The 72,089-nt window shown below is 33.1% G+C and overlaps 2 protein-coding genes across 4 annotated transcripts; both read left to right on the forward strand.

Moving 5' to 3' along the window:
* The first annotated feature begins 18,851 nt into the window (after positions 1–18,851).
* On the forward strand, positions 18,852–39,615 carry LOC125071406 (chitinase A-like). Of its 3 annotated transcripts, none has more exons than XM_047681636.1 (2): positions 18,852–18,922; positions 37,834–39,615. In XM_047681636.1, exon 2 carries the CDS (start codon positions 37,842–37,844, stop codon positions 39,510–39,512), a length of 1,671 nt encoding a protein of 556 aa, XP_047537592.1. In that variant the 5' UTR covers positions 18,852–18,922; positions 37,834–37,841; the 3' UTR covers positions 39,513–39,615. The 3 variants fall into 3 exon arrangements, with proteins under 3 accessions (XP_047537592.1, XP_047537593.1, XP_047537594.1); XM_047681637.1 differs by having other exon boundaries at positions 18,887–18,981; XM_047681638.1 differs by lacking the exon at positions 18,852–18,922 and adding an exon at positions 18,990–19,099.
* A 14,362-nt stretch (positions 39,616–53,977) lies between these two features.
* LOC125071495 lies at positions 53,978–61,604 on the forward strand. The gene is made up of 2 exons (XM_047681765.1): positions 53,978–54,138; positions 61,346–61,604. Exons 1-2 carry the CDS (start codon positions 54,039–54,041, stop codon positions 61,546–61,548), a joined length of 303 nt encoding a protein of 100 aa, XP_047537721.1. The 5' UTR covers positions 53,978–54,038; the 3' UTR covers positions 61,549–61,604.
* Positions 61,605–72,089: the final 10,485 nt, after the last annotated feature.

A 72,089-nucleotide genomic window follows, 5' to 3' on the forward strand; every position in this document is an offset into this window, starting at 1 on the left:
TTCGGTAGAGAAGATTAAAGCCGACTAATGTCCATTGTCTATATTTAATTAATCTTTATTTTACATTAAAAACCGATCGTTTTTGAATTCGGAATATCGAACTATTGAAGACGTTCAAATACGTCATACGCACGCGACTTCTAAATTTAAACGTTTATTATACGGATGCTTTTTGTTTTTTGTCTCGTTAAAAATTCTACTGTAAGTGAAGTTATAAGTGTGAAGCCCGTACTATCGAGCACATGCTGTGCCTCAACCAACTCTGTAAACCAGTAACCAACCTTCCAGCAAGCGTATTCTCAAGGCGGTTAGGCAGGCGGCCAACCGTAAAACTCTGCCAAGTTCGAAAGATACTTGTATCCTGAGGGGAAACAGGGTTATGTGAAACTTTCATATTTGTGCTTCTTTGACTAGCTCTTCACGTGTGTTTGTTTCTCTCTTTCATTTCACGTGTATCTGTGTGAGTGTTATAAAGTGTAATCGACTTATTATATTTTGAACTTGGCTTTTATTTGTCTACAACAACAATTACAACAAGTAAAATATGCTATTGTCATTCATCAGATAATATAATACCGTCAAACAACAATATGTAGTATTGGTGTATTTCTGTTTGAAGGTTGAGTGAGCCAGTGTAACTACATGCCCAAAATGCATAAGTTTAATTACCAACTTTGGTAGCGTATTGGCGTTGGAATTGTAATTATTTCGTACAGCACCAATGCGATGGTGACCATACCATCAATTTATGTCATAAAAAAAAACTACTTACAAATTTAACATATCCTCGTTTTGTACTCATATATATATGTATAAAGAAAATCATTTATAACAAATATGTACACATTTAAAATTCAGTCTTAAAATAGTATTAGCTACGTGCTTTATGTCCCGTACATATTACATAATATAATGTACATACATAACAATACGATATAGTGTATAATGGTATACCGTAAAGCAAAGCTAATAGCGTTAGATTCTATGATACAATTATACATAATTTGTGTTCACATTGCCTGCTATTTACCGTATATATGCAAAGTCTATTGTAACCAAATATTCATTCATAAATTACCAAGAAACCCGAATAACGCGTACACGAAATATGTGCTCATGAAACATTATTTACGATTATAATGAAATTTCATGACACTACAACAGTTTTAAGAATTGTTCAATTATAATATTTTAGTCGGAGTTATGCGTAAATTAGAAGATATTTTAATCATCATCTTCCTCCTGCCCTTATCCCAATTTTACTTGGGGTCGGCGCAGCATGTCTTCTTTTTCCATACTTCTCCGTCGGACGTCATCTCACAAGTAACATTCTTTCTAACCATATCGTCTTTCACACAATCCATCCATCGTTTCTTGGGTCGTCCCCTACCCCTGTATCCATCCACATCCATTCTCAAAACCTTTCTCACAACATGGTCCTCATTCCTCCGCATAACATGCTCATACCAAGACAGTCGGTTTCCAGATAGCTTCTCGGTTACCGGTGCCACTTTCAAACTTCCTCTTATGTACTCATTCCTTACTCTATCCATTCGCGTAACACCACACATTCCTCTCAGCATTCTCATCTCCGCCACATGCAATTGTCTTTCAGTCATCCCTTTTATAGCCCAACACTCTGATCCATATAGAAAAGCAGGTCTGACCATGGTCTTATAGATCTTCCCCTCAAGTTTAAGGGGAATACGGGGGTCACAAATTTTTCCCGTAACCTGCCGCCATTTCATCCAACCTGTATTAATCCTGTGCTTCAACGTTCGATCTATTTCGCCATCGCCTTAAATGAGTGAACATATTTTAATGTATAAGTAAAATATTAAAAAAAAAGTAAAACGTCTGTGAATAGCCCTCTTCTGGACTATCGCCTCATATCCTTTTTGGGGAGAGTGTTTGGACGATGGTATACATGGCAGAGGATCCGTTTACCTTCAGCACCGAACACTAGATCATCATTACATAGTATAAAAAAAGTCGCTTACCGCTGCCTGTCCCTTTGTATCTTTTAAATTACGCAACGGATTTTGATGCGGTTTTTTTTAGTAGATAGAGTGATTCGAGAGGAAGATTTTTGTGTATAATATATGAACATTATAGAATAGAAAAACTGATAATTTTAGAAGTTTCTAATGTGATGTCGTAAATAAAAGCATTTTTTGCGCTTTCATTGCAAACGCTGGCTAAGCCCTACGAGATAGATCAAAATAATGTACAACAGTGTTGTACATCTTAAAAAGGTCTTTAAAAAAGTCCGTAATGGTATATGTCTATCTCTTAGAGATAACCCACAATAACCATTTTTTATCCTTTACTTTTTGCAAGAAATAATGATTTATTTTTGAAGCGATTTATAGCAATACAGCATTAATCCAATGAAGTACCTAAATACATCAAAATTACCCTTTACGGTATGTAATTTAAATGGATATTTTCGAAGATATTACAGATTTAAAACGCAGTGACATAGCGGTTTGTATTGTCTAATAATTGAAAAACGGTGAACGTTGTAAGACATTCTGTAGTCTGTATATTTAGTATTGCACCCGTGTGAAGCCGGGGCGGGTAGCTATTAAATAATAAACACTAATTAAGCACATGAAAATTCAGTGGTGTTCAGATTTTAAGTCAGAATCATCAGTTAAAATCGCGTCTTCTAACCACAGGGCCATGTGCCTATCTACTGTAATACCAGTTATTTTTAACTTTGCCTTTAAAAAATAAATCAGTTAAGGCTTATCTCAAAAAAACATTAATAAATAGGCATATTATTCAATACAAGATTATATTAAATATAAAAAGCGGGGGCTTAGTATTTGTTGATTTCTAGGGAGAGTATATAATCTGTTAATAAAATATTGAAAAAGATTACTGAGTTTCTTGTTGGTTTTTCTCGGTAAAATCTACTTCGATACCGATGGCAGCTTTAAATTTAATTCAAAACTTTGACAAGACGATTCAAAAGTGCTTTTATGAGCCTAGTTTGAATTAAGAATATTTTTATTTTTATTTTGAATTTGATTGTTTCAAATCCACGAATGGAATGATTTTTGATTCTTTCTTTTTTACTTTATCTATATGTACACATAGTTTAGTACCTCCTCTCCTCTTATTGAAAACCAAAACTATTGACGAATATCAAAACAGCGTGTAAATGTCACACTGCTGGGCTATGGACTCCTCTCCCTTTGAAGAGTCAAAAAAATCAAGAGATTTGATGTCCTTGGCTTTTCTCTGGCACAATATGAATGTTATGTACACATAACCCTTTCTCTTGAATCACTTTTTTATGTATAAAGTGCGTATTAAAATCCGGTGCGTTGTTTAAAAGATCTATGTGTACAGTGGGCGTGATGCGACTATGTTTTTAAATTGAGCATGTTTAAATTTGTGTATATTTTGGTACTGATAAAAAAAGGATTTTACATTTGTCACAATCACATTAATAATTTTATTATTAATGTGTACATATATTATTTCATTGTGATTAATTATTATTTGTATAAAATCAAAAAGCAAATTTTTATTACGCCGAAGAAGTAGGATAGTATATCTATTACATACTTATACAGAGCCGAGATGGCCCAGTGGTTAGAACGCGTGCATCTTAACCGATGATTTTGGGTTCAAACCCAGGCGAGCACCACTGAATTTTCATGTGCTTAATTTGTGTTTATAATTCATCTCGTGCTCGGTGGTGAAGGAATACACCGTGAGAAAACCTGCATGTGCCTAATTTCAACAATATTCTACCACATGTGTATAAACCAATCAGCCTTGGAGCAACGTGGTGGAATATGCTCTAAACCTTCTCCTCAAAAGGAGAGGAGGCCTTAAGCCCAGCAGTGGGAAATTTATAGGCTGCTAATGTAAAAATGTAATGCATACATATACATTTTTTTTAAATGTAAACTACGTATAGATCACAGAACTGTAATAAAATGTTTTTTTTTTTTTTATTTTAATTAAGAGATAAAACCCGTTTTCTTTATTATCATCACATAATGGCAACATCGGGATGCTACAGCAGTGCTGATAAAAAGTGGTACGATGTGTTTCCAGGGTTGTCATGATGTTTATATGAAGATATATCAAGATTTTAGAAACATATTATGGTATAAGAGCAACAGAAAAAGAAATCACGGATTTTCATTGAGAGAATTTATTATTAAAGAAAAATAATAAATAAAAACAGAGTTTAATTGATTAGCTTAAACTATTTTTCTTGTTATGGACCGTTCTAACCCCAAGGCGCATCAATAGACTTTTCACCGCAAAATAGTACCCTGAGGCGGTCTTATCGTTTATAGCGATCTCTTACAGGCGACCTTTAGTGGTTAAGAAGTTATTCGAGAGAAGAGATAAGTTCAGTCAAATTAGTAGGTCTTATAATAGTATTAGTAAATAAATACCTTTTATTTCGGACCATACGAATTAAAAAGATGTAGTAATAAAAAATAAAAATCTCCGTCTGGGTAGATACCACCCACTCATCAGATATTCTACCGCCAAATAGAAGTACTCAGTATTGTTGTGTTCCGGTTTGAAGGGTGAGTGAGCCAGTGTAACTACAGGCACAAGGGACGTAACATCTTAGTTCCCAAAGTTGGTGGCACAGTGGTGATGTAAGGAATGGTTAATATTTCTTACAACGCCATTGTCTATGGGCGGTGGTGACCACTTACCATCAGGTGGCCCATTTGCTCGTCCGCGTACCGATATCATCAAAAAAAAATCCATTAAAATTAATATGTTATCATATAAAATGTTATTAATTCTTCGCCTGGATTGTGTGTGTATTATCCTAGCACCCCTAGTGACGGTCCAGCTAAACAAGCCCGCCTGGATCCCACCTACACATTATTAATTCAATCCATAAACTTAACTTTGTATTGACGTTCTGGTTTGAAGGGTGAGTGACCTATTACAGGCATAAGAGGACGTCTTTAGCCCCGTTACTGACAGTGCATTGACACAGGATTTTATGTATATATGTATGTGTGTATGTTTGTATGTATCTCAGAGATTAATAAAATTTAATACTGTTTGCCGATCACCATGAACAATTTTTTTTTATTGATGTGTTGATGCATATTGCATTTTTAATTCGCCGCAAGATGGTGCTGAAGTACGTCAACTTCTATATCATTGAAACGATCATCAAAAATAATTATATATTACTATAAACAGACAATACGTACATATACGTAAAGTAATAACGTCCTACAAGTTCTGCTGAAAGATTATATTTTTAATGCCTGTGGATCGTGGTGACTTACCAGGTGATCGAGCCCTCGTTTGCCATCTCTAATTTGACCGAACTTTCTGTCGGTCCAACAAATGTCCGGTCGAATTAGTAACAACTGTCCGTTCGAATAAGTAATTTCGTAGGTTAAGAACCTAGTATAATATACCTAATTAAATTCAAATTAAATGAGAATAATTTCAGAAATAACAAAGTTTGAATAATCAACCAATAAAATCGTAAAATAAAATCTGCTAGATAGAATAGAATATATATCTTGGAAAATAGTGTTAGAAATACTTATTTATGTAGTTACATTTATATTATAATTATATATTTAATAAACTCATATTTTGTTATTGTATCCGATTTCATAAAAGTGTAATCGATTTCAGAACGTCATTCGTATGGCTTTAAAATATAATACAAGATGTTTTCCCGCGCAAAACGATTATTAAAAAAACAAAAGAGAGTCGCGCATGGACTGAGAATAGGAGATTTTTGGGAATGTGGATTTTCAACAGGACAATAATATTTATAAAATAAAATAAGTAATAAATAAATCCCATCAAAAACATAAATGTAAAAATGAGAGCCAAGTTAAATATTATGATATATACCTTGGTGGTTGACTTCAACGACAAAAGAAGTGAGATCTAAATTTGTGCCAAGTTAAATAGTCCTTTCTGAAATTTATTTATAACTACATAAAATATCATTTCTTCTTATAACTTGGGATAATATATTGTTGCCTAAGGTCTATTTATTAATAGATATATGTAATCTTTAGACTGTTTACTTTATTTAGGCACAAGGAAAGTCAATCGACAACCTTAGTTCAACCCCATGTTTTATAGTTTATGCTAATTATGGGAACGGATGAAACATACCCATAAACGATGGACTGATGCTTGATGACCAGTTTAACATCAAACAAAAAATCTTACATGTAATTTCTAAGTAACAAACGCGCTCGTTTTTATAAGTTCCCATGTATGTTGTATTTTAATTTTCTTTATTTTTTAACCATTGTAAAGAGATAGGCTAAAAAAAAAGCTGTGTTGACTCAGCTGTACTTATTTATTTAAAGGCGCAATATAGCCTCCAACTAAATTCGTAATATGGAACATGTAAGCTATTAATAAAACGTATCCTTTACCAAAACAACGTATTACAATATTCCAGAATGTTATTAACAAATATATCGAATCAATATTCTAATAATTAAATAAAATGCAGCAAATTACCGCCATCATGGCGCCGTGGTGACATTCCTTCTTAATCAAAATGGCCGCCTCGCTACCACAGATACAGAGCCCCACTAGGTGTCAGTTAAAAGACACTTTTCATAGACTACGCCGTCGTATCAATATTACCATAAAAAGCAATACTGCTTAAGAAATGTTAAATGTTAAGTCATGTTTAGTTATTGATATTGATTCACAAATCATAAACATAATTTTAAAAATATACCATAAATACTATTGATATTATAAAATCTATTAACTAATCAATTAATTAGCAATCAGTTAAAATCTATCAAATTAACAATCAACCAACAAATTATAAAATCAAATTTAAAATGTGCGCAATTTACTAATATAATTTCAAATAAAAAAAAATTGAATCTATAGCATTTAATCGTAAATAACATATATTAAAAATTTAATAAATTATTTTGTTTTTTTTTTTTACTATTAGTAGTGCCAATGTTTTTTATTGTTTTATAGATGGCATTATAAGTTAACATCAATCTATTCATCGGAGAAAAGATTTCTTGATGTGACCGTGTAGATTTTTTAACAAATGGTATAAAGGAGGATTCTATATATATTTATTAGAGCTAATATATAGTTAACATGGCGGTAAAAGGAATGATTAATATTTTTTACAGCGCTGATTGTTATGGTCAGTGGTGACCATGAGGTGTTACTAATATCGTATTATACGACGTAAAAACTAATCTAACTTGTTGATGATTCAAAATTATACAGTTCTAATTATTAGCGTTTAAAAAGTTTTCTTGGAAAAGAATCGTTCGCCATAGCACTATCATACTTTCGTTATAGCTTTGTATAATTTAAAAATTATAGGCTGAAACCTTACGAGTAGTATCAAAACTCATAAAAAGGAAAAAAGTTTTATCGAGCTGAGCTAAGCTTGAGCTATGATCCATTGGTCCGAAGATTGCGGATGCAAACTCGAGCTCTTAATTTATAATTCATCTTGTGCTTCGTGGTGAAGGAAAACCTGCAAATGTCGGATTAAACCAAATGTATCTAACAACTTGCGTTGAAGCAGCTTTATGGAGTAAGCTCAAAACCTTCTCTTCAAAAAGATAGAGGTCTTAGCCCAGCAGTTGGATATTACTTGCCGTTTATTTATTTTTCTTTTTCTATGATATAGGTAGGCAGCTAGGCAATTGGCCTACCTGATAGTAATTGGTCCCCTTAGACATTGCCGCTGTAAGAAATATTAACCATTCCTTACATCGCCATTGAGCTACCAACCTTGGGAACTAATGTTAATGTACCTTCTGCCAGTAGTTTATTTTGTAGGCTTTGTAATTAATTATATTATCAATTAAAACAGTATTATGGTTGTTCATGACATAATTAAAATCGGCCATACAGTACCACGTACGTCTCGAGGCCATCAGATACGATTGCAAATACGTGACATAGACTTCCTGGGTAACCAAGCGTACTGATTTCTTAGGACTAATGCTCTTCGATATTCTGAATTAGATCTGAAGTATCCGTAATTCATTGTATCCCATGGTACTAGCTTGACTTTAAAATATAAGCTGGACTCAGCATTATATAAAACTAAATACCGGAAATAACGTTTTAAAGCCGCACATATTGTTTGGACGTACAAAAGTTTCATAAACAGAGCGAAAGTAAAAAAAAAAATTGTCATATTAAAAAAAACTTAGCAATCAATATTTCGATATAATATTCTCATTATGGCCGCGCTGCACAACAAGTACAGTTTTGTCAAAATATCTGGTAAAAATAAGAAAAAGTGCAGTCGTGTTACCCAAATATATACGAGAAAATAAAAGTGTTAGAGTACGTGATAATTTATTTGTGAAAAATTGATTTTATATATTATTTAAGAGAAAGAGTAACTATTGAGTTTTATTACATCATTTTAAATGAAGTAAAATTTTAGTATGGCTTCGTACAAGTCCATCTGGCACATATTCTACCGCCAGACAGCAAAACTCAGTATTGTTGTGTACCGGTTCGAAGGGTGTCTAAGCCAGTGTAACTACATGCACAAGGTACTCAACATCTAAGTTACCAAGGTTGGTGACGAATAAATAAACAAATGGCAATCGTGTTATCTTCTAAATTCTTTGGTTGACATGGTTGAAAATTTTAAGCCTTTTTTGTATGCAATGTTTCTGTAATGAACGTGTTCGACTATAATTTTAACCTTTAGTTACGCATTGCAAACTTTTTTCTTTGGTGTTATATTTATCTTAAATACTGCTTATCTAGGAAAACATGCTTTGTTTCCCAAAATCGTTTGGTCAGAGGTAAGCTCATTGTGTTAGTTACTGCAAATTTATTTTACGGGTTTATTTTAGACCACGAAAAAGTGGTTAGAATTTACATATAGAGTAAAATTAAATTGAATATACATTTTCCACTACGTAATAACATTCGGTCTGACTTATAAACTATATTTAACGGATGTGGTTAAACAGGATTCTGTTTTTCTAGATCAAGAGCTGGTAGTCATTTTTGGACAGATATTTCAGGGTCCGTGAAAAATTGTCAAAACATCGTCAAGTGATATGAGTACGAAAATGCAGACCTAGCTGAGGGCGCGACCATTAGTTTTTTAGATAAAATATATATTATTTTTGATTTCTTTAATAAATTAGGATTAAGTCCTTTAAAAATTGTATATTTGTTGCAAGTACTATGTCCGCGCGTGGGAAGTTCTACTTCTTTGTAAATTACATGTCACCCTGTGCGCGCATCATAAAAAATCCATCTCATCAATTTTTCATAACGCGTCTAAAGAAATAATTTCAAATAATCGAAAAAATATATTTTACGTATTAGATATTTTTACAGCAATGTTTTAACATTCGAAAGAAGAATATAACGTATGTGTATGTTAGTCATGTGTTAAACAACTTATGTAAAGGAAGTACATAATTTATTTTTAATTTATTTACAATCTAAAAAAAACGTTTTTTTAAACTATTAAAAAATCGTTTTTTTAAACTATTAAAACGCAAAACGAACCACAAACGCATACAATTTATTCGTTACATAAAAAAATATATATACTCCACAAAAATAATTTCAAATTACGAATCAGTGATCACGACCGCTTTTAGTTACTGGCTACGTATAAAATATTAATAATTCCTTATATTTATCAATGTACCAGCAACCTTGGGAACGAAGATGTTATGTCCCTTGTGCCTGTAGTGATACTGGTTCATTCACCCTTAAAACTGAAATACAGCAATACTGTATATTGCTGTTTAGCGGTAGAATAAGTTATGACTTGTGTGTTACCCATAAACCAACTTCAAGCTCTTAAGCCTGTTATTTAATTACACGACTGTCCAAACGAGAAGTGTATTTATTTCAGGGTTCATATATATATGTGAGTTATTTTATTTATGTATAAGTTTTAAATACCTGAATTGGTTTGGATGTATGGGGTATCGTTAGAATCCTTACATCGTCCTGAGTGACACTAGCTACAAACTAATGTATGCAATCATTCCAAACAGACGTGTTTGTTTTTTTTTTAATTTTTAAAATAAGAATTGATCTTTTTGATGTATATTGCATCCAGTATTCTTATTAGAATAGATAGATATGTTCTGGTTCTGATATGTTCTGGTCAACCTTGTGTAAAATTTCGACTCCGTGTGTTTCCTTCATCGATTATAGTAAAACCTCTTTTATTAAGCTATCTTCGGTATTATAGCTCTATAACTTGGATGTCATATAATCGTACCGTTTTATGTCATATAACATACCCAATACAAACATCTTAAAAGTAATCAAATATGTAACTATTTTCCATAAGGATATGTAAGCTGTTTTAAATGGCCTTGGCGAAAATTTGTATTAAGCCGTGAAATCCTTTTTTTTTTTGTTTTAGCGTATAAGAAAATAAATTATTCAGAATGGTATATTGGGGAGTACTTCGGATGGGGAAGCAAGAGCTTGCTTAACCTTTATAAAGAGAGATATTTTTGAAGATTGTTCTTTGGAAAATGGTTAGTTTAGGAAAAAGTATCATGTTTGTATACAAATTATTATCAACGTAGAATATCATTTGCGTATTTTTTTATATAACCTTTGTTAGATATACGAAGATTAGTGAAGATGAACTTATAACACCAAGTTTCCGACTTCGCAGTCACCAATACAGCCTTTGAAGATGTCGTTCCTATAATTAAATCTCACAGATAATTTTAAATGTCAATGTTAAAAAATCGTTGAATAAATATGGCGTAATATTGTTTACGAGATTATGTCGATGATAAAGAAGCTTGGAAATAGGATTTATATGTAATTGTAAATACATAATATTTAGTTTATTGAATATTATTTTGGAAAATATTTTACAAATATGCTTGTATGAGGCTTAAAAAATAATTTAGTAAAAAATTAAGAAACCGATGAAATGTTATTGTAAATGTAAAAATAAAGAAAAAAAAGAACTTTTTGACAATGCGTTCTGCAGTGGGTTTAAATCTTAAAGTTAACTTAATTATTTACCAAAACGTGTTGACGATGTCCTGACTAATTTCAGAGAACGCCAACAACGAGAGAGACTAAATTTATGTACGCTACATATTATAGAGTCAATGGCAAAAGTATCCTCATAATCCAATGGGACGGGAAATCGGACTAGACTGAGTTCAGGTGCAGCACTAACGACTTCACTTTCTTTCTGAGGAATGTAAAAACTGCTAAGTTGAAGGCTCTGAGCATCTTCTTAATATATCAGGACAGAAGAAAACTTTCTTAGTAATTATTTAGTATTGCGTCAGCACATATAGTCTATTCCATTCGAAAAAATTAAGATAAACAATGGTTAGATTAATTTATCAAATGCGTTTTGCTAATAACTCATTATAAACATATATAAATAAATTTATTTCTAAAACAACATTATTCCACAAAACTATTTATATCCACTTTAATTTTTTTTTAAAGTTTTGTCGACGTTCCAAACGCCATTTTTGCTGAAATCCATAATGTATATCATAGATTATTCAAGCTCGACCAATCATATTGCGTCAAATGAATGTCAAATGTTGTTGTGTTTATTTGAGGTCGAAATAGACTATTAAAGTTTTTTTTATGATTTCCTTATGACTTGCAATCATCGTAACCAGTCATGTCATGCTGGCGTATGATCTTTTTGAGGGTAAAAGTATATATATATTTTTTGATCGCGAAAATTGGACACAAAACTGACTTTATGTAAAATCTTTACGTGCTTACTCCGGTGTAGATATTTTGTTAAAAAAGCTAGTTTTGTCATTTTTGTTGAACAACCTAATTTAAATGTTTTAATTTTCAAAAAAATATAACGCATCTATAAAAATATTTAACCTCAATGTATCTAGTGGTGCGATACCAATTATTAAGCACTTTTATATTATTCCGATCTAGAGTTAGAAGTCAAAATTCTGGAATCTGCGGCCTTATAATCGGGCCACTAGACCAACTGTCAATTATAAATGTATTGATTGTAAAAATCGGTACCTTAAAATGTTTTCCTTTGTCATTCTTTGTAAACAATTATACGGAACAGAGATGAGCACAGTTCCGCGTAATGTTACGCGAGGCGCATGCTAACAGCTGACAGGGCAAGCACCTTATTGCGCGGCTCAATAGTTGTGGCGGAGCTTAAAAAATATTTATATAATAATTTTCTATCAATATTATAAAAATTTTGATCTTTTGTCAGTTTTCGTAAGGTATTTATATTTATGGCTCGTATAATAAAGTGTTAATCAAACGAATTTATTGATTTAGTTTCTTTTTACGGCATTGGTCACCTGATGGTAAGTAATCATTTGGGAAGTAATCATGGTTTTCTATAAATACAGGCGGAGTATTAACTTTTATTAATTTCTTACATCAAATTTGCGCTACTAACCGTGGGAACTGAGATGTTATGTCCCTTGTGCCTTTAAGTACATTAGCTTGTAGTTAAATTATCCTTTATTATAATTTTGATTGTCTATGCGTCAGCTCTACGTATGTATTGAGTGGTATAATAAATGGAAAGTAAATAGTACCTGTATTTAATTGACGCTAGGAACTGTTCAGGATTCAACAACAACATTGCTGGTCTTTGCATTGTGATTGAGGAGTTCCAGAGTAAATAAATTCAGAGGTTTCAAAGCAAATGTGTTTACTACAAACACCATAAATGATTTCGATGGTATTATTTTTATTTATTTGAGTGAGTTCCCGGATGGCGTAGACGGGACCTGGTAGGTTACGCTGCGATCGGGAAGTAAATAAAATTTTTATTTCACTCGGACGATGTTGAGGGCGTTAAGGGTTACTTAAATTTTTTGGGGATTAAATTTTATATATTTTATAAGTATATACAAATATATACTTCATAGTAGGAGACTTTTGTAACAATGGCCATGAGCAGTGGTAACCACTTATCATCAGGTGTCTCCTCTTTCTTTGCCATTTCAACAACCAATATGACAGAATAAAATTAAAAAGAAAAGACTTTGTGCAAGCCCGTTTGGGTAGATATTACCCACTCATCAGTGGGTGGTACTCCATCTACCGGTAACATAAAAAAATAGATGAAAATGCAACGGTGCTTGTCTGGACTTAAATCCGTAACCTCTAATTATATTTCACGATCAAAAGACCATCTCGGTTCATACTATAGCAAACCCATATAAGTAAACCATTAAACAAAAAATTTAATAATATTGTTGACACATGAAATCTCATTAACCGCCTAATAAAAATAACAAAAGTTTTAATATTCATATCAAATTTTGTGAATAGAATAACTATTGTTAAAACCCAGATTTAAACGTCAACACAGCTGAATTGCATTAATATATTAAAGAGAAATAGGTCAAATTATTCCAAAGTTGCCTCAGCTTGAAGTCTAAAGTCTAGACTGTTCAAATAAAACGATCAAATATCGTATTGTGGCTCTTGATCAAATCTTCAACGAAATTATGGTTTTGAATATATGGTATTATTATATTAAACTTTTCAATTATTAATTAACCTAAGTATAATATTAATAGTTAACTATTTAACCACTGGGGACGTTCTTAATAGTACAGCAAACAAAGTGGACGTGCACCTACAAAGGAAAATTCAATTAAAATAAAATTGTAGATTATTTATTTTAAGTTTCCAACATTTGAAATACAAAAGTTATGTCAGTCAAATACAAATTCCACATTTTCTGATCTAATATGGCGAGAAGGAATGCGTTTGGTTTAAATTTAAATTTATATGGACTGGCAAATAGGCCATCTGGTGGTAAGTGGTCAGCACTGCTCGTAGTCATTGGAATTATAAGATACATTAACCACCCTTACATCGCTGATGCTCCACCAACCTCGGGAACTAAGATGTTATGTCCTTCGTATTTGTAGTTATACTGGCTCATTCGCCCTTCAAGCCGGAACACAACGACACTAAGTATTTTTGCTTGGTTGTTGAATACTTGATGAGTGGTACCCAGATGGGATTGCCAGCCCTGTCCTAAAAACTTCCCGTTCCAAACAACTTACGAAAGTTACTAACTTTCTGTTCACATAACTACTGATATACTGAATCCGGACTCCCAGTACCCGGTATTCTATATTAATAGCGATTGAGGTTGTTGAATTGTTACATGTACAAATTTAAAAATTTAAAAATATGATTGTTAGAATTGTTCGTTCCAGATATAATAAATATATTTTAATTAATAACTAAATTGCGGCTTCGGCTGCATGGAATTCAAATTGTGAAGACACTCTTTAAAAAAAAATTAACCCCAACTACGAGACGTAGTTGAGGTTAATTTTTTTTGTGTTTTTATGTTTTTTTTTTATTTTTTGTGTTGATATCACAGAAACTTCAAGTTTATCTATTTGTATCATAAAATATGGTGTGGGTAGAAATATTTTTGTTTGTCGACGTAAATATACATTTATAAATGGCAATGTTATGACAGATTATTAACGCATAGTCGTGTTTATTATAGATCTATTCATTCCCATAGGTGCCTCTCAAAGTTAACTTAAATAAAATAAATTTGAGAAATGTAATGCAATTTGTATTTTTTGCTGTCTTTACTTTTAGTCTCACGCACACTAAGACATTCTATAAGCACAAGCGTCGTTCACTCATGCAAACGCAAGCCGATAGCGATATAGTGGAGGGGCGCGCCTTCTTGAGTGAGTGGATCTATTTAATATAATAAGTTATCATCATTTTGGTTCCCGAGGTTTGTGGCGTATCGATGATGTAAATAAATGTGAATATATATTATAGTTCCAATGTTTATGGAGATAGTGACAATTTCCCATCAGGTGACACAATTGTCTGTCCGCTTATTACCTGAATAACTATATAACATTCTTCGTATTTCAATCGGAATTTGTTAAAAAGGATTTGAATTGATGCATGTAATAAATTTAACATTTACTATAACGATCGTTTTCTGTGATGAGTTTCGAGTTTTGAAAAGATAATTTCTTATGGGAGGGCAAACCGCTTCGTTACGTAACGCGTTACGGTGCCAGTCTGTCTGGCTTCCCTTTCTCATGCGCATACGGCAGCTATTACTTTAAGTTGCCACTTCTGTTGGTCGTTTCCTTGCCTTGCCTAGTATAACTGTTAAATATTATGTTAATAGAATATTCACAGGCTGTTAGTTTTTTTTACTTTTATATTGTTTAATTTCTAAACAAATTTAACAATTATCTAAAATTAATCAAAATTACTGACGTAGGTACTTTCTAAACGCTTTCCAATATGTCATTTATTGTTTAGGCCAGACTAGTAGCAGATGTCCGCGTCGAAGTGTTCCCGCGACACGCATACTAATTCAGTGGACAAAGATTTATATTGTGTCACAAAAGTTGTGGCGAATACATATTATTTAATTAATAATTGATTTATTTGTGTAGTCTGTGATTTTGGTTTCCGGCAGCCGCCTAATTTCAGCTCGAGCGTGACGTGAAAGTTGAATAATTTAAATATTAATTTAATTTATAATTATAATATTGTATAATTTACGATTATTTGTGTCCATAAAAAAAAGATGTCAACTTTTCATTTAAAGGATTAAATCAAAGATAATAATTGATTTACATGTGTTTATCGTCGTTTTTTATTTACAAGTAGTACACGAGGCCACACCAATTTCGCCAACATGATGGTAAGTGGTACCACTCGTATACATTAGGGGTGTAAGAACTATTAATCATTAAAGCCAATGCACCAAAAATGTTATGAATATGTTCCTTATGCCTGTCACCTGGTACACACCCTTCAAAGCGGAACACAGTCAAAAGAAATTATTACTGGAAGTACATGAGGAATAAATGTTTATCGTGTTTTTTTTATACATTTGTGGTAAGTGTAGGATCTATAAATTTCCCAAGTATAGCTGAATCCCTTGTTTGTTTATTTAAATGAACAACTTGGTTAAAACTGCTTAACAATATTTTATAGGTCTCAAATCAAAGGAGTGATATATGTACATACTCGTAACATCTTAGTTCCTAAAGTTGGTGGAGTATTGACGATGTAAGTAACCACTTAATATACTAAAATCATTTTTAGTTTGTTAAATTAGCTGTCCCTCATATCTGCAGCCCTGGTGAAACTATCCTACTTGCCTGTTGGTAAATGCGCCACTGTTTGGAACATTTGACCCAAGATCCATAATAAGGATCAGAATCCTCCAAACAGTCTTAGATGCATACTGTTTCTGAATTTCGTTAGACGGTGTAACGGTTGTTTTTTCTTTTAATTTCTTCTAAATAAAATCTACATTCCGAAGCGGTTGTACATTCAAATGTCTCGAATCGTGTGCTAAGAGTTCACTTAATTAAAAACAATTGAAAATGAGGATCGATTGACATTTAGCGAGAGAAGTCAATGGACGATTTTTTATTAGATTTAGATTATTGTGATTTGATTTATTTCGATTTTAAATTGGTTCATTTGTATAAACCTACTTTAATGTTTTAGTTTGTGATAAGTTTTATATTGTACTTGGTAGGGCTTCGTGCAAACCTGTATTTTTGATCTTCCGGTTTGAAGAATCAGTGACATTCGCACATAATATTTCTTACAGTGCTAATGTGTAGACATTTACCAGTCTGCCTACCTATAATATTAAAAATGTATCATTTTTTGACGGATTCCTTGTTCGATATATAGTCGACGATAGTTTGACGAGTAGTTAAAACGAAATTTACCCTAAACGGACATTGACCCTACGTTATCAGTACGGATACAACAGTACTACTTCATTCTTAGTAAAGCTGGCTTTCCATTATAAAATACAATATAAATTACATCTTGAGATATAAATGACATTTAATGGTATACGTAAGGGGTTCATTTTAAATAGTGATATAATAAATACAATTAGTGACAAGGTTTGGAGATTATTTGACCAAGCAGTTCCAACACCGGCTACTGATACTCATATACATGCAGTATTTAAAGATAATTCAAACAAAGAAATAGGATTTTAATCCCGTAGTATTTTATTTTTACCTAATGATCAGATTTAGAAAGTTATTTTTGTTAGAGAGGATATACTTTTTGCTTTATTTCATTTAAATTCGAAAACAAAAACCAGCCTTAAGGGCTTAACATTACACGATTTTCGAAGGGTCGAATTTTATTTATAACTTATTTTCTCAGATCATTATTTGAAGTCAATAGTTATGGCAGAAATGGCAAACTTATTGGATGTCGTCTCGCCTAATGGAAAGTGGCTACCACCTCCCATGGACGTCTGCAAACTTCTAGGCTTGCAGGTGCGTTGCCGGCTTTTAAGAAATTAGTTTGCTCTTTTCCTGAAGGTCCCCAACTCATATCGGTTCGGTTGTGTGAGGCAGAAAATGCTTTAAAAATCGTGTTGCTGTGGATTTCCGGACATCGAGGTGGTGTGAAAGAAACTTTGAATTCAAACAGTGGCTAGGATTAATCCAAACAATTTCTCGGAACGTTCCCCGTGAAATATGTCAAAAATGTTTTTATTTGGTCACATATTATATAAAATAATTAATATCTTTTAAGTATAAGTATTCGTGTATAAAAAAGGTTATGGCTGCACCTATCCAGATAATGATTTAAAAATATCTCTTAGTTTGGGTTATCTGGAAGAGATGCCTATTCAGCCGTAAATCTGCTCATTGTACAATACATCAATTCTTTTTTTACCCTTAAGACTAATAATTATTAGTTCCTTACCGCCAAAATACATATTAGGTACGTGAAAATTCAGTGATGCATGTCTGCTTTGAACCTGAAGTATTGTAATAAAATTAACTTGTTCTAAACATTGGATAAATATTATGGCACCGGTGGCCATAATATTTATTATATCATATAGTGAAAAGAGGACTTAACTGGAGACTGCTATTTAAATAATAGATATAACATTATATACTTCTGTTATAAATGTTTCTATTATATAACTTCATTGTTACTCACACATGTGTGCTCGCGCGAATATTCAGAGCGAGTCGATGTTAATCTGTAATCTGTTCCAAATATCATTAATAAGGTAATTATATACAAGCATTATAAACGTATTATCAACATGGAGTTATTGTTATAAATTTTATTGTTTCAGATTTGAATTTTTCTCTTTTGTTTTTAAAAATTTTTTTGGTATGAAGTTTTTTTACTCGGCTGTATTTAGTTGGTACAGTGATTTCTGCTAGAAATAAAAAATGGTCACGTGAGAAAAAAGCGATGCTCCCGTCCAGGCCACCTCTCTTTCTATGTCTTTCTTATATGCACTGTTTTATTTAAAGTTATGTTTCGTTATTTTCTCAATTCACAACGAATTTAAAAAAGCATTTTTTTTTATAATTTCACTATTCCTTGGAGAATATTCGCCTAATTTTGGAGTATCTCTTAGTATTTATATTTTTCTTAAGCGCATTAAATGGTTGGTAAGAAGTTTTGGAGGGTAGGCTATATAATGCTAAGGTATTTCTAATTCTTATACTTGTCATTCAAACATTTCAATATATTTACACTCAAACTTGATCGTAAAATTGTACTATTACTCAAACGGGGGTGAATTTGAATAACAATATACAATATACAACATATATCGCGCTTATAATCATTGATCCTGAAGTCCAACCACATGATAAATTTATATCTTTTTATAGCTTAGATGGAGAATAAACGTTCAAAAATTGGCTCGTTTATTTTGTATATATAATTCAAAATTACTGAGCTCAGTTTTTTACGCCACGATTTTTGTACCAGAGAGCAAGGCATCCGCGGATTCTATGCGCGTACGCAATACAAATGCGAGCCCTTGGGAGTGATTCAGTGCAGTTTTCCTGGACACCATTGTGGTCATAGCTTTAGTAGCGGCGGGCCTGCGCACGCGCAACTACGACACTCATAGGTGACTATTGTGTTAAAATCGATTGTTCGACATAAGTGTTATTGTTAGTGCCTGGTTTTGTAAGTTGAACTGTTCTTTTTTAATCCGGTTTAAACTAGTTTATTGGTTATATTTTGAGTGTAATTATAGTTCGTTGTACATTTCGTTTGTATTAAGGATTTAACTGACTTGTTGATGGTGATTGTTTGTTTTTTAAAACTCGTAATTTATTTAACGATAAAATTTCCTGAGATAAGAATTAAATTGAAAGAATTTATTTCATCTTTCGTACCGTTAAGATTACAGTTATTTGTCCCTTCGATTGGGAGCAAGAAGGGGCCAACTGCCTCTTAAATCTGATAAACGTTTTGCTATTCAAAATTCAACTTTATTACCAAGCAGTAAAGGAATAAAGTATTTTCTTATATATATAAATAAGTTTGCATATGTAACGTTTAGATACGAAGTGGTCATTGACCTCGAGTGAAAACAATTTCCGTATAAACATGCGTTTTTTACATGATAATATTTATTAAATAACCAAACAGATCTTTTGATAAATATAACTTTTTGTAACCGTTATAATTTAAGCTTATGCACCTTGCCTCGTTTGTCGTTTTTTTTTTAAAGAGACCTCATTATATCTGAAGATACTCTTAATTCTTCATAAGAGGTTTAATTATTAACGTTTACATACAATAGATACAAGATCTTATTTTGCGTGATGTTCAAATAAACGTATATTATAAAGTTTTATAATAAATTATATTTGCTACATAGACCCCAGTAAACATTTTTTTTGTTTTAAAGTCTTAAATTCATATATTATTAAATTCAACCATTTCTTATTACAGCCCTATGTGAATAAAAACACGAGGGTCTCCTATAAATTTTAAGTCTATATTTTTATTTTTAATATGTTTATTGATAGTCTTTTCAAACTTTTAACTTAATTTTTTTTTACGTTAAATTAAGTTACGTATTATATTTAATTAATTTATTATGTTTAATTAAATATACATAAAACATTGTAGGAGAGGAAATTGAATAGGGCTAGAATAGGAAAGGAATTATTGTGTTGTTGTTGTCATTTGGAAATAATTTTACTTGGTGGTAGGTCTAAGAGCAAAACCCTTTGGGGGCTTATCCGTTCATTATACATTCAACCGTCAAACAGCAGTACTTAGCATTGTTCTATTCCGGTTTGTAGGGTGAGTGAGCCAGCGTAACTACAGGCACAGGCATAAGTTACTTCCGAAGTTTAGTGTGGCAAGTACAATTAGCAATGTAAGGGTTAATATTTCTTACATCGCCAACGTTTACTGGCGGTGTTGACCACTTACCATTTTCCGATCAACCCATCTATCAAAATAAAATAAATACCATAATTATAGTTTGTGTTGTACTAACCTATGCATATATTTTAATTTTGTTTCCTAATTTAGATTTTTCATGATTTACATATTGAATTACTTAAATATATTTACAAGCAATTAGGTTCTGTTAAACTTAACCGACTGGACTCATGACACGACATAGTTTTAAAAACGTAAATAAAAAGCAAAAATAAACAAAGAGTCCACGCAGCGCATAAACGCTACGAAAGTTAACCTTTTTCGTAAACAACGTATGTTTTGGGAACGTTGCATTTCAAAACGGAAATTCTCGTACATTTAAATATCGATATTTATATTTTACATTTGTCCTGCCAATGTTGTTACACTTAACAATTACTTACAAGTACAGACTATAGTCATATCATACTATACAATTACTTTAGCGGCCTGTAACTGGCCACTGCTGGGCTATCCCCTAGCCTCCTCTCCTTTGAGGAGAGGGTTTGGATCATATTCCACCACGCTGCTCCAATGCGGGTTGGTGGAATACGCATGGGGCAGAATTTCGTTGAAATTAGACACATGCAGGTTTCCTCGCGATGTTTTCCTTCACAGCCGAGCACGAGATGAATTATAAACACAAATTAAGCACATGAAAATTCAGTAGGGCTTGCCTGGGTTTGAACCCGAAATCATCGGTTAAGATGCACACGTTATAACCACTGGGCCATATCAGCTATTCAATTAATTCAATAGATATATTCGTTTTAAATTAAACTACACTAGTCTTACACGAATTGACTCGCATTATTTTTACGTGATAAAACGCCGATGACCTACAAACGACATGCAAAACAATCACGTCGATCTATTGTTTTCTAGCTGTGAAAAAAAAAACCATTAAACACACTTTCGATTTAATATTATCATTTAAGAATTTCAACGGTTACTTTTGCAGTCAAGTTAAAGATGGTTATAAAATAATGACGTCAGTCAGTGACGTGATGTTATTTTACAAATGTTGTCTTTATCCTGAGGACTTCAATCTTGCTTCATAACAAATTTTATCGAATTCGCTACAGTGGTTTGGCCGTGAAAGAGCAACAGACAGACAGAGTTAATTTCGCATTTAAAATATTATTATATATTAATTAGAAAAACGCTAAATTAAAAAATATAATAATACATTTATCCCTTGAAAATGGCCGTCTAAAAAACAAGAATAAATGTCGGAGGGTTAATTATTAATTATCATAACTGAAACATGAATTCCTCTAGTGATAATAATCAATTATTAGTTAAATTTTAATTATAGATCATAGATTTCATATATAATAACTCTGTTGGTCCGTTACGCTTCCACCATCGAACCACTAAAGTGAAATTGTTGATGTTAAGTATAAAGGAATCTTATACTACTTTTTTTATGGCATTGTTTGGCGGACGAGCGCATATGGGCCACCTGATGATAAGTGGTCACCACTGCCCATAGACAAAGGCGCTGTAAGAAATATTAACCTTTCCTTACATCTAACTGAGATGTTACGTCCCTTGTGCCTGTAGTTGCACTGGCTTACTCACCCTTCAAACCAGAACACAACATTACTGAGTACTGCTGTTTGATGTTAGAATATATGATGAGTGGGCGTTACCTACCCAGACGGGCTTGCACAAAGCCCTACCACCAAGAAAATATAAAAATTTTATACTCAACTATTAACAATGAACCCGTAAAACGTCAGCGAATACGCGGGCGACAATTAGAATTATTCTACGAGTAGTTGCGTTTATGTTCGTTTAGTATCATCCGCTTTAAATTAAGACTATTGACGTGACGTGAGAATTTCATGGTACTAAATTTATTTAATTAAATTACAACAGTACAATTACTAACTAGTATTGTTGACAGTTAGTAATTAATTCGATTTTTGAATGTCATAAGTCAAAAGTGACATTTAATACGTACCAATTAAAGTCCTTTTTACAATGAAACGATAGTGGTTATTTAGTAAGTAGTAAGTTCTATATATAGAACAAAAATGATTTAAATTTAACTAAACGTGTTAAATTACATAACCGAAATAATTCCATTGTATTGTAGGAAATAGAGATTGTTTAAATTTATTTATTATTAGATAAATTATATCAAAATCCATTGGCTTTTTGACGGTTGCACGTATTTCGAATAAAACAATTATTATATTTGAGATTTAAAGAAAAACCAGTCAAGTTTGTATCGCTAAGTTGATTTGTATATTGTAACCGATTTATATATTTAACTCGCAATCCCCCCCGGCTTCGCACGGTTGCCAATTATTAATAAAGATAATGATAGGGAACTCAGGAATGACTTTGACTCCGCAAAGTCAATAAATCAATCTTGCCTTTGCTCAGATAAAAAAAAAAAAACATCTTAAAGTTGATATGCAGACGCTTTATCAGTAACTGCAATCTTTATCCAAGGATTAGAACGCTTTTGAATCGTAACAAGATTCAATATATTAAAAGTAACATCCGTAATATGTCCATAACATGTTCAAGCCCCGACAATTTTTGTTTATAATTCATGTTGTGTTCGGGGGTGAATTAAGACATCATGGGAGAATTGGAATTGCGTGGTGGAGTTAGCCCCAATTCTCTCATAGAAAAAGGTCGTAAGTCCTTTGTATCAACTACACTATTTTGATCAGTAAAGTTTTTAAATAAATATTGAAACTATTGCTATACACTGAGGTCCTTGAATATGATTATTCCATCAGTAGGTACAGACGGTTATATAATTATGATTGTTAATTATTGAAGTTTTACTTCTTTTGGTGCTTAATAAAAAAATGTTGAGAATGAAAGTTTACGATACGCACATAAAAGCATACAAAGTAAAAAGTAAACGATGAAATTGCTCACGAAATATGTGTCGAGTCCTTCGAAACAGACGACTTTTACGATATTTATTTTATTTATATTTTGTTGGAAAAGGACTTACATTTATCACAATAATAATAACAATTTTATTTTTAATAAATAAATTATTATTATTGAATATTTTTATTATTTAATATTGGACAACATCACATACATTACTCTGATACCAATGTAAGTAGCTAAAGCACTTGTGTTATGGAAAATCAGAACTAATGACGGTACCACATACACCCAGACTCAAGACAACATAGAAAACTAATGAACTTTTTCTACATCGACTCGGCCCGGAATCGAACCCGGGACCTCAGAGTGGCGTACCCATGAAAACCGGTGTACACACTACTCGACCACGGAGGTATATTTGTATGCTATTCAAGTCTGTTTTCAATTATGCCGAAGAGGTTGAACGTCTCATGCGCCGTCCATAAGTACACGCACCTTTAAAACCTTTTTACTTTTTAATTTTGTCTCATAATTTCTTCAGATATAGTGTGCTATTTCGTTTCCTTCCTATTTGTTGGAGTTCCCTGCCAAGTATAGTGTGTCTGCACGTTTTCGATAGAATCGAAATTTTTGGAATGCAATTTTCTAAATTATTTACTTGGTTCAATATTGCACATACAATACTAATAAAAAATACACTTGGCTAATTAATCTTCCATGAATAACTATAATATTTACTTTAATTGCACAAAAATTTTGCAAAGAGCTCAATTAAGTTATTTTTCCCAATAGAGGCCAATCGTTGGTCACTAAGTAACAAACGCACACTAGTAAAGTAGTATGATATTTGGCGAGAGTCAAGCGTAACTATCACGCCAAGGTCAAGATTGGCCAATAAAGTTGTCACTATATATATATATAGATTATGTATATATATATATATATATATATACATAATCTTCGTCTAACATCTAACATAAACATGTTAACTATGAAGTATATGGAATTTTAATATTTGTTATAATTATTCAATAATATCTTAATAATATCTTGACATTAGGTAATAAATATTTATTACCTACTTGTAAGTAATATTGTTTACATGGATGCGACTTGGTTGAATGATTATTACGATAATCATCAGTTTTTTGTATTGTTTGTAATTCCATGTCGGCATTGAATTTTATGACTATTATATGTAAATAATTACATTATATGACGACCATACTTTGCTTGTTAATTCTATTTACACTGTCATAATAAAAGTAATGAAGTAAGTACTTTTTAACAACTGTAATGTAACGTTCTATACAGTCGTTTCCCAATTAGATGCCCCCGGATCCCTATGAGAAGGTATTCGATGTTATATATGTTAGATATTATTCATAACGATAGGAAATTCTTGCGGTTTTTTTTAGATAATATTGGATCATGACGTACATTTTAAAAATAGACAAATTTGTTCTACCTTTTTGTCTGTTATAGTTTATGTATTTACTAATAAAAGAACATATATTTTATAAAGATTAATATCATTTATGTAAAGCGCTTTTTTGTCATTGCAAACTTTTTGTAAACCTTTTTATGAATTACAATACTGTAGTATCATTTTGATCTATCACGTAAGGTTCAGCCAGCGTTTTCAATGTAAAATGTTTTCATTTACGACATAACATTAGAAACCACTAAAATTATTAGTATTTCTCTATTATATTATGTATATATTATACATATACAGTTTCCTCACGAATCACTCTATTTATTAAAAAAAAATCATCAAAATCCGTAGCGTAGTTTTAAAGATATTGACATAGAGATAGATAGACTGCGGGAAGCGACTTTGTATACTATGTAGTGATATTAATATTCACTTTGTGGTCGAAATTGAATTTGTCTAGTTGGTAGTATAGTCTGGAAATTGGAAGTGTACACTCTCGTTAAAAGTGCGCAAAGTGCCTCACTTTGAGCACACAGAGTGCTTCCATGTTTGAGCACAGACTTGTGCGCCGTAATATCTCCTGCGTGGTTGTCTGGTACCCCTTGGCGATATCGCCGTCATCCTCATCTATTTATATATAGATCTTTTTGTCATGACATTTTATTTCTAAACACAAGTTACTCTGACACAATCAGCGGTATGGTTACAACAACAGTAACAGCCTGTAAATTTCCTACTGCCGGGTTAAGGCCTTTCCTCCCTTTGAGACAGGGTTTTTTTCAAGCCCGTCTGGGTAGGTACCACCCACTTATCAGATATTCTACCGCCAAATAACCGAACTCTGTATTGTTGTGTTTCGGTTGGAAGGGTGAGTGAGCCAGTGTAATCACAGGCACAAGGACATAACATCTTAGTTCCCAAGGTTGGTGGCGCATAGGTGATGTAAGGAATGGTTAATATATCTTACAGCGCCTTTGTCTATGGGCGGTGGTGACCACTTACCATCAGAGGTGGCCCATATGCTCGACCGCCAACCATAAAAAAAGAGAAGAAGCTTGGTAGATACACGAGTGGTAGAATTTCGTTGAAATTAGACACATGCAGGTTTCCTCGCGGTCTTTTTGAACCCACAATCATCATGGTTAATGTAATCAAATAGAAATATATGCAATCAAGGTAGAAGTAAGACACGATGTAAATATATTTAAATATTTTTTACGTACAGACTCCATCAGCATCGAGCGATTTTATTCAATAAATGTATTCGAAGTAACATTCCTGTCGTTAAGATCTTTGCTGTTCTGAATGTCAAGTACAGACACATACACACATATATAGATATAGTATATTTATTTTAAAGGCTTTGTTAACAAACATAATATATTATCATTGTAAGTATAGATACACTCATGAAGACGTTTATAATCTAATTTGTATTTTTTTGCTATCATTACTTTTAGCTGTCTCACGCACACTAAGATATTCCGTAAGCACGTGCGTCACGCACACATACTAATGTAAGTCTTTAGTGATTTTGTAAATAAATAGATCTATACTTTGTAACTTGCGTTAAGTACCCACTAACATGGTTACCAAGGTTGGTGCATATTGGACAAGGAATGGTAAATATTCCTAACGCCAATGTCTTTAAATCTAGTGTGAAATTTGCCCGCCCGGATATTACATAGAATTTACTGCTGCTGAATCAGAATCTGCTAGTTAAAAATTTGTAGTTATTCCACCACGCTGTTCTAGTAGGGCTTGGTGGTAGTCGAAGCAGATTTTTATCCTCAACACGTAGGTTTCCTCACGATGTTTCCTATCACGTGAAATTTTAGTAGAACGAGGGTCATTTGTTTATGTTATACGTCTAATCGTTTATTAGGCTATTATTGAATTTGTTGTGCGTCTAAATTTTATAACATTGCGTCATTTGATAACAAATAGCCTGTTCCAACCACAAAAGGACAAAACCCAAATAAATAACATTTAACATCAAATTGACGTGATATTATTGGTCGAGCGTGTAACTAATTTTTGATATGCATTATAAAACTTTGGAAGTAAATTTAAAGTGGGAGTTAGTCGTTAAATGTAATTGTATTGTATTATATATAACTAGCGAGCCGCCCCGGCTTCGCACGGGTGCAGTGCTGATAGTGATGGTATTAAATATACTACAGAATGTCTTACAACGTTCACAGTTTTTCAGTCATTAGATAATACAAACCGCTATGTCCGTGCGTTTTAAATCTGTAATATCCTCGAAAATATTCATTTAAATGACATGCTGTAAAGGGCCATATTAATCTATATGAAATGCACAATGTATTTAATGTACTTAATTGGATAAGGATTAATGCTGTATTACTTAAAATCGCTTCGAAAATAAGCCATTAATTCTCGTAAAAAGTAAAAGATAAAACATGGTTATTGTGGATTATCCCTAGCAGATAGACATATACCATCGCAAACTTTATTAAAGACCTTTTTAAGGTGTACAGTATTGTAGTACATTATTTTGATCTATCTGGTAGGTTTCAGCCAGCGTGTGCAATGTAAGCGCAAATAATGTGTTTATTCACGACGTCACTTTAGAAACCTCTAAAATTATCAGTGTTTCTCTACTATATTGTTCATGTATTATAGATATAAACCTTCCTCATGAATCAATTTATCTACTTAAAAAAACCGCATTAAAATCCGTTGCGTAATTTTTAATATCTAAGCATACATACGGACAGACAGCGGTAAGCGACTTTGTTTTATACTATGTAATGATAATGTTATATTTTTCGAGAACTATTAGTAGTTCACAATATAGCTGAGTAACTAACTTAAAGAATACGTACGATTGGAATAGACTATAGTATGCACATTGCTTTTAGCATGTAGTCTGGGTAGGTACCCACTCATCAGATATTCTACCGCCAAACAACAGTACTTAGTACTGTTATGTTCCGGTTTGAAGGGTGAGCCAGTGTAACTACAGGCACAAGGGACATAACATCTTAGTTCCCAAGGTTGGTGGCGCATTGGCGATGTAAGGAATGGTTAATATTTGTGACGCTTATATCAGGTGGCCATTACGCTTGCCGCCAACTTATACCATAGAAAAGGTGTGAGTAACATATACATTATTTCAAATTGTAAGACGTTCGTTAATTAGTATTTGTATGTGAACACATTAATAAACCGAGCTAAAGACAACACGTGGTGCAAATCATTAAAACCCGTACAAACTAAAATCAATCATAACACGTCAACACATAGTTATATTATTGTGATTAATTAAAATTTTTTGTTTTGTTTGTTTTTAATAAATACTTTCGAAGTGTAATATTCACGCCGCATTCATTGGGAATCGAGGCGATTGACCTGAGGAAAGACGCAAATGAAATGATTTTGTTTTTATCTTAAAATACTAACGTAAAGATAAAAAAAAACGGTAAAGAGGCTGATTTTTTCGTTACCTTGCGATTGCAAACTACTAAATTAAATTTACTTATAAATATGTTTCTTAATTGTTTATTATTTAAACTGCAATGTCAAAATGTATGCATTACTTAATAAAATTAATCCTCAAATACCATACCATTGCTTCGAATACAAATTCGTTTCGTATGTAAAACAGTGTTACGTAGAGCCGAACTTTGCTGTCAAGGATAGAAAACCAATAACATTAATTTATATATATCTATATTATATATTATAAGGAGGTATGTGTCTATGTGTATGTGGGGTGTAATCTCCAGAAATAATAATAAAATTAAAAAATAACAGACTAAACGCGTCTGCGTTCAAATAAGAATTCGTTTTTATTTAATTTATAACACTAGTCTGAAATTAATCTTCTCCCCATTTAACGGCAACTCTTTATAACGTCAAAATATACACAGTCCCTTGAGTATCGTTATATAGAGGTAGCACTGTATATATATATATCAAATAACATCATATTATATTTTAAAACGACTTGCATATGTTTTTATTACCTTGTATATCGCGCGTGGAAATGCATTTACGATGCACATGCAGTGGGGGGGCTCACCGGCGTCAAGTTATTAGAATATATCACCAAAAATCCACAAAACCTAATCCGTCTATTCGGCGGACCCAATACCTCAAAGAAACGATTTCTACCAAACAAGTTTTATTGAACTATCATAATTAATCTATACAAATAATAAAATTGGAGTGTCCGTTTGTAATATTAAATACACGGTACATATGCCAAAATAACATTTTTTTACAATTTTTGTCTCTCTGTCTGTCTGTTTGTTCCGGCTAATCTCTGGAACGGCTGAACCGATTTCGACGGGACTTTCACTGGCAGATAGCGGATGTAATAAGGAGTAACTTAGGCTAGAATTATATATAGAATAAAATTAAAATCACGCTACAATATCAAAATAACTTAAATTCAAACAACGCGCACGAAGTCGCGGGCACAGCTAGTTAGGAAAAAAAATCGTAGCCCCGAATAGCTGTTACGGTTATCACGCTAACAAACAGACCAACGATTGTTATCTTAAATGAAGACATTCGTATAATTCGAGACAACATTATCGATCTTAATACGCAGTATTAGTGCAGGGTTAGTATTAACAGTTACCGACGTTCCAACGGTTGTTCTAAACTAGATCTGAACGTGTTAGGTCGCGTACATAATGGCAACCAGTTTCTGCGACTTTTGCATTTTGTATAAATCTATACTAATGGTAGATATGTTTTTTTTTTAAATTATAATGTCTAATTGAAATAACTACTAAATTTATGTTAGATGCAGCGTATTTCGGTTAAGGTTATATATAGTATTTGATAATAATATACCAACCGATTCAAATTAGGACTATTGACGAGACGTACGTGATTTGATCTCGTTTTTTTATATGAAGCTTAAACTATATTTACATTTGTATGTGCATATTGAAGTCTTCAATTTTAATTCTTATCCTTACCAATATTATAAAAGGCGAATGTTTGTATGTATGGATGCTTTTTCTCTTTCACGCAAAAACTAATGAATTGATTTTAATGAAACTTTAAAATAATATAGTTAAACATTAGAATAACACATTAGCTGTAATTTATAAAGATATTTTGTGAATAATACTTGGTAAACGTGACCGAAGTCGCAGGAGACACTGAGTGGTCCTTATTTTTATCTTGGAATACGACGACTTTTACGAAAATTATGAAAAGCGTTATATGACAGTTTTAATATCGATAAACGATCGCGAGACAAATATTGAATTATGGTGTTATATGTATATATATATGAGTTTAATTGTACATATGACTACCATTTATTTATACTAATAAAAAGAAAATATTGATGTTGATCTCGTTTACTTGAATAGAAGTAGGCCAGAATAACTCCGATCATTCGAATTTCAATACCTATCAATAACGTACAGCAACGCGTTGCAAGCAGACAAAGGGTCGAATTCAATGTCATTTTTGTCAAAGTACAGTCAATCACAGAATCTATAGCTGTTCATCACTTGTGTCAGTAATTATACTGGCTCATTCGCTATTCAAACTTGAATACCAATATGAGTTCCGTACGTTTGGTCTATTCAAGTTGCGTGTCTATAACAGCTTAACATAGAAGTAAGACTACAAAGTGAGTAATTAATCAGGACATGCATCTATTTGAATATTGAGTATGATGTTCAATATTACTTATTACTAATGAATTATTAAACATACGATTCGTTTTGCTTACGAATAGTAAAGTCTACGAGCAATAACACAAAATTGTCCCAATAATAAATGTTTCATAATTTTAAGTTTCATATATCCTAATTTATTTTTTTAGTGTCACCTTAAGGGAAGTCACCCCTTCCCATAGATATTGGTACTTTAAGAACTATTAATCATTACAAAAGCAACATCACATTAACAGCCTGTAAATTTCCCAGTGCTGGCCTCCTCTCTCTTCGAGGAGAAGGTTAGGAGCATATTCTACCACGCTGCTCCAGTGCGGGTTGGTGGATTCACATGTGACAGAATTTCGTTGAAATTAGATACATGCAGGTTTCCTCACGTTGTTTCTGAGCATGAGATGAATTATAAACACAAATTAAGTACATGAGAATTCAGTAGTGCTTGCCTGGGTTTAAACCCGCAATCATCGATTAAGATGCACGCGTTCTAACCACTGGGCCATCTCGGCTTAATGCATCATCAACTTTGGGAAATAAGTCGTTATGTCCATTGTTAATTTAGTTACACTGGCTCACTCACCCTTAAAACGGGAACACAACAATAGTTGATGGTATCTAGCGAGCTTGTACAAAACCTTATCAATTGAAAGTCGTTACTCGTAACTCAAACACAAACGGTTAACGTTTAACGATTCGTTAAATATTGGAATCGGGCATAAATGTCATATAGTTTAAACTGAATGGATGTTGTCAGTTAATTAATCTACCGAACCATTGACACAAAACAATGGTTTACCAAAGGTCGGATAATCCTCGACATTAAGTGATATTTATGGAAAATAATAAATTATTTGTCAATATCATTATAATCACGACTCATGAATTTTGCTCTAACGAAATACCAGAAGTATTCTATAAGATGAAACTCGAAACTCACCGCAGAAAACGAACTGTGAAAATGTGATTTTATTTTCATTAGGACAACCGACAGTAGATACAATATTACATACAAAATAAAAAAATAAATTACATTTCAAAATTATCTAGGCAAAAGTTCTACTACTTACAGGTAGTCTCACCATGCAACATTACACAATGTATGTATGTATTGACTATAATAGTTACAATATTTATAGGAAACAAGTATCATAATAGTGTATCACCTTAAATAAATTGTAAACAATTCACGAGCGAGGCACGAAGTGAATTCTTACAGAATCGCACTGCATACGACAAATGTGTTTAAGACGATACGTTACGGATTATCTTAAAGTATCCATCGTTTAAATAAACAACGCAAAAATTTGTCTTTGTGTTTTGATACTTAACGCCATTTTTTTTTAAGAAATTTTGTTGACTCGAAACTCATATAATTACGTATCATAAAATTAGTTTGAATTGACTGTCATTAAGTGAATTTCATTCATAAACATGCGTCATGTACCTATGCATTATATACTCATATATAAAATGTAACCTATGTCCATCCTTGGAGTTCAAGGTCACTTTATACCAAATTTCATCAAATTGAGTGGTTTGGCTGTGAAAGAGCAACAGACAGTCAGACAGAGTTACATTATAATATTAGTATAGATAAAAAAACAGACATTATCTATAATAATTACAAAAGAGTTATTTGTCGGAATAGTAACAAAGTACCTAAAGATAATTAGAAGAAAAAAAAACAAATATCGAGCAAAGTAACGCGTCCTAACTTTCCCTGCACTTTGTCGACCTCGTTCGCGGGTCAACGACACGAACTTGAACACTACGCCCACCACGCATTGTGTGCTAATGCAGGACAACACGTCCTAAATATTCGTGTCACATTTAATTGAACGACATATCGGGTATACGCGATTAAAATCGAGAAAGTAATCTTAGGTTAAGCGATGTTTAACGCAGTTGGTAAATGGATGGGTGACCATTGGGTGACAATAAAATTGTATATTTTGATATTTCGTTGCTGTTTTCTTAAGCACGCTATAAGCAAAACGCTAATATATTTTTGGTAAAAAATAAAAAGATATTTCACCAAATAAACTTAATTATTTGAAGAATTTTGAAATCCACAAATTAAGCACATGAAAATTCAGTGGTGCCTGCCTGGGTTTGAACCCGAAATCATCGGTTAAGATGCACGCGTTCTAACCACTGGGCCATCTCGACTCGGCGGTGAAGGAAAACATCGTGAGGAAACCTGCATGTGTCTAATTTCAACAAAATTCTTCCACATGTGTATTCTACCAATCCGCATTGGAGCAGCATTGGAATATGCTCCAAACCTTCTCCTCAAAGGGAGAGGAGGCCTTTAGCCCAGCAGTGGGAAAATATACAGGCTGCTAATGCTAAAAAAAATCCATATTCAATTCAATAAACATAAATAAAGATTACTTTATCTTTTTGAATCGGTGTAACGGTTTTTGTTTAAAAACGATTCGACAACATTTTAATAAAAAAAGAATAATTGAAACATACATTATCAGATCGTTAGTTAAATAAAAATATGTTTTTTGATTGAAACTTAATTTATTTTAAAATTTGAAAAAAAATGTCCGATCGTTGGGCGAAGGCCTTATCTTAAGAGAAGGCTTATCGCCTTTCCCACCATCACTAACACGAGTATACTCTACATCGGATATTATGTAGCAGAACATATCGATCACAAACACTAACGTCTTCTAACGCCACGCATCAGAGGATATACACACATTAAGCACGTGAAAAATTATTGACGCTTGCTCGGACTCGAACCCGCAATCTTCAGTTAAGGTTTGATCTAACAACCCCCTGGGCTCAGATAAATATTTAACTAGCTGCTCGTTCCGGCTTCAAACGGGCAAAATTCATGCAAAGTTGCTCCTCGAATTTGCCTTAAAGTTGAAATTCCCGAAAATCATTTCTTATCGGATGTCTACGTTATAAAATAAACCTATGTACCAAATTCATATTTACTAGAGTAATTGTTAGTATTTTAACTGTACGTTGATTTGTAAGCAGGGACAGACAATTTTATTTAGTATAGATTTTAATAAGGATATACATAAGGATTTCCTTGGTGGTAGGGCTTTGTGCAAGCCTACCTTTGTCAGTTCCACTCATCAGATATTTAATCGCCGAATAGTAATTCTTTCTATTGTGATCCGGTTTAAAGAGTGACGTAAGTAACGAAAGATAAGGGACATAACATCTTAGTTTTCAACGTTTGGTAGAGACTCTACATTACATTACATTGTGTCCGTCCAAACTATACCAAAAAAAAAACATACCCAGTGACGCATGTAGTCACTGCCTGTGACTGTCACTTTGTAGACGTTGACACATTCCTTAAAACCACATATTCATCCTAAGTCCCAAACATGGAATGTAACTTTGCATGTCAGTTTATTGTTCGTAAGCTTGTTTGTCGATGTTCACAATGGTTCATATAGTTTGATCAGGATATTTTTTATGCGAGAATTAACCATAATTATAATCTAACTAGTGTCCCGTATGTAAGAGGAAGGAGGTCCAATAGTAAGGTGATTTATGTCCTTTTCGTTGGGTTCTTGGAACACAACTTGGAAGCTGAATGGTACACCTTTTGGACGTTAACTATCATTCCTTTGTTTTGTTGTTGTTGTTTTTTTGTAGATTAAGTTAGTTAGTAGTTATAATTAGGTTTTTTTTTTGTTTTTTTTTTGTTTTCTGTAACTTTGAAAACGTGTATGAATTTCATTATGCAAGACAAACTAGGCCAGACAAGCTTTTAATCAAACGCGTGCGTAAATGACATCTTAAAATAACACGTGTGTAAAAGTGCCAAAACGTATACTGATTTTAAAAATGTCAACAACTTGAGTCTATATATAACTTCAAATAAACAATAAACTCGTGCAAAAAACAAGAATGAAATTTAATTTCATCTTAATATAAATTTATTTTGCATAAGCAAGCAAATATCCACATTATATATAAAACATGACGGTGCTTTGAATAATTACTCGTACCTGCTTCATATGAAAGACTCGCGAAGGCACGTAATGGAGCGTTTAATTAATTATTTTTTAATAAAATAAACTTAAGAAATATTATTTAATTTTTCTTTCCTTTTCTTCCTGCGTTTACAATTGTCCTATCTTGGCTGTTAGTCATCTCACACACCTTGTAAGTACAAGCGTCACTGACTCATACTAAAAACGCCGAAAATAATTTACTTTGGAAGGGTGCGCCTTTGCAAGTAATGATATATATATCATTATCTCGATATGTTTATATGTTTCGGTTTTTCAAAATCGAGCGTCCAATTATATTTACACTAAGCGGCCAAGCCATATTTTGAGTAAGGTGTACTTTGTGAAGTTAGGCATGTAGAGTTAGAAGCTTGGCTCTCTAGAAGATCTGATAACTTTTGGACAGTACGAGTTATATAGTCTTAGCGACATTAACATGAATATATTTTTAATGGAATTTATATAAACCATAAAAATAAAAATAAACTAAAATAAGTTATTAAGAAATAATATTGACAAAGAATATTTATTGCGGTTTTTTGGTGAATATCCACCAGATACCGGACTTCTGGGGCGAAACCGTATTATATTAGATTTACATCAAAATCGATTCACGTTAAAAAATTCAATGCCCGAATTGCCTCTTTTCGTAGTAACGCGATATTATTTTATTATGATATTTGGTTGTTAGGCTTGAGATTAAAAGACTTCGAAACCATTTTTCCGACCATCAGTAGGCACAGACTTAATTTTTTTAAAGAGAAGGCTTACTATCCACACAGGCACACACAAAGCCCTACTACAAATAAATAATAAAGATAATAAATAAGTAGTAATATATTTATAATTGACACTAAAATGGGGATGTTATAAGAAGTTCGTCACCTGACTTCCTGTGACGCTAATCTCCAAACACATGGACAGTTTTGAATGCGTTTTTTTTTCAATGAAATCAATTGTTAGTTAGATTTTCGTTGTTTGATGAAAATCTGTACAGTTTTAAACATTATCAGCTTCTCCCACTCGAGATTGGCAACCAAATCGACACGTGTTTGATTTGAATTTCTATCTTTATCTATTAATATAAAAATAGATATACAAATCAAATATGTTTGGTATGGTAACATACATGAACTTCCAATTTGATTTTCAATTTTAACAAGGGCACGATTTTCTGTACTAACATTATAAGATACAGTTATTTTTAATTTGATTTATTAACACATTTAAATCTCATATAAAAAAAAAAAACTTGATAAATAATTTTGATTGATCTGTTGATTTTTGGACGAAATATATAATAATTTAATTGTATTGATTTTAATACCTTTCTAGAAATTTTGCCTATATATTATGCAAAGACTAAATTTAACTCAGGTATGTCCCGATTCTGCGACGCTTTATTCTAACCGGTCCGAATTTAAACTAGCTCATAGTTTGACCGTGAGAATGTGGTCAAGGACATATATAATTCATTTACTTTAGGAGCCGCATTGGAGCAGCGTGGTGGAATATGCTCCAAACCTTCTCCTCAAAGGGAGAGGAAGCCTTAGCCCAGTAGTGGGAAATTTACAGGATGTTAATGTAAAAAAATATATAAGTGTTGTATTGTAAATAAGGATATATTAATCAAGAACGTTTAATGGTGTACAATACAGCTGAGCTCATAGCAAATTGCATGATATACCTATATATATATATATATATATATATCTGATGGTAACCGACGCATACTCCACACCTTTTTATCATATAATAGAGTTATATATAGAAGAATTCTTTAATATAATTGTACTAATTTGGATAGCCTTTTTTTTTAATAATGCTAATGCACAAATTAAATTAAATATATTGGACAACATCACATACATTACTCTGATCCCAATGTAAGAAGCTAAAGCGCTTGTGTTATGGAAAATCTGAAATAACGACGGTACCACAAACACCTAGACCCAAGACTACATAGAAAACTTATGAACTTTTTTTATATCGACTCGGCCGAGAATCGAACCCGGGAACTCGGAGTGGCGCACACACGAAAACGTCTATAAGTCTATAGGGTTTTGTTTTCGTAGAATGATTATCGATTTCTCTTTTCGTGTTTGCGAGTTTTGACAATGAGTTGATCGCTTTATCGTTTAGCGGAAGTAATGAGTCACGGAATGTTATTTTTTAATAGTATTCGAATAAAATTTGAAATGTGGGTTTGTATTTCGAATACAACATAATATTTTTTTTAAATTATTTATTTTGTTTTGATAATGAATGAATGACTGTGACACACACATAGATGTAAATAACACTTAAACTTTCATTTGGTCATCATCATTATTCGTAAGGTTCGGATACATACAAGAAAAGAGGTTTCATAGTTTTGTTTAATAAATTAATTATAAATCAATACCAAAAAAAAAAATTACGACGACAGTTGCAAAAAAGTCGTAGTATTGTACAAAATTATATATTAAATTGGTACAAAATACTTGAATCATACATCATGAGTGTTATATTCGAAATTGATTTTAATCTAATCGTATATGATAAAATAAATCAGCCAGTCGTGACAACAGTTCCCTAGTATGTTAACTTAACATTATTAAAATATATCGTCACTTTCTATTGAAACAATGTGATTTGTTTAAGGAACATTTGAATTCTAATTATAAATATCGAAAAGTCGACTCGAAGGTGAGTTTTATTATAAATATAAACAAAAAACTGGTTGTAAACATCTTTGAATAAAGAATTTATTTCTTTTATAATATTTTGTTTGTCTTTTCTGTTAAAACCAATGGACATATTATGGGTCTTTAAATAGATTAGTACTGGGAATTTCAATTACTAGCCAATGATAGGCGATTAACTATCTTAAGTCAATGTTAACAAAGATAATCTTAAATCATAATGATCAAAGACCCGTTTTTCTTTAAATATATAACGAATATTATATATTAAAATGATTTTAACGAAGCGTTTTTTCTGCTTTTAAAATTACACGGACGCTAAACGGTATACGAGTTGATAAAATCTTAATTAACATATAACAGCAATGTGATCTTTATTGTTTAACCCGTTAAGGCGTTGTTTGTTTATTTACGTACAGCATTTAATACCTTTTATATATTTTAAGGTATAAAGCAGATTATGGTGATTAAATTAGCTCGTTTTAATGTTTGCTTTCTATAAAATGTAGAACTAATATCTTTTGTTGTCGAGATGTTTTTTTTTTATATTCATCTAGTCCAAATATATTTTTTATTACTTTCAACGATGTACCGTTAAACAGTATCCATGTAAATTTTATCTCAAATAACAGTTGGTTTAGTCATAACGGACTCATCTAATTGTCTCGGAAACCTCCGAAAATATAAATCATTAGGTAAAACAATTAAAAAATATCTTTCACCTTGACCGACCCACTAACGTGACTGGGACGAGAAACTGTGCTAATGATTTTATTGCGCGTCTCAAAATCAGTATCGTTTCAATACAGGCTCCTCCGTGTTAGCGGTTGGCCTACAATACTCTCCATATATAAAAGATACCACTGAGATGCGTGTTCAGTACAGAGTCAACGCTTAGATGTAAAGTTCGCGCCCAACTTTTAACTAAATTATTTTCTTTTTAGAACCGGTTATGTGGCAACAGGCGTTGACTTTCGCCTTAGCTGGCCTCTTCGTGATAGCGGAGTGCGGCCCCCCTGGGAAGCCGGCTCTAGGATGGGGAGAGCGTACCTTCGCAATCGTTGAAGTCAACCAGGCGGCAACAGCATACAACCAGCTTGTCACGCGAAAAGAAGCCGCTGATGTTTCTGTTACATGGAACGTTTGGTCTGGAGATGCTGCTGACAGTGCCAAGGTTCTGCTTGATGGGAAACCGGTCTGGACTGGAGCGTCAGGCGCTGCTTCGTCAGCTACCTTCCCTGTTAAGAAAGGTGGTAGATACCAGATGCAAGTGCAACTTTGCAATTCGGACGGGTGCACTTCAAGCGATCCCACGGAGATCGTCGTAGCGGACACAGATGGAAGCCATCTTCCACCTTTAGACTACTCAATGGGAGAGAGAAACAAACCTTTTAAGCAGACTTCAGGAAAGGTCGTAGGTGCCTACTTTGTTGAGTGGGGCGTCTATCCTAGGAAATTCCCAGTCGATCGAGTACCAATCCCTAATTTAACTCATCTTCTATATGGTTTTATTCCAATCTGTGGTGGAGATGGTATTAACGACAGTTTAAAGGAAATCGAGGGCAGTTTTCAAGCGCTGCAGCGCTCTTGCAGCGGTCGCGAGGACTTCAAAGTTTCTATTCATGATCCTTGGGCAGCTTTACAAAAGCCCCAGAAAGGGTTATCTTCTTGGAATGAACCTTACAAGGGCAACTTTGGTCAACTAATGTCCTTAAAACAAGCGAGACCTGACCTGAAAATTCTTCCGTCTATTGGAGGATGGACATTAGCTGATCCCTTCTTCTTCTTTACCGACAAGACTAAGAGAACTCGTTTTGTTGACTCCGTTAAGGAATTCCTTCTAACATGGAAGTTCTTCGATGGTGTCGATATTGATTGGGAATTCCCTGGTGGTAAAGGCGCTAACCCTGATCTTGGTAGCCCAGAAGATGGTGACGTGTATGTTAGTCTTATGAAAGAACTGCGTGAAATGCTTGAAGAACTTTCAGCTTCAACTGGTAAGAAATATGAGCTGACATCAGCCATCAGCGCTGGTTGGGACAAGATTCAAGTAGTCGACTACAGCAAAGCTCAAAACTACATGGACCACATTTTCTTGATGAGTTACGACTTCAAAGGTGCTTGGTCTAACGATACTTTGGGCCACCAAACGCCATTGTACGCTCCACAATGGAATCCTAAAGAGACTTACACCACTGATTTCGGTGTAAAATACCTATTGGCGCAAGGTGTGAACCCGAAGAAGATTATTGTTGGTGTTGCTATGTATGGTCGTGGCTGGACTGGTGTCAATGGGTACACAGACAACAATCCCTTCACTGGTAACGCAACTGGAGCAGTCAAAGGCACTTGGCAAGACGGTGTCGTAGACTACAGAGAGATAGCAAACGAAATTGCACAGGGTAAATGGGAATTCCATTACGATAACGTCGCACAAGCACCATACGTGTTCAGACCTGCCACTGGGGACCTCGTAACTTACGACAACGCTAGATCCGTCATCGAAAAAGGAAAGTACGTGAGAAATAATAAACTTGGCGGTCTATTCGCTTGGGAAATCGATGCTGACAACGGAGATCTCTTGAACGCGATGAACATGGGTCTTGGTAACAGTGCAGCTTGAAGGTCTCGTGTATATTAAATGTGATGCTATTATAAGTTCGTTTTAAGAGAGGTCTCAACTAGGTTTATCAATACGTATTTATATTAAAGACTGGTAAATTTAATTGCAGTTTTATTAAAAATTCCTTATTTTGCATCTAATTTTAAAAGACTCACATATCTGATATATTTGATTAATATAATATAAATTTTTAATCTGAAAAACTTAAAGATAATTGCTAACTGAAATCGTATTCAAACTTAAAATTAATGATTTTGTAAGTATAAATCATATATTTAGACAAATTTGCTTAGTGATGTATGGACTTATTCTGCAAGTATAAATTCAAACTCGACTTGAAACTCGATCATGTAATATTTGAAAGTCATATGACACATCAATTGATATTATAATATTCACTACATTAGCTATAATCCTGTTTAAATGACACATCGAATAAATTAAAAATCAATGAATGTGAACTTTTGTATCTTCATGTTACAATATTGAATGAAATTAAGCTTCTATGGGTTCGATAAAGTTCGCTTCGATCGATCGTCCAGAAACAAAAATATCTTTTACATCAAAAGTTAATTTAATACAAATAGATTTATAACATGGTCTACACGAAAATTAATCGGTAGAATATAAATGAAAGTCAACATTTAACATGTTACGATCGCGTCAAGCATCGACTGCTGGTTTTTTTTCTTCCAGAATAGCTTTGCTGGCGCCGACTACTGCGATATTTTTGTTTAAACGACATCGTTAAATATTGTTTACACTGTGTATGAATCGAGATATCAATGTTAGTGTGGAGCCACGAACCATGCGTGTGTGTAATATAATTTAATATTATACGCCTTTTTATAATGGTATTTTGATCCAACATATGAAAGTATTATTTTGAAAATATCCGTGTTACAGCTATTTATTTAAAAATTAAATTAAATTTAAATGTGATTTGAGAAATATATGTAAACTTGACTTCCTATAATAGTAATTATTAATAGTCCTTTAATTGACTTTTAATTCTGTTGAATATAATTAAGTGTACATATATTTTTTTTAATTACAGAATAAGAAATAAAACTGACAAGCAATTGTTCCATTCCAACAAAGTTTCCATTTTTATGTTTTCATATGAATAAACTTGACAACATTAGTAATTTAAAAGGGGCAAAAAGAAATACAAAGGTATTTATAAACAGTGTTAACTTTAATAACGACACTCAAGGGACTGTCGAATTTTGACGTTATAGAGAGTTGTCGTTGTTGAGAAGAAAAATCTGTATTAGAAGAAGAGAAAGTTTATTTCATACTAGTGTTAGTAATTTAGTACAATAATTCTTATTTGAACGCTATTGCGTATAGTCTGTTATTTTCGTCTCACGTCTTTTGCTGCACTAGTCATTTTGTATAATTTTTTACTTATGCATAGAGGTGCGATATTGAGGCAACTTGGTGATAATAAAGGTTTTTTTCAAAAGTTAATTGAATAAAATTTAGCATTTAATTTCTTACTGTTTAGTAAGGGGAATGTATATTTAATATTAAATTATGAATATACTTAAAATAAATGTCTACAAAAAATAGTCCAAATTAGGACAAGACCTCAGCATTTGTTTATGAGAGATATTTAAACGTGAACTCAATAAAATAAAAAAAAAATACTAATTGAATACGAAATATTTCCATTTTATAAGTGATGAAATCGACAATTTCGTGGCCACAAGTATGCAACAAGTTCCAGCGTGTGGAATAACGGAGCATTGAACACGATCGACCACTTCTGTTTACTTGATAAAGAATATTTGCGATGTAAATATGGCTAAGCTTTCGTTTAATTTTAGAAGGAATAAGTAAAGAGCTTTCTAATTAAATTACTAGCCTTCACTTTAACACCGTGCGGATTGTTAGTCATCCCCGTGCTGTACCCACCATGACATCTGATATATTATGTATTTTAGGACAGTAACTACACTGGGTCACTTTTATTTCCAACTGGGAATCAGCGATAGAAGTAGTGATGAGTGAGGGTAGTAGAAAATAGATGCTCAATATTAAAATATGATAAGATTATATTTTACCAAGTGGTTATAAGATGGAGCAACAAAGATTTTTTTTAATTTATTTTATTTATTTATTTATTTAAAAACTTTATTGACCAACAACAAAAGTTGGAACAAAAGGCGGACTTAATGCCTGAAGGCATTCTCTACCAGTCAACCTTTAGGCCAAACAGAAAGTCATGAAGGCGGTAACAATAAATTTTACAATAAATACTATAATAATAATAATAATGAAACAGAAACATAGATAAAATATTATATATATGCATGAGAATACACATTTATAATTAACAGAGACATAATAGAAATTTTAAAAACAGAGCGTAGTGAGAGAAAGAAGGAGAAACTTAAGAGAGGTTTTTAATAAGATGATCCTGTAAACGACGCTTGAACAATGCCTTAGTAGAAGCCTTTCTAATTTCTACCGGAAGTTTATTCCATAATCTGACAGCTTGGACGGAGAAAGCGTTAGTTAGGAAACCAGAGAAGTGACTGGGAAAAGAGAGAAGGAGAGAATCAATAGAGCGTAGCTGTCGATCGTGATTGTCAGAAAGAAATTTGAATTTATCCTTTAAGTAATCAGGGGAAAGCGGGTCAAAAAGAATAGAAAAAAGAGAACACAGTAGCCGTAAATCTCTGCGTTGGCGGATAGGGAGCCATTTGAGTTCGGCTCGACAGTGGGAAATGTGGTCGAATTTTCGAAGGCAGAAGATGAAACGCAGGGAATTATTTATGAGGCGATCGAGTTTGTTTAAAAAAAATTCATTGAGATCGACATAACACACATCAGCGTAATCGATGATCGGATATATAAGGGCTTGCACTAGCAAAACTTTGGTTTTAATAGGGAGAAAATTTCTTAATCTATTGAGACACCTTAAGGTGGCGGTAACCGAGCGACTAACTTCATTAATATGCACCTTCCAGCTCAAAGTTGAATCAATGTGCAGTCCGAGATCTTTAACATTTTGAGAGTAAGGTATGATATTGTTATTAAACACGATATTTGGCAAAGAAGAAATATCGCACTTGGAAATGATACGCGAACTACCAACAATGATCGCCTGACACTTAGCTGGATTTACCATGATACCATATTTATTAGACCAGTTATATATGTAAGTAAGGTTTTGATTAATTTTATTTACAGCTGAATCGATATCCTCCAACTTAGTATGAATATAGAGTTGCAGATCATCGGCGTAGAAATGGTAAGAACAGTCGATGTTATAAGTAAGAAAATTTATAAAAATAGAAAAAATAATAGGAGAAAGGATGCCACCCTGCGGCACGCCAGCAGATAGGTCAAGCCACCCGGAAAGACATTGATCCAGCCTGACCGCTTGCTGGCGGCCGCGAAGATATGAGGAGAACCACTCCAGAGCTGATGAAGAAAAGTTTAAATGCTTAAAAATGGCAAGAACAATATCATGATCTACCAAGTTAAACGCGTTGGAAAAATCAATAAGGACCAGTATGGTGATCAATCTATTCTCCATACCAATCCGAATATCCTCAGTTACTTTGAGAAGAGCAGTAGCTGTACTATGGCCTGGTCGGAAACCTGACTGATATGAGCTGAGAATATTATTGTTATAAACAAAGGAAGAGACTTGTTGGTAAATACTTAATTCTAAGACTTTTGACAAGAAAGGAAGAATGGAAATGGGTCTGTAGTGATTTAACTGGGAGGGGTTGGAAACTTTAGGAAGAGGAATAACATAAGCTCTACGCCATAGTACAGGGAACTCTCCTGATGAAATAGAAAAATTTACAATGTGAGTTATAGCTGGCAGTAAATAGTCTAGAATAGATGTTATCATATATCGATTAATGCCATCAACACCAGTAGCATTCGATGTGATTGACAGTATAATTTTACGAATTTCTTCATCAGACACTGGAGAAAGAACGAAGTCGTTAAAAGAAGGAGAGGCCATGGCTTCAATTTCTGAAATAGTACGTAATTTAATATTAGGACATAATAGAGTAGAAGAAGAAAAATGTGAGTTTAAACTATCAGGAGACAATGAAGGCACAGAAAATTTATTGTTACGCTTATTTATGCCTAATGTTTGTAGAAACTTCCATATTGAGGCCACAGACGAGTTACTTACGTTAATATGACAATAGTGGCGTTTGGCTGTTCTTACCATCAAGTTACACCGGTTGCGAGCAGCCTTATATAATTCCCAATTTTCTTTGCACCTGTCATGTTTATATTTGCGGAAAGCACGATCACGACGAGACATAGCCATACGCACCCCTTTAGTAATCCAAGGAGCGGGCGGTCTTCTTATCTTGACAGGACACATTGGTGCATGTTTATCAAAAAGTGATGAAATGGATGTATTGAAGTGAGAAACTTTATCATTAATTGTTGATGAATTATACACTAAAGACATGTCAAGCGATTCTGCATCATTTTTTAAGTTTTCTAAGTTAATTTTAGCAAGATTGCGCATCCACACTGTAGGAGGTTTAATTTTAGGAGGCTTAAGCTTGTAGGACACATATAAAAGATCGTGACGAGAGAATCCGGGAGCTGATAATTGACCATATTTAATGACATTATTTGTTGAGGAGACAATAATAACATCCAACCAAGTATCAGGCGAGTCAAAGTTATGATGTGTAGCTCCAGAAGGGAGAATGTTGAAATTAATAGAATTTAAGAGGCTAGAAAGTTTTAAAGAACGTGGAGTCATTTTTAACATATCTGTATTCAGATCGCCCATGATTACATGATGTGTGTAATCCGATGAAAGGGAAAATTGGTGTTAAATAAAAATAAAACAAAGGTCAATGACCCAGCGAGACTGTTACATATCAATATTTGTGTATATGATCTTATTAAAATATGTAAATATAGACTGAATTTACAAGAATATTGAGTTTTAATTTGTATAATTCATTTTGTGGTTATTGTGGAATTTTTCATTTTAATTTATTATTAAAAAAATACGTGTACAGAAACAAAGAGAAAGAGAGGAAATCATTGTCTGGAATAACGCTTTTTCCTTTTATGAAGATTTCTGACAGTTCACTATTTTGTAAGCCGCGTCAAAGAACTTCGTCCTTTAAACAACTTGACGTTACCTATGCGAAGTCGGGACGAGTATATAGTAACCTTATATAATAATGACGATAAACATTAACTCATTGACAGTTATCAGTTGAGTACGTTGTTGTTTTTTCCTGAGCGCACAAGTACTAATTGACCCAGTGCACAAAATAAGCCAATTAACGTAGACTCCACTTTAAAGTCAAATAAATTAGTCAGAAAGTCACAGTCGCAAATGACTTCAGCACACTTGGTCACTTTACTTCAAGGGGAATATATACATTAAAGTATTCCATACTTTCAATGGATATCCTTTCCCGTTAAGTTTTTGGATGGGATTTTGGATTTCCATATGGTAGAATTTCATCCAACACTTGCGGGGAATCCTGAAGATGTTTCCCCCCATACCGAGAAAGTGATTTATTAAAACACATTATCGGTACCAACCTACGATTGTCTTTAGATATACACTGGGTTAATTGAATCTATTTTAAATTATTCGGTAGGTATAAGAGACTTAGTTTGGAGGACTAAGCAACAAAACTAGAAGGCCCCTCACATTTTGTGTCACTCTGAAAATATTATATTGACATTTCTGAAATGTCACGTAAGTGCGACGTGACAACTCGAAGAGTAGTGTCAATTTGTATTCGTATTTATGTCTAAAATTGAGTAGCACGTTATCTATCTATAAGATAATAATAAAATAACTTTAAGGACTATGTAATTACTTAATTAAAGTCAATAAAACTAGAAATATGATACCTTGTTTTTTTTCATGCAGCTAAAACCTGCAGAAAGGACAAACCCCTGGGGGCAAGGAATGGGCTACGTATGATTATTTTCCACTAAAACCTCTGTGCCACAAGACAAGACTGCCATAGTCTTTATTCCGGATCGGAGAGGCTACGGGATCGTGTTGAAAATGTATTCATAAATGGATCTCGTGCTGTGCTGTGCTCGTGGTCGGCACAGTTCTCCTCAGGGGAAGTTGGTCCTCAGGATCCTAAGAGTACAAAAGTGAACATTGAAATTTTTCTGTCCGATGTCGGCTGTGGCGGCAATTCTTAAAAAAGCTCCTTAAAGTCTATTTCATTTTTGGTACTAGGATCAAAACCGTAACGTACTTTCCGACAGAATGGGTTGTCACTGCTAACTTCAAGACTCCAGGCTGCTACGAAAAATTGTGACCTTAAAAATCCCAATAACTATATAATAACCTAGTTCGGGATATGTTTTGCTATCATTTTAATCAGTCACATAACCATACATAACCATATTAACACATAAAGTCGAAAAAGTAGTGTCACAATGGTTTCAGATTTTGATAAACAATATAAAAGTTTATAAAACTACATTAAAAATCATTCTAAGCGTTTTTTTTCTTGTAAATGATATTATTCATCATCCTCCTGTCCTTATCCCAATTTACTTGGGGTCGTCGCAGCATGTCTTCTTCTTCCATACTTCTCTATCTGACGTTATCTCACAAGTAACATTATTTCTCACAATACATCCATCTTTTCATTGGTCTTCCCCTTCCTCTATATCCATCCACGTTCATGCTCAAGATTTTCCTCGCAATATGTTCCTCATTCCTCCGCATAACATGACCATACCATGATATTATTATTATAGTTTATACTTTACAATGATTCTACTTGATTATAAGATAATAGACAATATGTGAGAAATACACAGCGTAACACACATTATAATTTAATTTTACCTTTGCAACGTCAGGACGATAAATATAATATCATTGTAATAGATACTAAATAAATAAAATACTAATTCAAATGTGAAAATTATGAAAGCAATAAATCATATCTGCGTTTTAATAGAATTATTTTGTAAGGCGTTTTATTAAAAACGGACTATACCGCAAACATATTAAATTATGGTGTATAAATTAAAATGGGAATTGATGAGTTTTCAATTGATTTAATATAAATCATTAGCACTGTGAAGCTCGGTAAAATAAATTTGTAAATTGACCAAGCGTATGTCTATTCGAGCGTTTAAAGCACCGTCTGTCGGGATAAATAACAGCCAAATCAATTAAAATAATGTGAAGTTAACACATGAGTTGTCGTTACTGTATATATTTATTTATTTGACTGCTTGTTGGTGTAGTGGTTACCACGCAAGATTTTGTGTTGTGTTTTGTCTCGGGCCAGTACAAAGTATGTTTCTAATCTTGGTAGCAGCCTAACTTGCAACAGCAACTTTGGAAAGTGAAGAATGATATGCTCCTGGTATACGAGTATCATCATTAGTATGATCAGGTATGATTTTGTGCAAGTCCGTCCGGGTAAGTACCACGCACCCATTACATATCCTACCGTTACACAGTAATACTTACTATAGTTTTGTTCGTATTTGAAGGCTGAGTTAGCACATGGGACATAACAGGTTTCGGGGTGGAGGCCCGTAGTCTCCTTTTGTGAGATCGTCATGGTTCAGCGGAGCGGAACGGAAAAGGGCCGATCCTGCTGTGAGCCCACACACGTCCTGGGCTTAAAAGGTAGGACGTGACCCTGGGGTCGTGAGGTGGGGGCCTCACGTTTCCTATTTCAGACGGTCCTGAGGAGGACGGTAGCCGGGATGGCCTCGTGCTGCCGTACGCAATAGCGAGGAGTGCCAGGGGACAAGATCAACGTCGCCCACTGAGGAGAGCTCCGTCGAGCCACGAGCGGAGCACTGCACTGCACTGCCATCGCAGTAGCTTAGTGGGTAGACATCCCATATAACCCGGATTCCCCCGGAAACAGTTAATAAAGCACGCGGGTGTTTTTTCTATTGAATGGTATAAATTAAAAACCCATGAAAAACTCATTTTAAGGCAAAACCCCTTCTTATTTTTAGAAGAATAGAGCTTATTCTACCTAGTAACTCCATGGCGTGGTGACACATGTGGCAGATTTGCACCATACATATGCAGATTTCTCCACGATGCTTTCCTTCAACGCCTCACACAAGATTAATTGTATCTTTAGTTACGATTTACGCGTTTTGACCACTGGACCATCTATTCTATAGCGAGCGATATTTTATCTTAAGATAAAATATAATGTCGTATGTGGTACGCTTAATCAAATAAGAACTCAGATCACGTCAGTTCTGCCAATTCTCGTCATATTTGTATTTATTTGAGGAACATTCGCTAATTAAAGGCAAGGAGAGTTTAACTCTCGCGTCTCTAAATAAATTTAGCTTTAACGTAAATACTATTATAAATATTTAAGAATCCGTCGAGTCTCACCAATTTATTCAGAATTGTTACGATAAAATTAAATCAATTTAAAATTAACACCCACGTTCAGATAGCTAATTTGTTTGTTTGTTTTGAATTCGTTTGATTAAATAAAAATATAAAGTGAGTAAGTAATTTTGTGATAGAGTCAGAACTGAGTTTTTTGTCGGTTTTCTTTAGTTAAATCTACATTCGAATCCGATGGTATAAAATACGATTGAAAATTCTTTGCGTGTTCTTGAATATACTCGTACTTGATATTTGAATACCAGGTTTTCTAACGATATTTCCTCTATCATTTTTACCGCCGTACGAGATGAATTAATATAAATAACGCATGTGAAAATATAATAGCCTAGGTACTTGCTTAGGTTTAAACCCATTATCATCGCCGAGATGGCCCAGTGGTGAGCCGAGATGGCCCAGTGGTTAGAACGCTGCACGCGTTTTAAGCGATGATTTCGGGTTCAAACCCAGGCAGGCAACACTGACTTTTCATGTGCTTAATTTGTGTTTATTATTCATCTCGTGCTCGGCGGTAAAGGAAAACATCGTGTGGAAACCTGCTTGTGTCTAATCTCAACGAAATTCTGCCACATGTGTATTCCACCAACCCGCATTGGAGCAGCTAGTTGGAATATGCTCCAAACCTTCTCCTCAAAGGGAGAGGAGGGCTTAAGCCCAGCAGTGGGAAATTTACAGGCTGCTAATGTATGTATGTACACATCGCCTTGGCACTTATCAAGCTAGACCTTTAGACAATACACGTGATATTCAGTATCAAAAAACACAATCAAATTAATGACTTTATTTATTTTTTTTATTTATTTAAAAACTTTATTGACCAACAACAAAAGTTGGAACAAAAGGCGGACTTAATGCCTGAAGGCATTCTCTACCAGTCAACCTTTAGGCCAAACAGAAAGTCATGAAGACTTTCCATGCTATTAACTTCCCATTTGAGATTTGAAAGACGACATTAACCTATTCACAGTGTTTTTATTTTATTTTAAAGATCTTAATACAATATGTCAAAACAGCCGAATTTGATTGTCTTTTTTTTATTTATATTGATAAAGCAGACTTGCAAATGGCCACCGGATGGTAAGTGGTCATAGATATTAGCTCTATAAGAAATATGAACCATCATTTATATGGTCAATCGTAATAAATATTCTCGGCCCAGAATATTTATTGCACGAACAGACTTTATATACAGAACAAAAATCGTATTATTGTCAGCTACATCAAGTTAATAGTCTTTATTTTTAATTTTACTATAGTTGGAAATTACGGGTTAATTTTAGATCAAAGTAGACTTTACAGTCTGCACAGACAAACATATTATACAGAATGTTAATACTATAAGCTCCAACCTCCAGCTACTCAAACCGAAACTCAAAGTCAAATTCCTTTATTCAATATAGAAGCATTATACTTACTTATAGTTAAATTAAATACTACCACCGGTTCGGAAAAGGAAACACCCTGACCTGAGAAGAACCGGCGAAAGAGACTCAGCAGTTTTTTTTTGTCAATCTAATTAAGTACATATATTGAATATGATTAGAAATAGCCAGGAGGCGATCGTTTCATTCCCAAGGTGTGCTATCAATCATAAACTCACTAATTGTATGTTTTCTCTTTCGCACACAAGCGTTCCTTAACTTTTTTTTTTAAATTTGGCAACAGAAACATTTTGAACGCTTTCTGGGATCCTGTTGTAAAACCGTACACATTGCCCCACAAAAGAGTTACTGACTCTATGCAGTCGAGTAACAGGAGTAACAAGTTTGTGTTTGTTCTCATAAAATAATTAATATTTTTCCGTGAATACAAAACATTACAGAATAAATATTGAGAAGCAACAGTTAATATCTTGATATCTTTAAATTTATACCTTAGTGATTCTTTGGCTCCAAGGTTATAGTTATACTAATGGGTCGGTTTCACAGATTATATTCAATAACTCAAACTTATTTATCGTGAAAAGTGATTAAAAAACTCAAAAAAATGAAAATCTGAGAGTACCAGCACAATTTAAAATCCAAAACAATACATTTCCATCCAACGGGACTGAGATCCATGTGCAATGTCACTAAAACTGGATCATTTATTAAAACAGAAATTATATCTTGTCACGCCTCTTCGTGTTTATTGTTTCAAATGGAAACTCCTTGCTTTGTTTAAGCAGGAATTGACACGCTTATTTAACCAACGTTTAAATTCTACATTCGATCGATCTTACTTGACCTTGAATAATTATCCTACGTATGTTACTAATGACTAAGGAACTAATGCTTAATTGATTTATTTGAAAAAACGATTTGTTGATAAATTAGTCAGTCTATAGAACGGCGTAAGAGTCATAGTATCATAATCAGAGGATATTTTGACTGAACCAGTCTTTGAGAAACTCAAGGATTTAAAGACTTTGTTATCATAGTTATTTATAGTGACAACACTTGCTACTAAGACTTCCGTTGCATAAATTAGCACAATCATTAGCAGCCCGTAAATGTCCCACTGCTGGGATAAAGGCCTCCTCTCCTTTGAGGAGAAGGTTTGGAGCATATTCCACCACGCTGCTCCAATGCGGGTTGGCGGAATACACATGTGGCAGAATTTCGTTGAAATTAGACACATGCAGGTTTCCTCACGATGTTTTCCTTTACCGCCGAGCACGAGATGAATTATAAACACAAATTAAGCACATGAAATTTCAGTGGTGCCTGCCTGGGTTTGAACCCGAAATCATCGGTTAAGATGCACGCGTTCTAACCACTGGGCCATCTCGACTCATTAGCACAAAAGCCACTTCTATTTGTCTACTGCTATTATTTCTGGGTGGATAGACATCGTAAGCATTATAGTTACAGTTTCTTTTTTAAATAGGTATACATATGGACAAATGGACCAATTAATGAAGAAACTAACGCCTAAAAATAATGGAGTCGTAAAAATATTAATCATTCCGAAAAATCATGCGCCACCAACCTTGGAGACTCAGATGTTCCTTGTGCCTGTAAGTACATTGGCTCAATCATCCTGCAAACTAGTATTGAAATAAAAAAATTGTTCTCCGCCTTCCGTATCCAGTAACAATAGCAAAGTAATGGAAGTCTATATTTATATACAATCTTGTATATAAAATTAATAATACCTAACAATACTTAATCTACCATTAACTTATAACGTCGGCAATAATCGCAAGCACAGAGATTGTATCTCTGACTATAATAATACTCTTGATAATAACAGAAATAATTTAATTTTACTATATAAAAGTTGAAAGACATAAAGTATATACATACCTTATGATTTATATTATTAAGCCATGACATTAACCCCCCTTCCGTTTATATAATAAATATATTAATAATTTCTTATAACATAACAAGGGCAATAACAGTAACAAAATTTCCATTTATTATAAGTAATTACGTCGAAAGTAAACCATGACGGACAGACGGACAGGCAGTGAAATTTCATCATAAGCGTTTATTTCACTTGAAATCCTGATAGGATTTTCGTACTAGAGAATTTCATTTAATCTAATAATTTCGAATGTACAATAAATGAAATCAGTATCTTTGGTTTTAATTCGATTATGTTTTGTATTAAATTTACTAATTCCAGATTCTAAATATATATTCAAATAGGTGATTGGCAAATGGGAAATCTTATAATAAGGGTGCATCAATGTCGATATGTATATTGATAGTGATGTGTACTTAATGTTAATGCTTACGCGAATATTTAAACACCCTTTTGTTACATTTTTTACATTAACAGCCTGTAAATTTCCCACTGCTGGGCTAAGGCCTCCTGTCCCTTTGAGGAGAAGCATATTCCACGCTGCTCCAATGCGGGTTGGTGGATACACAAGTGGCAGAATTTCGTTGAAATTAGACACATGCAGGTTTCCTCACATCTACCCACAGGGCCTAACATTTAAACACTACGGAATATTAACCATTTTTTTATTAATTAAAGCTCTACCAACCTTAGGATCTAAGATGTTAAGTCCCTTGTGTTTGTAGTTACACTGGCGCACTTGAGAGGTGATTGGGCAATACCTGTTTTGACGATTGAAAACTTCACATCCCTGTGCTTTGTAACTTTTAAGAAAAGGGGCATAGGTCCGTCCAGCACAACGTCTTAATCCTGATTTATCAGGCCACAGAGAGTTTGCATCACGATTTAATCGTATCGATTACGTAAATAAATCGTTAAAATATATTGATATATTAATCTGAAAAAATAAGCCGAAGACTCCCCCAGTATTCTTATTTAATATTTCGATGTAAATAAAAAACAATCTTTTGATTTATAGCTTAGGAAAAAAAAGCTAATAACAACGAAATCAGAGGGTGATTTGTATATCTATTACCATTTCTTATAATTGTTATGTATATTTCATTTAGTTTAACATAAATGAATAGGTCCGAATTACCTATTATATCAACAATTTCAAATTCAATTCAATTCTACGACAACTTCGACCGTAAAAGAAGGCTAGTTTCCTCAATTTTCCAAAGAATAAGTTATTACTACGAGGTAGCTAGAGGAATAATTTTCTAAATTTAAGTGTAAACTCTATCAAAATCTAATCTAAAAAGTCAATCCAACACAGAGAAATGATTACGATCTGAATAATTATCTATTTAAAAAAAAAACCAGCACACTTAATTTACTATATCTGCACTAATATTATAAATGCGAAAGTAACTCTGTCTGTCTGTCTGTTATGCTTTCACGACCAAACCAATGAACCGAGTTTGATGAAATTTGGTATTAAGCCCGAAACCGCAAGCAAAAACTAGTCATTACATGGTATAAAACAAAGTCGCTTATCGCTGTTTGTCCCTATATATGCGTAGATCGTTAAAATTACACAATATATTTATGCGGTTTTTTTAATAGATAGAATGATTTAAGAGAAAGGTAAAGTACATGTACAATATTAGAGAAACACTGATAATAGAGGTTTCTGAAGTGATGTCGTAAATAAACACATTTTTTGCGCTTACCTTGCAAACGCTGGCTGAACCCTGTGAGATAGACCAAAATAATGTACTACAGTATTGTATACCTTAAAAAGGTCTTCAAAAAAGCCTGCGATGGTATATCTTAGGCTATCTTTTAGGGATAACCCGCAATAATCATTTTTATCCTTTGCTTTTTACGAGAAATGATGGCTTATTTTCGAAGATATTTTACGCAATACAGCATTAATCCATATCCAATTAAATATCTGTAATACATTGTCCATTTAATATAGATCAATATGGCCCCTTAAGCATGTAATTTAAACGGATATTTTCGAAGATATGACATACAATGACAAAAAGCTGTGAACGTTGTAAGACATTCTGTAGTATATTTAGCATCAGCATTGCACCCGTGCGAAGCCGGGGCGTGTCGCTAGTTACTATAAAACGACCGCATGAGTACAGGTTAATAAATATTCGATAAATTTAAGCCGGTTTTACGATGTGGACCTGCCGAGGGTAATATAATACGAACTAATTTTATAAGAGAGTTTTTTTTTTTGTTTTTTAGTATTTCAACTCATTTATTACGACAAGGTGATCAGCGCGGTTTTACTCATTAAACGTTACTCAGTTATGCTCAGCTTTTTATTAAATATTTAGGTAGACGGACGATGGTCACCACTACTCATAGACGTTGGCGCCGCGAGAATTATTCACAATTCCTTAGATCACAAATGCCCAACGAATCTTGGGAATTAAGATGTTATTTAGTTGGTGTCCGTAACACTGGCTTAGTCATCCTTCAAATTGGAACACAACAATACTGAGTACTGCTGTTTGGCGGTAGAATATCAAACTACTCTATCATCTACTATCAAATTGCCAAAAAAAATATGGATAAACATTTGAAGCCGGGTGAAATAGCTAGTATAAAAATCTATATTTAAACCGCGCGAACTTGGAATAACCGGTATCAAAATTATCCTCAATTTATAATACAAACAGACATACAATACAAACATATATGTACATATAAAGATAAAAAACATCGATATGATGCAATCATAAAGGCTATTTAAAGTCGTACGTCCAACGAATCGTCTTAAATAGCTTCAAACCCTCGTATAATACGGTCGATCAAATAAACATTTTATCAAAATGAAATCTATTATGTTTTTGTGTATTTTGACATTTGTCGGATTATCATTGGCGGAGACCTCCTTGTATCCACGAGGGTGTATTTATGTGATGGGAAGATGTAAGTACTTATCAACGTTTTATTTATAATAAAAACAAAAAACAAGTGACAACCGGTTCGATATTTGAATTTTGTTGAGACGAACCGAATGGAAAATTATTTACTCAAAAAATCGTCAGTTAAGTTGCTTTTTTTTCTGAATATTTATATGATATGATTACATTACAACAATTCAGATTGTTGTCGACTTTTAATGCGGTTATCACAATTTTATCACAATTTCATATGACAATAACGTTTTAAATTAGCTAGATTTTACATTCAGAGCATGTACCCCCAACGTTAACAAATGGACCCAAAAAAAGTAAGGAATCTCTATTAATCGGCTTGTGCATTTTAAATAGCTTACAAACCAAAAATACCGATCCATAGTTGATATGATCGGATTATAAATAGACTGCCCCAATAATATTCCGACCGGCTGAGGAGTCCATAATTCCAAATAACACTCCTTCAAGGTTCCGAGTAAACGAAGATATCGCCTGGAAACTACGACCAATGTAGACTCATAAAAAAAATCTTAAAATTAAATTGTGAGGCTGTCTCATTATAAAAACATTAAGGCACCAATAGAAATAAAAGATATTATTCACCAAAGGCAATGTCTGTGGAGATCCAAATCTATACATATAATAAAATTGGAGTGTCTGTTTGTTATATTAAAATGACCGCTTTTTACTAAATGCATATTAATGTATACACGGTGCATATACTAAAATAACATTTTTTTACAATTTTTTGTCTGTCTGTTTGTTCTGGCTAATCTCTGGAACGGCTGGACCGATTTTGACGGGACCGACTTTCACTGGCAGATAGCGGGTGTAATAAGGAGTAACTTAGGCTACTTTTATTTTAGAATTATATATAAAATAAAAATAAAGGCAGGCTGCAATGTCCAAATAACTTAAATTCAAACGTGCAAGAAGTCGCAGGCATAGCTAGTATAAAAATAAAAAAAATACTCGTGGTTGCTCGTTGGTGTAAATTCGACCGTAATTCGTTGCTAATAAAAAATATAGAATAACTCCATCAGATTGGAGATTCTGCTACGAGATATTTTAATTTAAAATACGAATGAAAAAAAAATTAGGCTCAGCTGGACGAAACTTTGTCATTATATCAATTAAAAAAAACTACGAAACGGTATAATTGTTTCAGTTTGACGTGATGTGTTTCGTTGACATTCAAAACGTCATTTTTTCGAAAATCCATAACGAATGTCAGCTCTCGACCAATGACATCGCGTCAAATCAATGTCAAATGTTGTTTATTTGGCTTCTGGCCTCTTGTGGTGGGAATATACTATATGTATTAGAGTTTAGTAACAAAAATTAGACATATTGTCTATAAGCTTAGAATTAATTATTATTAGTATATTATTTTGTTTACATACAAGTTATTGTAACTAAGCAACTCTTTTTATTTTTATGTAATTTAAGTTGAACGAAAATTTTCTGCCATTATTCTAATTCGTGAAATAATTCATATAACTATTATTAGCTTGTAGCTATGTAATTAAGATCTTCTCTCTCTTTCTTGTCTGTTGGACGTAACCTCTTTCATCTGAAAGTAATATATTTATTTGTATATCACTTTTTACTTGTATTAAATACTTTTCTGGTAACAGAAATAAATGATATAATAATAAAATGTTAAATGAGTAATATCTTGACTTCCCCTGTTTCTAGAATAGATAAGATAATTTTGTTCTTCGGAATATCGGTGTTTATTTATTTATATTAAACGCAATCAATTATTTTATGTAATGGATAGTGGTCACCACCGCCTATAGACCTTGTTGATGTAAGAAATAATAACCTTACGTAGTTACATTGACTCAATCACCCTTCAAACCGAAACACAACAATGAGAGGGTGGTACGCGAGCTTGCAAATAACCCTAACAAGAACATATTCAAAAACACAAACTAATCAAAAATACACGGACTGATGCAATGTGGTACACCACTACAGGGACTTACAGCACTATTTAATTAAAATAATTACTCTCTTAAATTAAATATAATGGTAGCTTAATATCATAAACTACCATAAACATAGAACAAAATAACGGCTAAATGTATTAAAATAAACAAAACCCATTTAATACTCAAAAATAAAAACACGACAAAAACAATAATTATACTACGCACTTACAAATAAATTTGTATTTTCTTAAAGGTAAAAAGAAGATTGAAAAACTTTCTACCCATTACAACTAAAGTTACGCTAGCACAATCTCTCCTTCTACCTATTCTTGACTATGCTGACACTTGTTATACTAACTTAAGTGAATTGAGGAGCCATTAAATAAACTTGAGCGATTGGTTTACGCAAATATGATCATGTTTCCGAATTTCGCCAAAAACTCAAGTGGCTCCCTATTCGTCTTCGCAGGAATACTCAGATTTTATCTCTTCTCTATTCCATTCTTTTTAATCCAGCGACACCCTTCTATCTTAAAGAGCGTTTCACTCTCCTCAGGGAGACTCATAAGCGCGCTCTTCGCTCGAATGAAAATTTAATTCTCTCCATTCCTTCCCACTCTTCTTCTTATTATTCTAAGTCCTTCACTGTTGAAGCTTCTCGAATTTGGAACTCATTACCCTTAGCTATTAGCCGTTTTTAAAAGAATGGTTAAGGACTTTTACTTGTTGCATTAAGCAGTCGTGTTGTCGTTTTTATTTTTTGTTCTGTTATATCTCATTTTTTTATATATATATTTTATGTATTTATTTATGTAAATATTTATTATAGTATATATTTATATTATATATTAATTGTTATCTGTGTATTGTGTAATATTATATTATGTATGTATTATATTATGACTTAAATTACTGTACCCTTCCCATATATGTAAACATTATGTTCCTCTGCCCAAAGGTTGCGTGGAAGAGATCGCTGCTGAGCGATAAGGCCGCCTGTTGCACCTCATGCAACTTTGTGTAGCAATAATGTAATTTTTAGTTTTAAGTTTGGGTGCAATAAAGGATAAATAAATAAATAAATAAGACTTTCGTCTGTAGATCTTGACATCGATGTCAACAAATATTCAACGCTATACAAGTTTAAGTCCTGATGGTAGTTGGTGAGATTTTCCCTGTATTTGCACATAATTCGTTATGGTAAACAAATAATAAAGGGCAATAATAAATCTATATATTTATAAGAGCCGAGATGGCCCAGTGGTTAGAACGCGTGCATCTTAACCGATGATTTCGGGTTCAAACCCAGGTAAGCACCACTGAGTTTGCATGTGCTTAATTTGTGCTTAATTATAAGCGATGTTTTCCTTCACCGGTGAAGGAAAAAATCGTGAGGAAACCTGCATGTGTCTAATTTCAACGAAATTCTGCCACATGTGTATTCCGCCAACCCGCATTGGAGCAGCGTGGTGGAATATGCTCCAAACCTTCTCCTCAAAGGGAGAGGAGGCCTTTATCCCAGCAGTGGGACATTTACGGGCTGCTAATGTAATGTAATATTTATAAGCGAAATACCACACGCCGATTAATCACGAAAACTCAGAAACTATAACACCTACATTTTTGAAAATTTGGCAGGTTCCTTATAGGGTATAGACATCCACTAGGAACTCCGAGTTTAGATATTTATACTATTAACTATGCGATCCTTAAAGCACGGAACACCGACACGTAAATTAATTCAGGTGGTTTCAGATGTGTTGAATAAACGACCAAATATACCTACTGTTGTGATTTGTGCAGTTGTGTTTGCGTGCACACTTTTGCGTTACTATAATTGTACCTTGCACATTTGACCTTTGTTGTGAATCAACGTCGTGTCAGCAATCATTTAAGGTCCATCAAAATAAGACAAAATTCACCCATTAACCTATCCATTTATATATCTTCATAGATAACACATAAATACCTATATATACGCGTAAACATCTCAAGGAAGAGACAAGAAATTTCACAGTTTAATTATATGATAAAATTTGCAAAACAATAAAAAATTACAGCTAAGGATAACTTGTGGCATTTAAATAAAAATAAATTTAATTTTCAATATTTGTCGTCTATACGTATATTAAAAGTGATGACTTTTCATCACTTCACATCACATATAATTTCTATACAGCCATTCTATAAGAAAAATATCAAAATTCGAACTAATATACACATACATATATTTAAAACACATGGTTTCTTAAAGTATGCTTCAAAGACCCCTTAGGAGATCGTAAGATGTGTATTAGGGATCCGCAGCAGCTCGGTCAATTAGTTCTAAAAAAAACAAATCTCGCTAGAATAAGTGACCGGTGGGTGATTTCCACAGATGGTCTGACATGAAGTCCTAACAACAAAAAAATTATATTTATTTTTCGCGTGTGACGTCGCAACGCATTGCTAGTATTTACTGACATAAATATAAATACATTACTTATCTTAATATTGTTTCCATAACAAGTTTCTTATTATTATCCGTTGATAACGACAAATATACATACATATACATACATAATACATAATCTTAATAGGGTTTGAGTGCTTATAATAAACTAGCCGAACCTGCGGCTTTACACGCGTTATATCACGAACCACATATCGAACTTGAAGTATCATAACATTATTATGAATCATTACTTTCTCATTTACGTCATTTATCAGGGAATATGCGACATTATATCCTTAGTTTATTTTGCTACGCAGAGAATCAGCATCGATGACTGTAGCCTCCTGCTATTAGACCGTCACAGTCCAATAAAAAAAATTGAAACAGTTGAAGCTTGTACGGGAAAACCCTTTATTTTTAAATTGATAGGCTTAACCGATTTTGTTGAAATAAAGTCTAAGCGGCAACTTAGAATACACAGTCATTATAATTCTGTTATAAATTTTTGTAATTTTCAATATTACCCTCAGATAAACAGATCAGATCAAATCAGAGACAAAACCTTAAATTTTATTGATTTGAATAAATAAACGAATGTTTTCTAGCGTTACTGTAATCATCACCCAGAATAGAGTATATAGATTTGTCTATGCCCTTCGTTTTAGTATTTTCTTGGTAAAATTATGAATCAAGAATCCATGATTTGTACTTTGGATAAATTCGTTTGTAAACATAAAGATACGTTCAAGTTACAAACTGAAATCGGAACCTTGACATTTGGAATGAGTTCTGATCTTGACCCCGAATTTTCGTTAATTAAAAATCAACTCTAAAGTTAAAATCATAAGTACTAAAATGGAATAGCGAATTGAATGGTCCATATAATATTGTTGACTTGAATGTGATTAATCATCTATGTAATTGCTGTTTAGGAATATTACAAACATTACTACAATTGTCTTGCAATTTTTTTGTTGCAAGTATTATAAATAATAAATAAATAAATATTGGACAACATCACATACCTTACTCTGATCCCAATGTAAGTAGCTAAAGCACTTGTGTTATGGAAAATCAGAAGTAATACGGTACCACAAACACCCCGACCCAAGACAGCATATAATTAACTTTTTTTTCTTTTAATCGAACCCGGGACCTCGGAGTGGCGTACCCATGAAAACCGGTGTTCACACTACTCGACTACGTAGGTCGTCAAAGTGTTACAGTTGTAACTACAGGCTAAAGGGTCATAACATCTTAGTTCCCAAGATTTACGCATTGTTAATATGAGAAACCACTAACATTTCTTAAAGTACTAATATCTGCGCTTATGCGCTAAAAAGAAAAAAAAATCTATTACGCTGAACCTTTTCCTGTTAACATATAATGTTATTTCACATTTGACACAATTTATACGATATTGAAGCTTGTCGCGGGATTTAAATTAAAAAAATGGATGTAAATAATTTTATCTATTAAAATTTTCAAACTAATTAAATACGATTACTTAAATAAGTTAACAGTAAAAGTTTTAGAGTTGAAGTTTATTTTCTTCATTTTGGCGTTAAATAAATTCTGAACTGAGTTGCAAGATTTCACCCGTACATACTAACATTGCCAGTTAAAAAAAAAGCTTGTTAAATAATGTATTTGTAGGTTGTGTTAAAAAAAAAAACAAATATATACAGTTACAATTACTATAACACAAAAATAAATTATCTTACTTACGTATACGTAAATGACATCGCTTTATTGTCTGTGATAAATTGTAACAGTGTGATCAGCCTTATTAATATCTGAATAATGGATAAGGTGTGTTCTAACAGACTATTCAGAACTAGAAACTAAATATAATAGAACATATTATATCAGAATTAAAATGAATAATAAATGAAATCGTAGTTTGCTCATGAGTTTAATATAAATAACTCCTCAAATATAATATGACGCACAGCACACACAGTGGGCGTCATGTCTACACAATAACAAATGATTGAGTTTTTCTGTTCAAATAGATTCGGAATTTCAACTTAAGGCCAAGTGATTTACAGCCTCGCGTATATGTAGAATGAATTTGTTAAAATTTATTCAGAGAGTCCAAAATATAATATTTAGCTGCACATTTAATATACATAATATTTAATATTAAATAAATTACGTTCATACAGCCAATGACAACAAACGTTTAGACGAACTTAATCATAAAAAACGCGTATGTACATTTCTTTGGGTTTATTTTTATTGTTATATGGCAACAATGTCAAGGTACCGTTTTGCTGAGCCTAATTTTTCCCGTGTTTCGAGTTAATTTATCTTATATTTTTATTGGCAATCAATTTCGACCAATGGGCGATCACTAGTACTATCGATTACGCCAATGAGGTTGTTCGCTGATATAAAACATATTCTACACTGAATGAAACCTGAAACTGTCATATTTAATGAAATAGTGCATACTTATTCATATTTATTTATATATTTATTATTAATCCAATAATTAAAATTGAAAAACATTGCATTGCATAAAACATGCAGGACCCGCTAATGATTTGATATTAACGTTTGGAACATTTATTACTTATCACCATCCTCCTATTTGTCTGGAGGGGGGGGGGGATAATTATTAGGTTTTAAAATACTTTTTTTTAAAAGAATACTAGTAATGCTCTAAATTAATTAAGGAATATTTACCCCTTTTTTTAAGATTATTATCAATTGTGTTAGGAGTAGCCCGACAATAACCCAAGAGGTCAGGATCGATCCTGCGACTTTTTCCATCGTTAGGCGGCCCGTAAACCATTGCGCTATTGACGCTTATAAATTTTAATATATTTTCTAATTTACAGGTCAAAGAGAGTGTGAGGTCGGTACTCATGCGTATACCACCGGATGTGGTTTTTTGACCCCCGAAGCAACTTGTGATAATCCAGCCCCTGTAGCAAATAAAAACGGTAAAATCTGTGATTATTCAGCTTGCTATTGCGACCCTCCCACCGTCAGAGACACCATCAGCGGCAAATGTGTGCAGAAGGAAGATTGCCCTAAGTGAAAATGTAGATTGACTGATTTTTGTATTATTGAGCTTAAATAAAACAGTAACGACTATATTGTATATACTTCTTCCAGATAACACTTCTAATGTAATTTTTATTTATCTATTTAATGCCGAGAAATACTTAGAGACGACATGACCCAGTTGTTAGAACGTGTGTATCATAATCGATTATTGCGGGTTCAAGTCCAGACAAATACCACTACATTTTCATGTGTCTTTTGTTTACAATTCACTCAAGGAAAATATCGTCAGGCAAACTGTACATATGTGTCCAATTTCAATGACATTGTGCCACTTGTGTATCCACCAACCTCCATCCTTAAAGGGAGAGTAAGACTTAGCCCAGCAGTGGGATATTTATGGGCTGATTCTTAAACTTTTAAAGTACTTAATATTTTTACAAATTCTTATTTTGGTTCAACTGTTAGTGTTTGAGGGCAATTTTAAGAATCCAATTTTAATCCAGTTACACTGAAACGATTGAATTGGAGTTTTTGACACTTTTGGCGCTAGTTACAATGCAATAACTGAATTTAATTCCTTGAGCTACTCTGTAAGGACAAATCGAAAGCGGTTGGTTCTATATGGTTGATACATGTCTATGGTAATTTATGATCGTGGCATAATTAATCGTAAGTGACATAAAACTGTTCACATATTTTTTTATTCTAGTATTTTAAGGGGCCTTTATAATCAGCCTATATATCGGCCCCATCGTTACACGCTAAATTAAATCAAATTTGGTTCAAAAAGTATGACTAAATCAGTTTGAGAGAATCACTAACAAATTCATAAATTTTAATTCTTGAAATACTCGTAGGCTTATTAAGGATAGAATTAAAAGCTCCAATATTAAACAAATATTGTACTTATTTTATTTTATTTATTAATTTATTGAAAAAGTTACGACATCAACTTATCACTAAGCATTTAAAATTAATATCTGATGTGGGTAACATTCAACGTGATACGTCTTTAAAGGTGTAAACAAGATTGACCTTCGAAAACATTTTGGATATAGTTTATATGAACCAAACTAACCTATATAAAATATCCAAAATCAAATTAGATTGTTAGAAGAAAAAAAAAAAAATGTCTTCAGATTATTATTTTGATATATCATTTCAGATGACAAAATGTCACGGCACCATTTTCGCGTGACAATATAATGAAAAACATTTACAATAGTGCCCCGGGAATATATTCAATTCTGTAATACAGTAAAAAAAAAATATCTCAAAAATTTATAGTACGAGGGTGTGTCGAACCAGTGGTTCCAGAATTTGTAAATATATTCTATCAGAATTAGATAACGTTATTCATTTCAGTGTATCTACTAGTTAAGGGAAAGTATACGATCTTGTCTTCTTGGCTTCAATAGCCATAATTATTTAAAGAATTCAGTCGGTGCATTGCCGGCGTTAGGGAGGGGAGCGATGGGGCGAGGGCTCAGGGCGTCAAATTGGGGGTCGCCGATATCTGTAGTCTCCTGCCTCCTCCGTCCTACATACACTCAATACTCTATGCATATCGTTAGAATCGGTACTCGATCACAAAAAAACATGTCGCCCTGTATTTTCTAAGGGCCGTCTTTGACCTTCCCATTCCCTGATCATATAAAAGGGCGCCGAATGCATGTCCAGCCTGGGGCGTCTAGACGGTTAAGGCCGATCCTGACTTGGTGACAGACTTTGTGCTGTCTGGGTAGGTACGTATGATTGATATGAATCATATATTCTGACACTTAAATTACTTCTTGGTATTATTGTGTTCCAGTTTGAAGGGTAATGAGCCAGCGTAACTAGAAGCACAAGGGACATAACATCTTAGTTCTACTTAACATCAGGTGGTCCATTAGAGAGTCCGTCTACCGAGGCCAGAAAAAAATAATAATTGTTACCTTAAAACGTGAATGAAAAAATTAAAATACATCAGCCTATATTTCAAAAATTTCTAAGTCTGCCGTTACCCTAAGATCATAAAAGCTAGTTGTAGTATAAGTAAACAAAATAACATTTATCTTGAAATTAGAATGAATAATTGCTTCAAGTGTAATCTAATAACAGAACGATGTCAAAGGTGCAGATCATTCAAGCAATCTCTATACACGAAGCTGTGAATGAGAGCACTAGGTATGAACGCAGACTTCCTGAGACACAAAGGTAGTGTGACGTCACGAGACAATTAAACCCCTTGGCGTTCCCTGGAATGGAATTTACGGTTGATGGAATTCACTGCATCCCTTCAATCGATACTTAACTTTATTGTCGGTTTGTTAAAAATCGATGGTATTTTTTTTATCTTATATTTAATTAAGTTTATTTGTATATGACGTCGTAATAATTTAAAGAGGAAAGATATTTTTGTATTATTTGTGGAGCGATATAAAAAATATACCTGTTTTTTGGGCATATTTTTTTGATGTAATAAATATTGTAGTATAAAACAATTCTCCTCGTATAATTGAACCTGTATAATTATTTGCAAAATAAATTTGATATCGGAATATTCTCAATTATCATAATTATTTTATTCTCTATATCATTATTGCATATATATGTATATAGTATATTACTATTAATAAAATATTTTAGCATAGCATACTATGGGATATCATTGTAACTTTATTACTAATTTACCTACAAATTGCAATGTCATTTAAAATTTTCTCTCTCCTAATAGTAGCACATACTTGCCAAATAATAAACTTAACTAATAAGCTACTTGCTTTAATTGGTATAATAATCCTGCACTATGATTATAATTTGGGCAAAATACCATTAAATGCGCACGTTCGCTTCTATGCTTGCACTTAAATTAAACTATATTAAGCCAGTGATATCAAAATAAAAAAAAAATAACCTTCATAATGGAGTTTCTATTTTTTTTTTTAAATGACTACTTAAGGGTCAAACTAATATGTTGTGTTTTAGTTAGCTATATACATTTATTAATGACGGGATATAATTATTATTTAGTACTTACAGTTATATATTTTTTTATTAGATAACGATATAGGTATACGAGTGGTAGCCAATATTGAAACACAATTTTGTTCTACACATAAAACATTTTAATAAAAACACCAATTGAATTATTATTCACTTCACAATGCATTTATTTGATTGTTAAAGTTATTTGTTATTTTAAACGAATATTTTGCATGTGGTAAAGTCGTAAAATGTATATGTAATTTTTATAAAACGACAAATTAAATTTACGTCAACAAATGCGTTACGCCTGATGAAATTATGTAAGCAAAGTTTATTACAAAGAATAAATTACGTAATAAAAAAAACAGGCGGTACTTAATTTATCAAACGAAAAAAATAAGATAAGTTTACTTAAGCGAATTTTTACATTTACAGATAGCCTTTCGTATTGTGAAATAAATAGTAGAAGCAAACCGTTACTTTCATTGATTCTCACACGATGTTAATTCGATTCTGCGGGTTCACTACTGAAGATTTAATCGTACAAACGATTTATTTTGTACCAACAAATTTGCTTGCAATGTTTAAGACGATTTTACGGGCGAATAAATAAATATAATTTTGCTTTGAACAGAATATTTTAGTAATTCAAAACCATTAGGTGTATTTTTATATGTACATATATTTGGATGGGAAGTCTTCAAGACTTCAACTGATTGACAAACCTCTGAATTTCTTTCGCCGAGTCTTCTCACGTCGGAGTATTTTTTCGAATCGGTGGTAGTGTTTAATTTGACAATCAATAAGTAAGTGTAATGCTTCTATAATGAATAAAGGAATTTGATTTTGTTTGATCGATTTGATATGGCAATTGGTGGTAATATTTATATGTAACTACTCAACTGATCATGAAATGATATCAAACTGAAATGATGAACTTTTTGGTCATATTTAGTATTTAAGTATATTTGGTACTCTTTTCGCCTGTTTAAAAAAAAGTAGGAATATTATATGGTTGACATATCAGTGTATCTTTAAGTCTATTGTGGTATCCCCATAAGTATTTGTCTAACTGCGTCATGTATATCACACGATATTACACGTAGTGCCATCGGGGATTAAAATGACAAAAATTCTAAAAATCACATTTTGTGGTCTATTGCTTTAATAAATACCCACAGTACTATTTTTCCTCAAATATCTCCTATGTACAGATTTCGGTTAGTTATGATTTTATTATATGCATAGATTAATATCTGTTATTAGGTTCAAAATATAATTATTATATACGTATGGATGACATGTGCTTCTGAGGGTATCGAGCAAATGAGTCAGCGCAACTCGGCGACATCTGGTGGCATGTTTTCTTTTCCGGTGTTAAAATAGAGAGTTTTATAGTTTTAAACAGAATGTTCGTTAGTATAATTATTCATCAAAAAATAAAAATATTTTTATTCATAAAATCACCAAAATAATGTGAATTCATGACAGACTAACGTCACCGGTATACACGAGTACTCGAATACAACGATACTAGTAATAAGACGAATACTTCCGCGGTACAGATGTGAATTCCATGGAAATGGCGCGCGGTGCATTTTCGTAATAAAGAAAGCATTATTGCATTCGTGAGGCTTTATATTTTTCTATATTTGTCGTAAGAAATACCTTTTTGTTATAAATATCAACGACTTGATTGAAAGAGTTTAAGAAGCGACACGGCAAGAGTATCTTAAAAGGAAAGTAAATTTTTGTCAGAAATTCGTTTTATCATGAAATCCAACTGATATCTAATTAGAAAAAAATGCATACAAGTCGTACAAATACCTATATAATCGGATTAGATTTAAAAATATATATATCCTTAAGGCTTTCTGATTGGTGAGGACTGACAACACCGTGTTCAAATATGAAATACCTATTTGTCAAACGTGACTTGGTGGTGGAGTTTTGTACAAAACATAAGCGCTGCGATACATTAATAACCATTCCTTACATCGCACCAATTCGCCACCAACCTTGGCAGCTAAGATGTTATATATGAGGGACAGTTACACTGGCTCACTCCCCTTTTAAACCGGAACATAACAATACTAAGTATTGCTGTTTGGCGGTAGAATATCTGATGAGTGGTTGGTACCTACCCAAGCGGGCTTGCACAAAGCCCTACTACCAAGTAAAAGGCTCTGTTTTATTTGTCTAAATGAATTTCTATCGTTTCTTTGAATTATAAAAGGAAGTAATAATGTATTCCACCGCGCTGCTCCACTGCGGAATGGTGATAAAGAAGTGGTATATCATCCGACACAGGCAGGTTTCACAGGCCTCACGATAGTTTCTTTTGCCGCAGCACGAGAACTTCAAGATAAATCAAGAACACGAAAACTCAGTGTACTCCGTTATATGGGTTGACTCTTATAAATCTACCAGAGACCCGCGCTGGCTTCGCACGGGTGCAATGCTGATACTAAATATACTAAAGATTATCTTACAACGTTCACAGTTTTACAGTCATTAGTCAATACAAACCGCTATGTCCCTGCGTTTTAAATCTGTAATATCTTCGAAAATATTCATTTAAATTACATAATGTAAAGGGCCATTTTGATATGTATTAAATGCACAAGGTATATACTTAACTGCATAAGAATTAATGCTGTATTGCTTAAAATCGCTTCGAAAATAAGACATTATTTCTCGTAAAAAGTAAAGGATAAAAAATGGTTGTAGTGGGCTATTCCCTAAGAGATGGACATATATCATCGCGGAATTTTTTGAAGGCCTTTTTAAGCTGTACAATACTGTAGTACATTATTTTGATCTATATCGTAGGGTTCAGCCAGCGTTTGCAATTTAAGCGCAAAAAATGTGTTAATTTAAGACATCACTTCAGAAACCTCTAAAATTATCAGTGTTTCTCCACTATATTGTGCATGTTTTATGCATATAAACCTTCCTCTTGAATCAATCTATCTATTAAAAGAAATTGCATCAAAATCCGTTGGGTAATTTTAAAGATTAAGCATACATAGGACAGACAGCGGTAAGCGAATTTGTTTTATACTATGTAATCATGATTACCTACCCATCCCGGTTTCACACGGCTACACTAAGGATCTATACAGCTTTTATATTTAAGAACAAACATAAAAAGAAAAAATCTTTTATTTTTCCGACAAGAAAAGTGGAAAATCTTTATATTTTATACATATAAACCTTCCTGTTGAAAAACCATGTTTACTGATAAAAACAACATTACAATCCGTTGCTTATTTTAAAAGATCTAAGCCAGATAGCGGCTATCGATTTAGTTTTATATGAAGAGATTTTAAACGGGTCGTTTTTATTATATCATATAATTACGTTATTTGTTAATACATTTGAAAATTCCAAATCATACGATTCCCGTCGGTACCATAAATGTCGGTATTCAATAAACTCACGCATAAGTCATGACAACGACACTCCAGAGATGACCCTAGTTTACACATATACGTCACGAAACACTCCAAGCGAAAATAGCGCTTAACATCATTCAAACAGACTTCACAACCGTACAAATATATAACTACGTATAGCCGGATTGAGTTGCTGTACACAGTCAGCCCGGTAAAGTGTACGCCGGGGAATAAATTAATTAAGTAGCTAAAAGCCTTGAAAGTAGTTGGTAACTTTCTTAAAAAACCGGATTCAACAACAACGTACAAGTGTCCAAGTGGAAAAGAAATGTGTTTTAAAAAGTATTTGCATTAAATAAAATTTCAACCGCGCTCCGAATGTAAGTTTCGAGAGCTTTAATTCATTTTACAAGTGTTTTAATTTTTTTATTTATTTTTTTTAACTTCAGCGTGAAAATTTCTTGGTTTAAATTTTTTAATACGAATATGCTTTGGGCTTGGTACCGTTTAAATAAAAAAATAAATAAAAGTAAGTTCATTAATTATTGTATCCTTTATTAGACGACGTATTTTCATTGCAGCGCGTTTAGAACGCTTCTGTACCAAAATGTTGTTTTATTTGAGAGAGGGTTTTTATTGGTCACAAGTCGGACCACGGTGTATTATAGTACCATTGATTGGTGGTAGAAGGAGAGGGCAGGGAGATAGTGATTGGCTTATACAGCTACAAAATCAGAAATAACAGTTCAATCTATATTTTCCAATCAACTAATTCTCAGCAGGAGATAAGAATTTGACTTTTGTCTTTACCTCTTTGTAGCGCTTTATGCAAGCCCGTCTGGGTAGGTTTTACCAGACATTTTATCACCAAACAGTACTCAGTATTGTTGTGTTCTGGTTTGAAGGGTGAGTGAACCAGTGTAATTACAGCTATATGGGAGAAGTGGAGTAGTGCTTAGTTCCCAAGGTTGGTGTCGTATTGGCGATGTAAGGAATTTCTTACAGCGCCATTATCTATGAGCGCTGGTGACGATCATCCATTTTGTGGTCCATATAATTGTCTGCCAATACATTCCATAAAAAATGGAAGTCACTTATAAGGGTTCGGTCCGATCGCTCTACGATCGTGGTAGATTGTTCCATCCAGACTGTGAGATTAAGGGAACATAGAGGATACATGTATTTGCGCTCACATGTTTGCTATAATGTATCTTAATCTACAAAATCGTGAGATTTGCCGCCCTTTTCGAAATTCGATCAGATCACTATTATTTTTTGGAAATTATAAATTTGCCAACGTTTCTCTTCACGAGAGTACGTGGTTCTTAATATGATTTAATAATTTATTATTACATTAGGATAATATTTTTCGCGTGAATGAACAATTTTTTTTTATTTATACCTATTTAATCATTTACGATGTTACGTACATATATTTTACTTATTACCTTTATATTGGGGGTTCATATGTGTGTACAAGTGTTAGTTAAATTTGCAAAATTCCTTCCCTTCACTTCCCATCCACTGGCAGAGTTAGCGCTAAGCCCAAGTATAAAAATAGAAAAAAAAAGTTAAAAAACCTTATGTATAAGTAAACAAATAAAGAGGACCTTAAGTAAAATAACAAATATACCTACATAAACGCAATCTTTCTGCGATGTCCGCAAACGTGTGTTCTGAATAGACGTACCTTTCAGCTTTTATATTCGTTCAGACCAAATAATATTGTACAAATTTTAACAACGCATTTGGGATACGTAATATTAAATAGGATTGAGTATAAAATTGGTGATGGTACTTGAAATTTCCGCGTTTTTAATTAATTCATCGAAAGTATTAAGTTCACTCGATCAACTGGATAATTTCAACACGATGAGTTCAATGTGTGATAATTATATTTTAAACACGAACACGTTATTAATTGGTAGGAATTTGTTTTTTTTTTATTTATTTAAATGTTTTCGCTTCTGACTTCTTCTACGGTTTTTTGCAGAAGATTGTACAAGACGGGTTCAGGTTATATGGGTTCGTTCGCCGTATCGTATCGTGTATACTCATGTTTGGTGCCACATAGTCAGTGCCTATTAAGGTTTGCCTTTTGATTTAGGAAAAATACTCCATGTTTTTTTTTATGTCATATGTTATTTGGGGCAAACGAGCAGGAGACTTACCTGATGGAAAGTGATTACCACCTCCCAAGGATATCTGCAACATCGGGGGGCTTGCAGGTGCGTTGCCAATGTCACACATGTTGTCCTAACCGACTTGAGACAAGGGAGATTAGTCTACCTAGGATATAATAAATTATACTCTTGTGCAATATATTGCAATTATAAATATTTTGTAATATATTGTGTGTGTATAGATATACTCTCCCTTACTCCCATAATATGATGGGACGGCTAAGACGACACAACCGGAAATCATTCAGGTGCTAAACCAACGGCTTAGCTTACTTTATGAGTGTACAAGCTTCCGACTTCCAGACCAGATTTTTTGACAGAATGATAGGGTCATTCTGTCAAAAAAACATTGAAAACATTTTTTGGTTTCATTTTGTCCCTGTAAAAACTTAATACTTTTTTTAGAATTGCTATAGTTTGAGTCTAGTAACTTATACGCCATAAAATATTCGCTATCAATCAGGGAAAATCTCGTCAGAATCGGTTCAGTCGTTTCGGAGATTAACAGAAACGAACAGACAGACAAATTAAAAAAAAAATCTTTGAGGATTTTGTATAAACTATATTTATTAATTATAAACATTATTTTTACATAACAACACTTCGATTTTATTTATTCGTTCGATTTGATCCATAGAACATTGAATAAATGTATATAAAATCATTACAATGTAAGAAACAGCAATAATCTGAATGGTTAGGGGTCGGTACCAATATTATTTAATGGAGATTGAATCCAAATTCTTATTACGGACCAGATATAGGGCGCTGGGAATGGGGGCAGTATACTCTAGTATTATGAAGATTTTAATTATACCTTTCACAGGTTCCTTATCCAAATAAGACAAAATAGCTAAATAATAAAAATGAATCATGCTCACAGGCCTAGTAATGGGTTAAACCATATTTTTTCTTTTTATTTTGTATTTTAACCTAAAACTTGTATAAGGATTTTTATTGTAGCCAGGACGAATAGCTAGTAGATAATAATTTGTATAATAAAATCATACAAGATTAAAATGATGATTTAAATTTCAATTAATACCGATATTCATTGGAATGTGAATTTAATTTAGATCAAGGTGATATGAATACATAAAACATTTTAAAATCTACAATAAAAATTGTTCACTAAATGCGTTCGACATTTTCAGAAACCGTGCCGTATTCGATACTCATAAATTATTCAGTAACCGCGACCGACTTACCCGTCCCGATCGGTATTTCGGACTCTTCATTATGGCAAGGTTTATTGGCGTCAAGTGTAATTAAGATGCATTTAAAGTGATGCTGCTCTTCTTTGCATCCTCATAAAATACCTACTTAGTAGTTTTAAGAATTTTAACTGTTCACACTTCTTGTCTCTTACACACAGACTGTGTCTTAATTGGATTTTTTAATTTAAAATATATCATTACTGTCAATGGTATATTTAAGAGGAATAAATTGGACTCCGGGCCCCATTTCCACATAATTTTTATTTCTAAGTACAATTTGTATAAATTTGTAAAATAAAGTGATTACTTTATTATATTTCTTCTTGATAAAAATTAAAACGAATTATGTAATAATAATAAATGTTAGATGAATAAAAAATAATATATTAGTATATTTTTATAGTATCTTTTACCTCGCCGCTAGATGGCGCTGAAGCAAATTAACTTTTATACCGTTGAATTAATCGTCATGATTATTGGTATAAATATTACAGTAGGTAGGCAGGCAGGTCCACGTCTATTTGGTTTTGCTAGTGTGATATATATTACGAAAGAAACTGAAATAAAAAAAGATATGTATCGTGAGAGACTTAGTTCGAATAAAGTAGTTTTCGGTATATATTTTGTACTAGTTGTAGCCCGCGGCTTCAGAGAGTTTTAGGGGATTGGTTTGTCATGTGTTAGGCAAAAAAAGAAGCCTTCCTTCCTTGGAGTTCAAGTTTGTTTCATAACAAATTTCATCAAATTCGGTTCATTGGTTTGGCAGTGAAAGAGCGACTGAAAGACAGACAGCCAGAGCTACTT

This window comes from Vanessa atalanta, chromosome 19 (genome assembly GCF_905147765.1).
Source record: "Vanessa atalanta chromosome 19, ilVanAtal1.2, whole genome shotgun sequence".
Classification (NCBI taxonomy): Eukaryota; Metazoa; Arthropoda; class Insecta; order Lepidoptera; family Nymphalidae; genus Vanessa; species Vanessa atalanta.

What these genes read in the sequence shown, in the direction of transcription:
- LOC125071406 (XM_047681636.1), top strand. Translation starts at nt 37,842, where the DNA reads ATGTGGCAACAGGCGTTGACTTTCGCCTTAGCTGGCCTCTTCGTGATA.
- LOC125071495 (XM_047681765.1), top strand. Translation starts at nt 54,039, where the DNA reads ATGAAATCTATTATGTTTTTGTGTATTTTGACATTTGTCGGATTATCA. An exon ending in TATTTATGTGATGGGAAGAT is followed by an intron (nt 54,139 to 61,345) that starts GTAAGTACTTAT and finishes TCTAATTTACAG; the next exon opens with GTCAAAGAGAGTGTGAGGTC.